Source organism: Ursus maritimus, unplaced genomic scaffold (assembly GCF_017311325.1).
Source record: "Ursus maritimus isolate PB19 unplaced genomic scaffold, ASM1731132v1 scaffold_25, whole genome shotgun sequence".
Lineage (NCBI taxonomy): Eukaryota > Metazoa > Chordata > Mammalia > Carnivora > Ursidae > Ursus > Ursus maritimus.
In genome coordinates, this window is record NW_024425008.1 from 24,395,950 (window position 1) to 24,468,038 (window position 72,089).

The window sequence follows — 72,089 nt, forward strand, 5'->3', positions numbered from 1 at the left end:
TTGCATAATCATGACAATTATTCATGAAGAAATACACGGCCCACTGGGAGGAGCAAGAGGCAGAATCTACACATAGTGAAATGGGTTGATTTAAGTCAAAGCCACCAAGGCCATGTGTAAGTTCTCTGATATTTTTGTTTTTTTCAATGAAAAACATTTGAATGAGGGATTTGCAAGGGTCAGAACTCACTTCTAGAGAAAGAAAACATTAATTTTCATAATTTACATCTTAAAAATCTTTTTATATTACCTTTTTATATTACCTTGAAAGCATCTAGTAACAACATTTTTGGCTAGAGGTATTTTTAACTGGTTTTCAAGATGGAAAAGAAAAATTACGTGGTGTTTTAAAAGACTGCAAAATCGAAAGGAGAGTTCAACAGCTTACAAATGTGTGTTAATCATATTTTTTGCTCTCTGTAATAATTACGATTTTTAACAGATTAAAAAACCTTTCTGGCTGGGGAAAAACTACCTCTCCCAGGGCTAGCTGATTCTTAGAAAGATAGCAAAGGACTCAGCTAGCAGCATGCTTTCGATGTGCAAACTAACCAGGTACGATGGAGCCATACCTCCTCCATCTGACCTAGCAAACTCCAAGAAGCAATCATCCCAGGGCCTAGTACCAGGCAACCACAGACTAGACTACAGCCCAAAGGCCCCAGAATTAGTCGAACTAGCCATTTCTAGACTGTTCACGCTGCCCTGCCTTGCCTTCTTAGAGGAAACCCCAATAAAGGCTCTGGCCTAAACCTACTGCTTGCTCTGGTCTTCTGCCTCCTGACCCAAACCTCGTGTTCGTCCTGTGGTCCTGCGTGGCAAGCTGTGCCTCATTTCCAGGGGAACTGTAACTTCAAACTTTTCTTTCAGTGGCACAGACCTCTCTGTGCCCTTGCTTAATCACCTTTATAAATCAAGCCCCGGGCACAAAACAACAGGAACACCCGAGAAATGATACCAGAGAACTCTTTGGCCACACAAATTCCCAGAGAAAACTTGGGTTTGTGGGCTTTAGTCATAAATTTAGAGACTAGCCCAATTCATACAAATAAAACCTAAAGAAAAAATGGCTGTGATTTCATTTCAAAGCTTTAGGAATAGAGTACCATATCCTGAAACGCTGAATCCATGAGTCAGACAAAAAAACAGAACATGCTGTTGCTATTGGCCACCAGGCCCTGCAGAATCACTGAAATGTAAAACAAAGACAATAGGGTGTGATTAAGTGCATCACTGATAATTGATTTTTACACGCTCTGAAGTACCGAGATTAAGTCCTAGCAAAAGATCACCAATAACTCAACAAGTATTTATTATACAACACTATGTACTCAGGGTAGTTTTTTTCTTCCAATTATTTTCATTTTTGTGAGCCATACCTTAAAGACTTCATCGTTATGTTGGAAAATACACATTTTCCCAGGAAACTAAGATGTAATGAACAAATATCACGAAATCACGGATAGCAGTATCTTATACAAGCGTTTTACTGTCTATTGTGAAATATGACTATCACTCACAGACTAAAAATTCATTGTTATATTTTAATCCACTTTAAAGGTTGTTTCCATCCATCTAAATATGGCCTTGATGGCAATTTTCTCCACATTATTCTTTCTCAATATTTCCAGGAGATCTTTTAGGGACCGTAGGGACAAAGTATGGGAAATAAAGACATTAACAGTTTCTGCAAAGAATCGTATACAAAACATGTCTATACTTATGGAGGGAAACGTAAGTGCACCTCAGGGCTTAGGGGGATGCCAATATATTAAAACATTAGGTACAGCAAATCCTGTGGTTCTCAAATGTCCGTGTGCACCAAGTCCCCGGGGGGGGGCTTGTGAGATTTCAGGGCCCACCCTCAGTTTCCGATTCAGTGGGTCTGGTGGGGGCAAGTATGTGCTGCTGCTGGTGGTCGAGGGGCCCCAGCACCCCTGCTCTAAGCATCTCCCCTTCTCTTCCTCATGCCTTCTCACTTCTGGACTTTGCCAAGATTGCTTTCCTTGGTCAACATCTTCGGAATCTGCCTCATTCTTCAATACTGTACTTGAAAAGTTTTTATTCCAAAAACTCAGCAATTTTTAGTAAGTGCTTATCATGTCTATTTGCAGTGGCAGGAAAATTTCTCCTTTTGGCTGTAAGTTTGCTTTGCCGGGCTTGTTAAGAACCTTACAATCCACATTCTTCAGCAGGTTTCCAGGCATTTGACATTCATCTGTTTGGGGATCTTAATGTAGGTGGAAGCATCTCTGGGCCACCTTGCACTTAGTGCCATAACAGAACCCCCCGATTCCCTCACCTTCTCCCTCTGTGCCATTTTCTGATGGGGTAGGACCCCACCCTGATTGCTGCCACCATTAGGAACTCCACTAACTGGATGACCAGAGTGGGAGATAAGGAAATACTGAGAAGTAAGACAGCTCCAGCATTAACAAAGGAAGCAGGTGACACCAAGAGCAAACTGCTTTTACCATTCCTCCCCCCACACCGTGAATCATGATGCATGCTGTAAACTGTGCCCCCGACCAGACCTCAGCCACAGCCAGTACGGTAAGCCACTCTGTTCTCACGCCAGCTCACAGAAGGTTCACCGGACTTACAGAAGAACACTGACTGCGGCTCCTAATGCTGAGACTTCTACAGAGCCTTCACCCCGGGGAAACAAAAAGTGTACGGCCCACACCACGGTAATGAAGCCAAACTAAAGAAAGGACCTGAAAATGAATCCATTATCACCAGGAGCCCTCACCTGGAGCCAAAGTGGAGGGGCCATCACAGCAGCAATGACACTGCCGGCCTAGCTCCTTTCTCTCGACTCTAACTTGTTCAACTCCAAGCGACCTCTGTGATGGCTCTGCTCCTCTGCGGCTCCAGAACTTCCAAGGCTGTGCTCTAGACTGTGTTTCTGATGCCAAAATAAAAAAGATAGATCACAGTCTTCTATGTGAGATTCGTAAGTAGTTTAATTACCTATTGTCAGGGTGGAGCTTTACTCCTTAGCAAAGGATGCCATAAGCATCACGGAATAAGAAATTTTATTTCAGCTTTTGGTCATTTTGCTGTCAAAACGGCCTTGTTTGCAGCCTGTTTCATAGCCCAGCAAAACAAAATTTTCAATTGCATCTGATTTCAAAAGAATTCAAGGTTAAATGTGCCTTATTTATCAAGCACACACCACTCAATAAAGATCACACTCCGCCTCTCCTAAATTTGGCACCACGTAACAGCTAATTCCCTCTTCTGCACAGTTCTTACCAAAAAACAACACAAGAGTTTTGATGCAAATGAACTTGTTCCCTTTAAAATGCTGCATCTGAAACATAATCTCAAATTCCCTTAAACTCGTAAGCAGAACTAATTTCTGTGAATGATGCTCATGCAAGTGGATAATGTCTTGACTTTTGCTCCTTGTGGAAAACACAGAAGATTAGGACTCAGATAGGCAGACTGTGTGGCCAGCCAGGGTAAATCAGAAGCCGGTGGAAGGTAAGTAAGAACTGTGGAACGCAGCTTCAGTTACTACTTTAGGCAGCTCAAATACATGTGAGCTCGATGATTATCCTCAAAGGAAGCCATGCGATCAGTTTTTTCAAGAGACTACAAAACCTGACTTTGAAATTGTATCTTTTGTTGAAAGGTAACAGACTTTACTCAGTGTATGACATCATACACTTTGCTATATAAAAAAAGAAATTTAAAATTTACGATTCAAAAAACACTCAATTCCAAGGTTATTCCTCTGGAATTGACTCATATAGAAAACAAGCAAAGTTGGTTAATAATTCTGTCAGCATGCTCATGCAGCAGCTTAAAATGAGGAGCACAATTTACAACCCTGTGTTGCAAAGTATTAATAGCTATTTCTTAGGCAATTAATTTTCTTCCCCACTTATTACAGGCAGATATGGCATTTTTGGATAATCCCCACTGAATGTATTCAAAATATGTAGAAGAGCATGCCCAAGAAAGATGCTAAACATTCATGACACACTGTTTCAAAATTATGGGTCTCAGAGTGACTCAGGTCTACCAAGGAAAAACAAGGTTATAACCCAGGTCAGAGGAAGTCCGAAAGTCTGGGATTTTTAGTCTTGGCTTGATCATGTGATCTGGGACCATTCTTGTCTCTGTAAAATGGCAGTACATCCTAGAGATGTTTAAAATGTAAATAAAGTCATATATATAAATTATTAGTAATCACAGGTAGAAAGGAGAACTGCCAGAACTGAATCTCTGATTCAGAGATCCCATCTGAACTGTGCAGATCTGAATAGGCCATGATCACAGGACCCATCTCTGCAAGAGCCAGAGCTTAGTACAAAGAAAATAAAATTATGTCCATGGATTTTTCCCTTAAATACAAAAAACTGTATTAAAAATGTGTCTCAGGACACGATGGGAACTAGGTAAGAATGCACATGTGACAGTAACCCCCCCTTATCATTAAAATAATTTGGTAGTGCCTTTTCATATTCAACAGGCACTTCATTTTCTACACTGCTCTGGATGCAGCCCCAAGGGACGACAGGAGAACCAGGGGTGGCTCCCGGGGGAGCTAGGCTGGCTTTAATGCTACTCCTCACCTCATGATCTCCATCTGTCCCTCCCTCCACCAGACTCCTTGTTATGGACAATTGACATTCTCCCTCTTACAGAAAGCGCCATTTAAATTAGCTTCAAGTCCCCCCTTCCAACTAGATTCACAACCACCCATCCATACGGAAATCCTGGAGTTAGCACTGATAAGGACTAGCATTTTTAAAGGGAACAGGACAGAGCAGCCCACACTCATATTCTGTGTGAGGAAAAGGGACAGCTGCGCTTCAGGGAAAGGAGGCTCTGTCCCACTCCGCACCTATTCAAGCACAGAAAATATCCAGGGGCAGGGCGGGGAGTTCCTCTGGAATGTTACCAGAGAAGTGGGCACTTAGAGAACAGTTTCTCTGTATTTCAGAGCAAATGTACTCAATTCGTACAAAAAAGAACCCTTCTGTCAAACAGGCCCTCAAATGACAGACACTCTTCATAATACTTTTCTAGAAACGGTGGCTTTTCTCCAGCAGCTCCAGGCAGTCACTTAGTCCTCATTTTGACAAAGTAGCATCCAACTTCAGGCATGCTGTATATATAACTCCACACGCAGCTGAGCCGTCATAAACACGCCAAGTATACAGCCGTGTCAAAAAGACATTTTTCTCCCCAAAGTATGGCCCCAAGAAGCCATTATTATAATAGAGTGTGAATTTCTGCTGCAGGTTATTGACCTATAAGCTAACGATAAAAGTCCCATTTCGTACATAAAAGCTTACACTGTGACATGAAGTATTAAGACACAATCCGTCGACTATTTTAAGTTTGCTGAACAACTAAGCCATTTCTTCATTACATGATGAATGTACATATCCTCCTGCGGGAGAACACCAACTCTGGAGACAAGGCAAAGTACAGTCCAGCTGCAGGAGATCCCATTAGGCCGTCTAGAAAAATGGAAGAAGTTCCCACTGTCTGTGCTGCTGGTGTCTCCTCTGAGGCTCCCAAATGAGAGCTTGATGAATTTGGCTTATTGGCACTCTCAGTGAATCAAGACCAGGCTCAAAGGCAAAACTCTATCTCCTGTAAACACAATTCCACACACAGGTCTCAACTCGGTGTTTACATCTGTCTAGAACTGGCTACAAATTTGGGACTTCCTCAAATGACATTAAAAGCTCTACACAAAAAGTATGCAAAAGCAGTTACTAGTTTTTCAAGAAAAGAGACATACCTGCAAAAAGCAACAGCTCTGTAAACGGAGCTGTAGGTAGCTGCTGGGACAGCGACAGCAATGTAACAAACATAGCATAGGATGACCTTTTTTTTTTAAAAAAAAAATTGCTGCTGCAATACTTTACTTTTTCTTTTTTTAAAAAAACAGACTTCCACAACATGATTTTCTAAGAGAAAGAGTCCACTGCTTTTTTTGAAAGAAGGGTCATCCTGGTGGTGAAAGGGCTGGGAATGTCAATTACGATATGCAAGACTCTGCGATACCAAAGTCTAGGATGCGTTTCACAACACCCAGTGGCTCCTGGTGGGTGGAATCCTGCTCTCTAGCTGTATCCAGGGCTCTTTTCTGGTGGCATTTTAAAAAACGTGGCTGCAGCTGAGTCAGTGGCTTTCTCTGCGGCAGAGGTCCTGACCAACCACTCAGGGTTTGGAGATTTCTGGACCTGCGATGCTGGTGTGGTTGGTTCCACTACATCCACGTGAACTGGTAAAGTGGTTAGAATAAAAGGAAGGAAGAAAAGATCAATGGGAGACAAGTTAGAATCAGAGACACTTCAATGCACAATTCTCTGAATGCTTTTATTTTATAACCTATTAACCCAAGTGGCCACATAAGGTTTTTTTTCCTTTCCAAAAGAAATAAAGGCAAGATTTCAGTGAGAGTAAGTATTTCTCTACCTGAGAAAATGGGTTTAACTGAACAAATGAATAAATTCAGTTGTACAAATTCATAATGTAGTCATGATCACTTATAAGCATTTATGAGTGAGGCATCGTGCTATGTAAATACTGTACAACCGGAATCGGATTCCCAAATGCAAACCCTGCAAGTAGGAACTGTCATCTCCATTTTCTGGATCAAAAAACTGAGGCAGAGAGACAGCTGATACATTGTTCAGGGACACAACAGAGCTGGTTAAGTAGCAAGATTTAAACTCAGATACTGGACTTCAAGCCCTAGGCTCTTTCTGTTACACCCCATGACTCCAGTAACACGGTATTTCCAATAAATAGCATATCGTAAGAAAAATCACACAATCAGGCCCAATGTCTTTCAACAAGGACACCGAAGACATTCTGGACAGGATAATCATTGCTTGTGCAGGGCTGTCCTGTGTATTTTAGGACACTTACCATTCTGGACCCCATCCATTGAATGCCAAAAGCACCCCTCAGTTATTGTGATGACCAAACACTGTCCTTACATTTCCAAATGCCCCCTGAGCAGAGTGGTACAAACCACCATCACGCCTACTCTGTTAAGAGTGAATGAATATACACTAAAATACAGCAAAATCTAGAAAATTTTTGTTTTTACCTTGTCAATTAATTCCACTCTTAGGCATGTACCTAGAATAGTAATTTTCAAGTTGTGGGTTACAAAATCAATTTAGTAGGCCACGACCAGTACTTTTTTTCTTAATGGAAAGGAACAGGCTATATCGAGTGAACCCAAGAATTTATTTCAGATTTACATGTACACTCACACACATATTCAAACATGAATTTCTTACTTTGAGTTACTGCAAAAAAAACACAAAATCTGCAGGCTATTACTCTATGGCACATATACAAGAGCTGCTTGAGGGCAACAGTTTTCAAACATTCTGGAACCTCAACCACAGCAGCAAGAAATACATTTGACACCACAACCCAAATCTCTGTCTCTCCCTCTCTCTCTCTCTCTCACAGACACACACACACAGGCACGCGCACATGTGCACACGCACTCACTCACTCATATTTAGCTGAAAATAGATTTCACAAAACTGTATCTACCATTACTACATGGTATTCAACCACAGCGGGAAAAACCCCTTATCCTAGGAAAACTGAGTTTTTTGCTCTATATTTTTTACTATGGTAAAATACACGTAACACAAAATTTACCAATTTAGTAATTTTTATGTGTACAGTTCCGTGGCATTAAGTCCATTCACGTGCTGTACAAGCATCACCACCATCCAGAACTTCTCCGCTGTCCCAAATGGAAATATCGTCCCTGTTAAATAGTACCTGCTACTCTCCTCCTTCCCCAGTCCCTGGCAACCATTATTCTACTTTCTGTCTCCACATATTTGACCACTTGAGGTACCTCATATAACTGGAATCAGACAGAATTTATCCTTCTGTGTCACTTATTTCACTTAGTATTAGGTCTTCATCCATGCTGGAGCATGTCAGAGTTTCCTTCCTTTTCAAGGCCAAATAATACTCCCCTGTATGTATAAACCACATTTTGTTTATCGATTTATCCAGCAGTGGACACTTGGGTCGCTTCCACTTTTTTAGCTCTTGTGAATCATGCTGCTATGAACATGGCTGTACAAATATGCTTGAATCCATGCTTTCAATTCTTTTGGGTATATACTCAGAAGCGGGATCGCTGGATCTTACGGTAGTTCTATGTCCACCACTGTGAGGAGCCACCGCCCTCTGTCCCACAGTAGCCGCACTATTTCACATTCCCACCGGCAGTGCCCACAGGTTCCGATTTCTCTCCATCTTTCCTAACATGTGTTGTTTTCTGGTCGTTGATACAGCCATCCTACGGAGTATGAAGTGGCCCAGGAACACTTTTGCACATGTTCTCCCAGAGAACAATGCAGTATTTTTCACAGTAGCATAAAATGGGATACGATCCAAACGTCCCTCAGGAATGTTTAATTATAGCATACTCAGTACAGTCATACAATGGAATACCGTATGTATATGGCAGTAAAAAAAAAAAAAAAAAGGATTTTGGCAGGACAAAGCATGAATGAACCTCAAAACATAACTGGGTGAAACCTTTAGCTTATAAAATAAGACATTCCATTTACACAAGCCTCCAAAAAATGCTAAGTAGACAATGCACTGCTTAGAGAGCTATATGTCTATTAAAGCTACCTGAAAAATCCCCAAAGAATGATAAATGATTAACAAAAAAACATATTCACATAACAAAAAAATCGTCTGAGGACAATGGTTCCTATGAGGACAGTGAGAAAATTTTAAAGGTGATGTTCATGATCTTAAAGTAGGTACATGGGTATTTGCTATACTGTTTTTCTTGACACCTTTTATATCTTCTATAAATGTTCTTTTATAGCCATTCAATATTTACTAAAAAAGATTTTTAACTTTAAGAACCATTTGAACTTTAAAAAGGGGCAGTAAAGGGGCAATAAGAATCTGCCGTATGACACCGGAGACGAGGGCCAACCTACAATGAACTACTGAATTCAATCACAGGGTTGAAATAATTTTTAGAATTAACCGTTTCAACTTTAAGAGTCTTATTCACTTACTCATACAAGAAATATCTAGTGAGATCATTCTCTGTACTATTATTTTAGATGCTTCGGGTACAGAAATGAGCAAAACAGATAAAAATTCCTACTCTTGCAAATGCATCTCTAGCACCACCGGCCTGGTATTTGGAAACTGATGTAACTAGTTAACAGATTAACTGCTGAGTACCCTTCCAACAGATGCTCTAAGGACACATATCCTATCCCAGAGACAGGAAGGTCAGAATAGGCTTGGGGAATGGCCAAAATAGTCAGGGCTCTGAATACAATGTCTTATCATCCCCCAATTCTCCTTTACCTAAAGGAGTGTTTAATTTTTGAAGGAATGGGATTTGTACACCAAAGGCTCCGTTCTTGTCATTCTGATGAAGACAAATCATCTCCTGGAAATGAAATCTGGTTTTCATCTGAGTTCCTTATGCTTCTTACAGCCACTTAATCTCAAATTGTAGAGAAAATAACCCATTCTTTCTTCTCCAACTATATTCTTGAAGAGCGTATAGAGCCAATTCACTTCAGCATGAGGTACAGACTTTCCCTGTTCTGGGCAATCGCTGTTATCGAAACAGAAGCAGGCTTACACAGTTACTCACTAAAATCCAAGGTGGCTCTGTGTACCAGACAACTGTGTAGGTTATAAAGTCATAAAGGGAAGGGGAGTGGAGATAAAAAGAAGAAAATAAAGGTGCTACACTTTCAAGAAGGATCTCCTTAACGACCCTAATGAAAAGGTCTTTTTCCCTGGCCTTTCCTGAGTGTTAATATAAAAGACAAGGAAAACAAGCTACTCCTTTCTGCTCTTCACCTCTCTAGCCTTATTAATACCTTTAAATTCAGTCAATCTCAACTCAAAACTTTCCACCAGTGGGGGAGGGGAAAAGGGAAAAGATTTGTGGCTGCATGTTTAAGAAAGAAGCTGAATTCATCACAGTGACAGGGGAGAGTGTTGGCAGAGATCTGAGCTATTTATTCTTTTAGGAAAATCCTATAAAGAATGACACAAGGAAGCCTCTATCTGCAGTCTTGTTCATCACACTGGTGAAGAGTCCGATAACAGATGTATGCAGTAGCGTGATTTAGTGCCAGGAGCTGGCCCCTGATGTGTATTAATACAGCGGCAAAGCGGAACGCACCTCTCTTCATCACTCATTTCTATAAAAGAGGTGGAATCCGAGATGGCCCGATGTTAGGCAGAGCAAGCCCATTTGTTCTACTGACTGATGGCGCGGGCTCGGGCTATGTCCTTCACCTCCATGGGGCACTCAGGTTGTGGATAGAAAAAAAAGAAAATGTTCAGTGAAGCAGACCTTAGTCAACAAGTGAGAGGAGGAGTTGGGCTCCAGAGGAGCAATGTTTAATGCCCAAACCTTGTTTAATCCCTCCCAGTAACATTTCCTGATTTGAGTAAAGAACAAGGTTTTTAAACTCTTCTCAACCATTCTCGTCCTATGAACAATTAACAGCTAAAAATAGAAGCTAGATATTGAGGGGGGGAAAAGAACAAAAGATACAAGAGGGGAGACTGCTGTAATGCTTCCAATACCATAGACTGGATTTTGATGCAGGCACACTTTGGAACCAATGCTATTTTATGCAACACAGAACACCTGAAGTGTGTAAGAGGGCAGCTCTTGAAGTCATAGGGAAGCCAATTTGAACTTGGCTCTGAATTTTTTCATCCATGTGACCTTGGAGAAGTGATTTAAACTCGGTAAGCCTCAATTTTCTCATGTGTAAACTGGGAATAAAAACAGCTTCCACCTTTTAAGTTGTTGCAAAGATTAAGTGAAATAATGCATGCAAAGTAATCAGCTCAGGCCATGGCCATGTAGAAATCACTGGAAAAAATTTACTATAATTATCACACCTGTGATTAAGATTGTCCAGCAAGAACCATTATCAAGCAGCCACCCCAAACAGAAGCTGAAAGAGGTCAATTTTAATGTATGCTGAAACTTACTAAGTTAAGGGAGAGATACAGAGTTCCCTATCTCTCTGAGGTCTACTCTTCACTCTTCAATCAACTGCTTTGATCTATATAATACATAGTATTTTCTGAAGAGAATAAAATAATGTATGATATACTCAATTTCCTCAGAGTGAATTCACTATCATCAAGAAAATAACTGTAGGTATTTCTGATAGGTCCTACAAACATATATGTATGAGCTTTTTATCCAGAGCAACTCACCCTTAACTGTACTGAAATAACACAGAATTTTTACATATGCATATACCCATGTAATTCCTGCCCACTTGATGACATAGAGCATTTCCCAGAAGACTTCTGATTATGTCCTCTCCTGGTCACTACCCCTCACCAAAGATAACCACTACTTCAGTTTCCAATCAACTGGTTTTGGCCAGAAAACTAAAAGGTTTTAACTTGAAAAACAGTTTTTAATCAGAAATTTCATGATTAGTAAAGTATTAGCACTCAACTACACATAAAAGCAGTGAGAATGTATTGTACTGTGTATCAAGTAAAAAGAAAATAAATCCATGTGGCTATTTGGCTACTGACTAAACCGCCACCCTAACTGGATTTTCATTAACAAAGACCTAATTTCCTATCTGTGCTAGAACAAAAGCACAGATGACTGAAGATTGCTGGTTGTAGAATACCGGGATTCAAACTCCAAAAAGCCACATGACACAGTGAAAAAACAGACTTCAGGGGTAGAGAGAACTAGGTTTGGATTCTTAAAATGTGTGTGACCTTGGGCAAATTACTTCTCACAATATCATTTTCCCAAGTAAAATGGGAATAAAATGACCTATCTTATCATAAAGGTTAGATGAAAAGGTATATAAAACATAGTTTAGTACCTGACACGCAGCAGGTGCTCAACAAATGATAACTACATACAGTTACCTGCATTTGGGCTGGACAGAGATGCTGTGGCTATAGGTTTCCGTTTCCTCTTGATGTCACGTGAACATGGGGGTCCCAAGTGTATGTTTGCCTGTCTGCAGATATGAGAAAGAAAAAACATTGTTTTCACTTTGTAATTCTTATTGTAAGACATTATGTTCGGCCCAGATAAAATCCTTGACCCATTACAAACATACACTAACAAGACAGGCACCGTTCTTTGTCATCAAGTGTCAAGTACAAGATTATTCAGGATTAATCATAACTCATTCTTTATGCACAATATATACCCATTCTAAACTTTTTACCTAATTTCAGAATAGCAGACACTCAAGATTAATTTCAATAAATGTGTTTCATTACCTGCTGATTTTTGTACAATTATTTTTCATAAAAACTATAACTGCAATTGTTCTAAACTCACTAATGAAATACCTACTCCCAAGTGGTAATATATTGAAAAGTTTAATGCTGCATGAACACAGATATTTGCATAGAATTTTAATAGGAATTTTAACCCTTCTATCACTATAAATCTGGGTTTTTAATAGTGTCTGTATCACAAGTTAAATAAGTTTGACTTCTGTGATTTTTAAAAATATTAACTACTTGCTAATTAATATATTCCCTCATCTGAATATTCAACTTATTTTAAAAACAAAACAGTGGGTGTTCCAAAGCTGGAAAAAAGCAAAAGATTTTCTGAAAGACAATGGACTTCACACTGAAAATAGCTGGTATGTTATTTTAGTTGCCATTTCCTCCTTCTTCAAACCAGACAGATCCTAACCCTGATTAAGGACCAAGTTTGTTCTCACCTTTACACAAAGCATTCCTTCAACATTCAAGGACTTACTGACCATGAATCATTACTTAACTGGTATACATATATCTTGTTTCTCTAATGAGGCTTAATCTCCTTGAGAACAGGGACCATGTTTATACTTCTTTCATAACTTTCCAATGATCCACCAACCTCAGCACAAGGCACTTAGCTGACAGCCATTAAATATCTGTTGACAAGAACTGATATGAATGAATGAAAGTTCTAAAAACCAAATAGTCAACTGTACACTTAAAAGTGGTTAAAATGGCAAATTCTGTGTCATGTATATTTTATAGTTTTTTAAAAATAGCCAGAGTACATAACATACAAAAAGGAATCTAGTAAAATTATACCAGATGAACTCTTAATTGGTAGTTCTAGCTGGGGATTAAGTCTCATGGCTTAATGATCTTAAAACTAGAACCTCAGTCAAATCTAAGAGCACCTGGGGTGCCTGGGTGGCTCAGTCGTTAAGCATCTGCCTTCAGCTCAGGTCATGATCCCAGGTTCCTAGAATAGAGCCCCACATCGGGCTCCCTGCTCAGCAGGAAGCCTGCTTCTCCCTCTGCCACTTCTCCTGCTTGTGTTCCCTCTCTCTCTCTCTGTCAAATAAATAAATAAAATCTAAAAAATAAAAAATAAAAAAAACGAAGAACAAAAAACTAAGAGCACCTAGTTAACAAAGCACCAAGACAACTGTTTTTTTTTTTCTTTTTCTTTTAAAAGTGTTGGGGGATTCTATTTTTTTTTTTTTTTTAAGATTTTATTTATTCATTTGACAGAGAGACAGCCAGCGAGAGAGATAACACCAGCAGGGGGACTGGGAGAGAAAGAAGCAGGCTCCCAGGGGAGGAGCCCGATGCGGGGGCTCGATCCCAGAACACTGGGATCACGCCCTGAGCCGAAGGCAGACGCTTAGCGACTGAGCCACCCAGGCGCCCCCCAAGACAACTGTTAAATGGACAAATTTTCCTATTCAGAGGGTCCCCAATCTGGCAACTTCCACAGTTTAAAAGCATACATGTATATATATTCTTTTCTCTACAAGCAAAAGCTTAAGAATCAATTTACTTTATAAATGAGAAAAGCCTGTGTTTTGGAAAATTCCATCCAAGTCACCTTGTATTGCTATCCCTCTCTTCTATATGGAAAAAGAGTTAAACTTTTGAGTATTCCATGAATAGTTAATTCTGAACGCCCAAATGTGTATAGTATAATGTGTAAAATTGGGGAAAACAATTCATTTTTCATATCTTACCAAAGTCCTGGCAATAAATCAGCATGTTGACTTAATAATAAGAAACACAGATGACAGAATATCAAAGGGAGACAGGCCTTCGGTCTAAATGGAGAAAACATAATTCCCTTTGAAGCCAAAGACATACAGAAAAGGGAGTGACCCTACAAAACTTTGGTTTCTATCAAAACAAAGTAATGTACAGAATAGGGCTTCCATCTTTTCCACAAACAAGGTACTTGAGTACACACAGATCCAAACTCAAAAACTGGCCACTTTGCTCTAATCCAACCATGCTTCTCCTGAAGTACTTCAGAAAGAGAAACAAGTCAAATAAAGGGTAACAGCATATATTCATGCTTCTTTCTTCTTTACCTTAAGCTTATAAATGACTCTCCAAAACTTTTTAGATTAAATGGTAACACCCTTTCTTCGAACTAAACTATGTTATTAGATGTCAGCATAGTGGTTACCCTTGAGCTGTGGGGTAGAGGGGAGGAAGGATAGTGACTAAACAAAGCACCAGGAGCTTCTGGGGTTCTTTCCGATAATGTTCTGTTTCTGGATCTGGATGTGGGTTACTTGAATGTGACTTCATTATCCTTCATTAAAAAGTTTAATTAACGGGTGCCTGGGTGGCTCAGTTGGTTAAGCGTCTACCTTTGGCTCAGGTCATGATCCTGGGGTCCTGGGATGGAGCCCCGCATCAGACTCCCTGCTCACTGGGGAGTCTGATTCTCCCTCTCCCTCTGCCCCTCCCCCTGCTCATGCTCTCTCTCAAATAAATAAATAAAATCTTTTTAAAAAAAAGTTTAACTAATACCCATCACCGGCCTATCGGTATTAAGGAGGGCACATATTGCATGGTGCACTGGGTGTTATATGCAAGTAATGAATCATGGAACTTTACATCAAAAACTAGGGATATACTGTATGGTGACTAACATAATCTAATAAAAAATTATTATATAAAAAAATAAAAAATTAAATTAAAATTTAAAAAGTTTAAAAAAATGCAAAACAAAAATATTGCTTCTTCAAGATCAAATGCAAAATGTTGAATTTTATGAGACAGATGCAAAATGGAAAGTATAAGAAAAGTACTCAGAAGACTTAAGATATTAATTCTCGGAGTATCCACTTGGGCTGAACAAAATAAATACTGCCTTTTATTTACACACCATCCATCATTTTCACAGCTCTGCATGTTTGATATATGTCAGTAAGACGGTTAAGGGCCCATATTATCCCTCCTTTACTGACCTAGTCAGTGACATTAATCTCACATTTTCAAGAAATGACACATTTGGGAATAAAATGATGAAATCACTTATGTACGAAAATATTTAAATTTCTCATCATTTTAAATGGAAATATGGTGCTTTTTTAAAATGCTTATTTATTTTAGTAAAATGAAAGTGAGTATTACTTATCTACCATGACGCATATAGATTATCACACTGCGCTTACTACATGCTGCAGCGTCCTTACGGGGCTACTGTGGACGCCAAGGCTCAGGTGGTCCTTCCCATGCCCCGCCCCTCTGGGCCAAGGTTCTCAGCCCCCACTCTGCCCTGCTCAGTGATGGTAAAGGCTTCAGGGTTAATTGTCCCTACATTAAATGACCCCTGACTGCTAAGCCTCCAGCCTGTTACTTGTTTCTGCAGTAAATGATCGACTTCCACCACCCCATTCCCACTCTCAATTGTTAGCCTGAACATTCTAAATCCTTCGAATTTTGTAAATTCCTCTGGTGATAATTTAGGAAAGAACTGAAGGCTTTCCAAGGAACCCAGGTAATAAAGCTTATGAAAGTCAACCACATTATTTTATCGTCAAAGTACGTATTTTTATGTGGACTATTTCCTTTCTACTCAGGAGTTTTTTTGCTTCTTTCATTGTTCACTGCTTTTACTGAAGTGTTGAACAAAACAGACGGTCTCTTCCCCAAAGGACCTTGTAGCCTAGTCCTATTTCCAGCCACACAGTTTTTCTGGTTACAGACTTTGGATAACAGAGAAACTGAGGTAGGGATAAAGAGAAGCCACGTTCAGTCCTAAAACTCAGTTTAATGCTCCTTCCCTCTTAACACATTTCTTTTAGGACCTTTTCCAGGTTGGAGAGCTATTTCATAAGAAGTTAAATAACATCACACCTTAGGTCTGAGTACAGAAAGAATATCTGTCTCTCCCTACATCCCTTCCTAGCAAAGATATGAGTAAAGAAGAAGAGAAACAATCAAAATATTATAAAGGACAGTAAGGCATTTTCCTTCTTTTTGGTTTTAAGTGGACACTAGTAATGGTAGAGTTCACAGCTTGGGAAAATCGATTTTTCCCTTTGGGGGCTCTGTCTGCCTGGGAAGAACCTTGGAGGACAGAGAGGGAAAAACACCCAGAAGCCTAGAGACCCGGAGCCTGGGGAAAGCACAAAGGAAGCTAAGTGCTCAGAGCAAGAGGATTTTAAAAAGACAGGAAATGGAACCTGCCACGCTCTACAGCACATTCCGAACATGAGGACACCCTGTTCGGGAGTGGAGAATAATCCGTGTGGCGCTGGAAGGGCCCCTTGTGTTATTTTTGGGAACCTGAGCAAGGAGTACACACCTGCTGCAGCCACAGCTTCCTACTCAAGAGGCAGTTCCAATCTGTGCGTGTCCCCAAATAATTCTGTATCAATAACTACAGACACAAAGAATGAAAGAAAGAGGAAAAAAATAAAAATTGACCCCCCCCACCCTCATTTTCACTTAGGAGTATTTGGCTCCCTTTCTTCCCAATGTGTTGTTTCCTTAATTTGTGTTATTTTACTCAGACGGTATCTCTGTCTACTCTCACAAGATAGAAACTGAAAAGGGTCAACACAAGCAGCTCTCACAAAGGGCGGGGAAAGCCAGAGCTTCCCCTTCTCACCAACACACAGTAGGTAGAAAGGGTAGAAGATTTAACTAGATTTTTAAAAATTCTCTGTCAAGAGCAGTATATAGTTGTTCTTCCACTCCAAATCCTGTACTGTGTGTGGAGGGAGGGGATCTTTCAATTACGCAGGGGGGGCAAAAAGGCCAAGTATCAGTTAAGCTGAAATTTCTACCAAGTTAAAACTTCCTTCTCAATTAGAGTGGCAATGGTTATCAGAATCATGTAAGGAGATTTTTACGAAATATGCATGCCCCACCATGCTGACGTGAGAGAAGAACCAACAATATGCCTACTCTGAAATTTCTCCTCAGGTAATTCTGGTAAGCTTCTACCTGCTGTAAAAATTACTGAGTTAAATATATATTATATATGCCAAATTCCCAAAGCCAACCTAGTTAATAAAAAAGATCTAAAAATTTAACCTAAAGAATAACAGAATGATTAAATGAAAATTAATTTAAATAAAAATGCTGTTCCCTAGTATACAGGCAATTACCCTAGAGAAAAGACAGGCTACCCTGGTTCTGTTTCATCTGATCTGGGCCTCGGAGTTCTTGAAGCACTCCTCCTTTCACAGCATTAGTACTTCCCCTAAACACGACATTCAGCAGCATTGGCCGAAAGGAACTGATGAGGGGTAGGGGTGGGGGGTGGGGAATGAGCATTAAAAGCAAAAAAAAACCACTCTTTAAAAATTCTTACTTCAGGAAAAGTAACTAAATTCATTTCATAAATGTGAAGGTGAATGCTGAAGATTAGCCATTAATTGAAAGAGTATTCTGTATGTACACACATAAACACAACATTCCTATTCCACTTTTTAGTGCAGGTAACTGAAAGATCAGGTGAGTTGTTAAAACTGCAGTGTTACTTAGGAAACTGGGCAGATCACTATGTCCCTGGGGCAGGAATGTACTTTTAGGGGGAAAAAAAATTACTTTGAGAAATACATGCATGTTTAATAGAACCAATGTTGGCAAAAAAAAATAACTGAAGTGGCTGCTTTAGATTTAGAACAAAGATGTTTAGAGTCGCTCCTAAGGAGTGAAAACAGTCTTTACCTGCCAAAGGCAAGCCAATTTAAGGCGCAGTTCACCTTCAAAAATTCACTCATTTTAAAAACCCACTGAAAAGTTCAACTTTTTTAATATGGGAAATAAAAATAAAATTTATTGTGAAACGGTCCTTATTTGTTGTATTTTTTTCTTAAGCACATACAAACAAGTAATATCAGGAAAAAAACTACTGATATTTCAAAGGACCAAAGGTCACATATATCATATATTCCAATTATTCTCCTTAATTACTAATCTATTCCCCTCGATTATTGTTAACACAAATTTATGGAGGCCTGCCCTCTGTAAAGCTCGCTGCTGCGTGTGGAGAGGGTGCACACAAGATGGCCGCGCTGAGGGCCCGTCCACAACATGGTGAGGAGGGCCGATGTGGAAAGAACGAACAGATACAAGACACTGAGTGGCAATCAAGAACAAAGTGCCAGGGTAAAATGAAGGCAAAGAGGATCAAATCTAGAGAAGTAGAGAGGGCCCTTCCTCACACGTGATTTCATCTTTGGGGTTAACGGACATTTATGAAACACCCAGTAGGGGAACTATTTTCTCAGACTGGCACAGAGGAAAGGGTCCACTAGCAGCAGCTGGTGACAGAAAACCACTTCACGATGAGAGGACACAAGGAGGCTTATCTAACAGGAAGAGGTCCCAGCAATTCCAACAGTGTTTTCACTCAAACCTGACCCTCAGCAGTCGGTGACAAACAGCTCGCCAGCACCTGACAATTCTCTGCACTCTCCTTCCCTTGGCCGGGCCGCGGCTGGCAGATCGGGGAGTGGCCTCGTGCCACCCGCAGGAGCAGGAGAGCGCCCATCGATTGGAAAGCCGGGTCTGTTACAGTGGCCGGAGAGGGAACATGCTTTCCTCACTCCGCTTAGGCAGTAAGATGCCAGCCAGCTGAGAGCTGCTGTCAACAAGACCATCCAGTGAAGGACAAAAGATTCGAGAGCTGCGCACTCTGTGACGGGAAGTTCCAGTAGCACCGGGCAGCTTTCTGGACAATGTCCCAGCAGAAACACTTCCTCACACGTGGCCAAAACGGAGGCGCTACAGAGGTGGGCAGGGCGGCTTCGCATCACAGCAGCCCCAGCACATACGGGACTAATAAAAGGTTCTTTTCCCTAAGCCCGGAGGTAAAACCCGAGGCTGTTTACTATGGCTCCAAAGGTCAAAATTAATAGCGTGAATTGAGTCTTCTTCTCGCTCTTTGAAACTCCTTGTCTAGTGGCACAGCCAGCTGGGCACACAACTCTGATATGCAGATCGTAACGCTTGTGAACAGATAAAATGAATTACAATGAGCACAGCCTAGCCTATTTCAACTCTCTGATGGGCAGGAAGGTCTCTCTTTTTTACCAAACACTGTCCAAATGCCTCCTCTTACAGTCCATTTGAGGCGATTTAAGCACCTCAAGAATCTGTACGACATCTCATTAGCAAATGACTCTGGAAGCCAACTTGAAGTTTATAAAACTGCAATTATCCTAAGGACAGGGTAGGGTAGTGGCAATTTAACAAAAATAATCATATCAGCTACCAGTATGCTAAATAGTCAAATACATGATTTCATTTTGATCCCTACTAGCCCAATAAAAATGAATATTTCCATTGTAAAGATAAGAAAATTGAGGTATACGGAGGTTAAGTCATTTGTCCAGATAAAGCCAAGATTCTTACTCGGGACTGCCTCACACTAATACCCACTAGCATGAGATTAAAAATTTAAAGAAGGAATAAATGGAAGTGGTGATACATTACCAAATCACCACCCACGATAGAGAGGAAAGGTCAGGAAAGTTGGAGAAAACACAAAACTGCCACGAGACACTCAAAAACCACCAACTGGTGACTTGTGCATCATACAGAGAGATGTAACATTTGATAAGTTCTAGTTACGGTTTTCTACAGCAATCATGGTAAGAAAAGCTATCCTTCACAATCAATAAATCTCTCATTTTGGGAAAAGCTGCCTCCAGCACTAGCTCCTTATTACCATTCTAGAACTGTGTCCTTGACAGCAATACCACTGCCTCTACCCGAACACCAATCACACCATCTGCTGTTTGAGCAGCAGCAATTCCTAACACTGATAACAAGTATCACTACTTTAATATAACATCCCAATACTAGCAACCAAAACAACCAAACCAAAACAGCTGGTTTATGAAGTTCATCCATGCACCCTGCCAACTATCCAAACACCTACCCAGCAAGTCGTCCCATCAGTGAATCACTATGTGCTGGGCACCGTGCTAGACCCTGACGTTCTCTTCTTCACTTCAGAAGTCCTCCAAAGTGAAGTCCAGCATTCCACCTCCCATAAGGAATCACACACACTGTACCAAACCACAGAGCTCATGCTGATCATGAAATGGGATTTCCTATTAAGAAAATTACAAAGCACCAGTCATAAAATCATATGCATTTAGGGCAACAGTTCGTAACCCTGGCTGGGTAATTAAGAGTCACCTGGGAACTTAAAAATTATGCCAATGCCTGGGCCTCATCCCAGATCAGTTAAATCAGAATCTTTGGAGTGGGGCTCAGCATGGCTATATTTTTTAAAGCTTCTCAGGTGATTCAAAAGTGCAGTCAGAGTTTAAAAACACCAAATTTAAGTATTTCTAGAGTGGTAGTTCTGAAAACCTCATAACCCACAAATCTATTAGGAGGTACAAAGACCACAAAGACTCCCTCGCCCACCCATTGCACCTACCATCTGGGCTGTATTAAAATGATACATCAATATAGTGATCTCTTAAAATCACGGTCCCATCATTTCCTTGTTTATTGCAATGAAATACTCAACAAGAGAGTACCAGGGGTCACTCATGCACCCCCAGTGACCCCCAGGCCTCACTCTGAGAACCAGAGCTGAATGGCTCCAGCAGTGAGAGGGTGGTTGAGGGGTCCTCACTCAGTCTCCTGCAGTTGAGTGTTTGGGTGAGCGGAACAGGCAATGTCCAGGCAGGAAGCAGCCTCAGCTCAGTAACCCGACAAGAGGAAACCTTCACAGTTCAGGAATGATTATCAACTCTTTGTGCTCTTAAAGGAGAGTAATTATAGGCATGTGAAAAAAGGGAAGCACTCCCTGAGGAACTCTTCCTCACATGTTTCCCAAGAGGCACCAGGGCCATTAAAAATTCCATGATGAAGAGGAAAAACAGCCTGGGAACAGCCAGGAGGCAATACAGCAAATTAATACACCAGCCCTCCTCGGGGAAAGCTGTGATAAAACAGGAAACACTTCTCTCTTCGCAAAATAAAATTATACCACTAATGATAACATAGTCACCACACACACACACACACACACACACACACACACACGCATCGTTCTAATGATAGGTGTGAAATTCCCAAGGCTGCCCAGACGCTTTGAAAGAAATCTTTTCCTACTACAAATAAAATGGAACAAGAAAAAGATAAAATTTCCATTCGAAACAGTTTTTAATACAGTTATTCACCTGCCTCTTCCCTGCCACCATGGCTCTTTAACATTCCTTGCTAGACACCAGGCTTTGTTAAATGATGTCCACTCTGTGCAAAGCCAACCATCCAGCTCTGAAGTCCATCTTATCCTTCAGCCACACTCGAACTAGATGGCTCCTTCTCAACTGACCACTTGCTGGGCAGGGACCAACCCCCCCCCCCAACTTCAAAGGAGGGAGAGGATGCCCTGAGGGCTCAGGGTTTCATCACCCATATTTTCTAAAAATTGCTTAGAGGTCACTTGTGCTGACCATTTCCCACAGAGCCATGGTTACCAAACTTTATTGACTGTGCTTCCTCATGAGTAAAACATTTGCACAAGCACCCTTTATGTATGTAATACATACACATAAAACAAAAATAAGTGCTACTAGATGTCTCTATGTATAATTTAAAACGAAAAAACATTTTTTTAAAGATCAGATAATAAATTTATATTTAAAAAATGTCTTCCCCCACCCCCAAAGAATACAACCCACTTTGTAACCACTGCCCTGGTAATGACATCTATAAGGACAAAGATGAGCTAGAATTATCCACACTCTCTCACCTTGTTTGTAGCAATGGTCTAAAGGGATAAGCAATATTCCCCTAGAGCTGACTGCACCGGAAGCACAGCCTAGACTTCCTTACATTTCCAAGGCTGGTCACAAGCACGGCCAGCAGGAGAATGAGGACAATGATATGGATAATAAGGTACCTAAAGAAAAAAAAGCTGACACCCACTCCAGCCAGGATGAGGCTTTAGAAGCACCAGGAAACCTGATAAAAGCACAGATACTGATCTCAGCACAGCACGGCACAGCTCTAGGTAACCGAGGTAGAGGAAGGAGGGCAAAAAATCCACCTTCTGCATCTGACAGGCTATGGTGCTGTTCATATAACCCTCCCAAAGAGTACACAGCTATTATTTCATGTGGGATTAAGACAAAAAGCTGGAGGACTGCTTTCCTACGCACTGAAATCTTGGGTCTTTCAAGACAGCTTGAAGATCACCACCTCTGGGAAAACCTCTCTGAGCCTCTGACTTAGAAGCCTCTCTTCTGGTCTTTGTATCATTTGCGTGCACATTTTGACACACTTGTCACTCCACCCTGTAACTGCTGATTTTCACGCCTGGCTTTCTCAAGAGAAACGGAAGCTCCTGAGGGTAGGCGCTGAGCAAGAGCCTGCAGCACAGCGCAGAGTCAGTGAGTGCTGAGGGAGTGAAAGATAACCAACAGCGCGCTACTGAAGAGAAGGGCTTAGCGCAGTAATTTATTATCATCCCACAGTTTTCCATGTTCTCAGTAACACCATTTGTGAGAGTCTCTCTTTAGAAGGTTTGGCAGTTGCCAGTAGGTTATGGGGCAGAATTTATTATTACAGCCCAGAGTGGAAGTTCTCACTGGATCTGTGAAAGGATAATTTCTTGTGCCTGCACACCAATCTGTGAACATATTCATTTAAGAATGAATTAAGAGGGGCGCCTGGGTGGCTCAGTTGTTAGGCGTCTGCCTTCGGCTCAGGGCGTGATCCCAGCATTCTGGGATTGAGCCCCACATCAGGCTCCTCCGCTGGAAGCCTGCTTCTTCCTCTCCCACTCCCCCTGCTTGGGTTCCCTCTCTCGCTGACTGTCTCTATCTCTGTCGAATAAAGAAATAAATAAAATCTTTAAAAAAAAAAAAAAAAGAATGAATTAAGAAAAGGAAGAAAAAAACAAAACCACCACATCAGAATCTTGGAAAAAAATCCTTTGTGCCACTAGAAATAAGAAAAGTTCTATGGTTCAGCCTATTAGCTCCTCTTTTGTGCACAATAACCCTGCTAGGGGATGCTACCATTAACACCATGTTTACTTCCCATGTCCTCTACCTCCAGAGACTTTCTATGGAAAAACGTAGGATTCATTCTGCCACACTGGCAAAGGATTCATTCTGACAAATATATACCGAATGTCTAGTAAGTGTCAGACACTATGTTAGGTGCTGGGGATATTATCAGGGAACAAGACAAAACAAAGTCCCTACACTATGAAGCTTATATCCTAGTGAGAGAGACAGGAGAAGAAAGTTGTGAGGGGGGAACCCAACAAGCAAACTCATTACAGACTGTGATAAATCTTTAGCGGAAAGAAATCGTTGAGCAGAGAGAGGTGGAGGTGGTCCCTTTAGATAGGATGGTCTGAGAGTTCCTCCCTGAGTTGAGATGAGAAGTAGCCAACCGTGAGGAAAGGCTTAACACAGGACTCCAGACAAAGGCAACAAGTATGAAGGTTCAGAGGCAGAAAAGGGTTGCTATTTTTGATCAACAAAATGGAGCTGAGCTCCCTGGCACAGCCAGACCTTTCCCCTAGCAAGGAGAAAGAAGTACATGAAAGGAGCTGGACATGCAGACAGAAGGCAAATTACACAGAGTTGTGCAGGTCAAGGCAAGGACCATGTATAATGTTCTCTGAAGATGGGGCTTTTAGCTGAAGAAATAAGAAATACAAGTCAGAAGACTTAGGGGCAATTGGGTGGCTCAGCTGGTGAAGCGTCTGACTCTTGATTTCAGCTCAGGTCTTGATCTCAGAGCTGTGAGTTCAAGCCCTGCGTTGTTAAAAAACAAAACAAAACAAGAATCCGTGGTCTAATATAAGTCAGAAGACTTAGATCACAGCTGAGACTTAAATCACATATTAGCCTTATGATCATAGGAAAGATACTTCAACACTCTGCCTCAGTTTCTGTATCTGTAAAACATCTATTGGCCTCTAAACGTTGTAGTAAAGATCAAACTGGATATTATACACAAATATACTTAATAATCTGAAGAGCGTTATAAAAAAGAAAATAGTATTGTCTGGAAGAAAACCTTCACCAGAAGACAATTACCTGGCAGAGCAGTGCGCTGGTGAACATCTTCGGTGAGAAGCATCAGTGAGAACATCCAAGGAGTAAAGGGGAGACAGGGGATTGAACTGCAGGAATAAATGAGATTATTTTAGAAAAGCTTATATGATAAAGACCTGATCCCTAAGGGTGGCCTGCTGTTTGATTACTTTGCCCCTTTGACCGTCTGACTCTTTTCCCATACTGCAGACACCATTCAGTGAAGTTGCAACCATGAATACAGCATACTGATCCCACGCACCTCCAAAAAAGGCTATTCCTTGGTAAGTAACAATTTTTCAAAAACTTCTAATACATGACAATTACTTTAATGGCAGAAGATAGTACTTTCTATTTGACACAATAGGAACTCATGCTATTGATTATTAGCCCTTGTTCCTAAGAAAACTAGCATGGAGTTACCTTTTTACTTCCTTATCCTGGTCAATGTTTCCAGTACATAACTGGTTAACACGTACCAGCAGCCGTCGTTAGTGGAAACAGAACTAGACTAAGAATACCTAACACTTAATTCCAGTCTATCCCTGAATTGCCATTATTAAAAACTACGTACTCTCTTTGAGCTTTACTAGCCTCATCTGTACAATGGATGCACTGCTTATCTTACCTATTTTACAGGATTGCCGTGGGGGCTAAGTTAAATACCAACTTCTCTTCTGTAAAACTTCAATGTATCTCAGAAGGTGGTTGTGAGGATCAAACTTGGACACAACACAGAAAAATATCTTACTTTGTGTTTTCTAGCTTTCTTTGGACTTCTCCCAGAATAAATAATCCTCCCCCCAAATTTCAGAACTAAATATATCTTAAGCACAGAACTCTGAATGGTAATCTCAAAAGAACTTACAAAGAAGTCTGACTTTCAGCAAATCGTTTAACTCTTATTTGTAAGTAACAGATCTGGACTAGGTGATCACCACAGGCGCTCTTCTGCCTTTTGATCCTCTGAGGCAAACACGATCAGTACCCTGGCTTCCTGTCTCTCACATACCACCTTAATGACTTTGTATCTGCCCACCACCTGGATTATATTTACTCAGTATTTTTCTTCATACCAATTATTTTTACTCAGCCTTGTCCTTACTACTTCTATGGAACAATAAGATTGATAGAATGATTATATTTTTTTCTAATACAAATTATAACTTAAAGTAATAATCGTGTGTCCACATACCATCTAAAATCATCTCGTAAGTACACACCCGTTAGGTATACCACTACTCTAGTTCATTCTGAAATAGTAACTTCAAGAGGAAGGTTCCAAGTCTAAACTGTACATCAATTTAATAAGTCCTAAGGAGTCAAAACACAAAACAAAAACTGCTGAGCAACAGGAGGCCTGAGATTTCTATCAGTCTTCACCTATTTTATAACTAATCGAAATAAAGCAACTTCTATCCCCACAAAAATCAAAAGCTTCAAACGTTAAAAGAACATGTTGATAGCCACCGTCAGTAATCTTTAAATTATGACCCCTACACAGGCCTAGCTTTGCCAAGGGCCCTCCCTCGGGGTAGCCAGGAAGGAGACTAAGAGACTAAGAGGGCAAGGCTCTAAGGCCTTGACCCCCCTTCACTCCCAGCAGCCCTCCCTCCTTTGGTTTCTTATGTTCAGGTCTCACCACTGTACTTCTCAGCATAGGATGCTGGTGCTGAACTAAACCACAAACAAACAAGCTTCCTTATGATTTCTTACTGCAAAGTTCAAAACTAAATTAAAAATGGGATCCCTATGAAATATGCATTACAAGTAATAAACAGAAAAACACAGCTGAACCTAAAAAAGGGAATTAGCTACAGTTCTTCTCAGTGAATATCAGATAATCTGAGACAACAGTCCTCTAAAAAAAAAATCAGAATAACACAGGGAACAGGGACCTTACCTCATGTGCACAAGCAGAAATGTGAGGAAAATCAGAAGCCAATGCTTTATTCTTTCTAAAGAAAAGGAAATCAAATGATAAAATAAAGATGACGAAGAAAAGGGATCTTACCTGATTTCGTTCTCTTTTCCCAGCTGACGGTAACCAGAAACTAAAGAGAGGGAGAAAACAACAGGAAAGAAAACAATAAAAGCAGCAGTTGGAAATTATAGAGGAGGAGCAGAAAAAAAGATGCTGGGATAACCAAGTGAAGACAAAGAAAGAACTAGGGAAAAGAAGGAACTGGAGGGGAAAAGGGGGGATGGTAAACGCATACAAACTTTTTTTGTGAAAAATAACTCTTCAAAGGAAAAAGCCTTGTAAGGAATTGTAAAACACTAGACTCTCTACAAACAAACCCAAGATTACAGTGTGACACCAACATACTCTCAGCCGTGTGATGACAACAGGATCCCCAAATTCAAAAAGAACACAAAACATACTCACATCTTGCCTATTTTGTAAATGACAAATCTGACCAGGCTGATGAGTATAGGACCACGACCAGATACTAACCATGAAGTGTACAGGAGACATCAAACAGCCAATCGTGTTAGGGGACAAGGCTGTCACAAGAAAGGGGGGGAATAATTTTCTTATATCTGTACATAGGTTTTCCAGTTGCACAGTAGTGAAGACAAAAAGATATTTCTCTAGATAGAGGAGTAAAAATGGGAGAAGCCTATAGGAAAACATAGAGGGATTCTGAACAAAAAAATTTTGAGGCAGAAAAATGAGCTTAAAATATATTCTATAAAGGAAGAAGTAAAACTATCAGTCTGCAGATGACATGATACCCTACACAGAAAACCCTAAGGACTCCATTAAAAAACTTAGAACTGATAAATGAATTCAGTAAAGCTGCAGGATACAAAATCAACGTACAGAAATCTGTTGTTTCTCTACAGTAATAATGAACTATCAGAAAGAGAAATGAGAAAACAGCCCCATTTACAATTACATTAAAAAGAAGAAGATACCCAGGAATAAATTTAACCGAGGAGGTGAAAGACCTGGACACTGAAAACTATAAGACATTGATGAAAGAAACTGAAGACACAAATAAACGGAAAGATATTCCATGCTCATGGACTGGAAGAATTAACATTGCTAAACTGTCCCTACTACCCAAAGCAACCTACAGATGCAAATCCCAATGGCATACTTCACAGAACTAGAACAAATAATTCTAAAAATTTGTATGGAACCACAAAAGACCCCAAATACCCACAGCAATCTTAAGAAAGAACAAAGCTGGAGGTATCATGCTCCCTGGCTTCCAATTAAACTACAAAGCTATAGTAACCAAAATACTATGGTATGGGCATAAAAACAGACACATAGATTAATGGAACAGAATAGAGAGCCTAGAAATAAACCCATGCATATAACGGTCAATTAATTATAACAAAGGAGGCAAGAATATACAATGGCGAAAAGACAGTCTCTTCAAGAAGTGACGTTGGGAAAACTGCACAGTCACACACAAAAGAAGAAAACTAGATCACTATCTTATACCATACACAAAAATTAATTCAAAATAAATGGATTAAGGACTTGAATGTAGAACTTGAAAGCATAAAATTCCTAGAAGAACATATAGGTGATAAGCTCCTTGCCATGGGTCTCTCTCTCTTTTTTTTTTTTTTTTGGTGGGGGGTGGGGATGGGGATCTGACTCCAAAGGCAAGGGAAACAAAAACAAAAATAAATGGGACATCAGCCTAAAAAGCTGTGTAGCAAAGGAAATTATTGATAAAACAAAAAGTCAACCTACTGAATTGGAGAAGATATTGCAAAACATTTATCAGATAAAGGAATAATATCCAAAATATATAAAGAACTCATACAACTCAACAACAAAAAAACCCAAACAATCCAATCAAAAAATGGGCAGAGGGCATGAAGGACATTTCCCCAAAGACATACAGGCCCACAGGCACATGAAAAGATGCTCAATATCACTAATTATCAGAGAAATGAAAATCAAAACCACAATGAGATATTACCTCAGACCTGTTAGAACGGCTATTATCAACAAAATAAGAAATAACAAGTGTTGGTGAGGATGTGAAGAAAAGAGAATCTCAGCACACTGTTGGTGGGAATGTAAACTGGTGCAGCCACTCTGGAAAACAGTATGGAGATTCCTCAAAAAATTAAAAACAGATCTATCATATGATCCAGCTATTCTACTTCTGCATATTTATCCAAGGAATATGAAAACACCAACCTAAAAAGATATAAACACCTCTATGTTCTCCGAAGCATTATTTACAATGGCCAAGATATGGAAACAACCTAAGCGTCCATCAACGGATAAAGAACATGTGGTGTATACATAAATACACATACACACAATGGAATACCACTCAGTCATAGAGAAGGAAATCTTGCCATTTGTGATAACATGGATGAACCCTGAGGGATTATTAGGTTAGATGATTAAGTCAGAGAGAGAAGACAAATACTGTATGACATCATTTATACGTGGAATCTAAAAACAAAACAAATGAAAGAATAAAACAAAACAAACTCTTAGATACAGGGAATGGATTGGTGGTTCCCGGAGGAGAAGAGGGTTGAGAGGTGGGTGAAAGGGCTCCATTTCATGCTGATGTATGGTGATGATCACTTTGTAGTGGATATAAATACTGAATTACAATGTTGTACACCTGAAACTCACGTAATGTTATACATCAATCAATCAATATAAATAAATAAATAGTAACATCTTAACTGGAGGCTACTTTTATAAGGCAGCATCTATACATATAAACAGCAAAGAAATAAAAACTAGTCTAGAAAGGAAAAAAAATCACTCTCATGAGTTTAGGGCCTTAGCCACATTAACTGCTGTAAAGTACAAATCTTTAAGATCTTCTCATCCAGCTCTAGAGTCAGATTTCTAGGTTCCTTTGTAAAACTTCCCTCTGCGTCCTACTCCAAGAACGGGCTAGGATAATGAGTAAATATATAAGCACTTACTCCTTCTGCCGAGGGTCACTAATGATGTGGCCTATTCTCTCAGTACTTATGCTGGTCTCCTGCAAAGGCAAGGAAGACAACAGTGTCAACTAACCACAGAAACAAAGTATGATCTGTCATCAAGTTCACACTTTCCCATAACTACGCCAGCAACCTCAAAGGCACATGTGAAATGTCAATCTTAAAATTCAACAGCAAATTTATTTCTTTTTATGGGAATCTATCTTAAAGTTTTACGTTATTCTAGACTTATTTTTCTCTAGTGTTCCAAAAAGTCATTATAAACCTTGTTTACTATAGATAGCATTTTAATAGTGAGTTATTAAAGTATATAGAAATAGAAAAAATTTTTTGAAAATCCAACAGCAGCCAATTTTTAACAAGCTACATACCAAGCTCCCCAGATTATAGGATTTTCATAATGGGAAATTTAGCCAGTCCTCACTGGTAACACCTAAAATCTGCTGACTAAACGTACACCTATTAAAGGAATTTTGTAACCTACAAAAATTGTTACCCTCTCTTGTCTGTTAAGCATCATTTTTTAAAGTAAAACAGAAGTTTGTACAAATTAGTTCTTAAATTTAGGGTTCTAAGACTGTAATATGAAATCTTACTCATAACACCACAAGCAATTCAGAAACTAACTACTCATCTCCAAAAAACTGAAAAATGGCACAAGGCACTCACCCTTCATTTAACTTGAGTACATTTACAATGAAGGTCTATCACAGTACCTGGGGAAGCGCACCAACGCTACATGAGTAAGAGTTACGTACATACGAGTGTTAAGATGAGAGCGCATAAGTCATGGGCATCAATGTCCAGAACGTGAAGTCTGTTACTCAAACACATTTGTTACTAGGCAAATATTATGATCTGTATTTATTCATGTGTGTGGATTAGCCTAAAATATTAGGGTACACATTTAGCAGAAATGACTATAGAAAAATTAATTTGAGGTCAGACTCTGGGCGGGAGTGGAGCTAAATGAAAAGGTTTCACATACTGTATTCTTCACATTCTTCATCCCTTACGCACATGCCTCCCGGTCACAGACACAGCCATAGTAGAGGGGCCAAGGGAAAGGATGGGTGAAAAATGAGCTATTTGTTACTGCAGAAAAATTATTAACTTAAAGTGCCGTAATGTTTAAATTTACAGTTTATTACTGTGTAAATTACAAGCAGTACTTTGCGTAATTAGCAGCTCGCTGGCAGGGAGCTGTGAATGAAACTCATTATTTATGATTACAATTTAGAAAAAGAGAAGAGAGGTGGGGGAGGGGGAAGAAGGGGGGCAGAACACTGACCTCTGCTAGAAATGACAAATATCCCTTTAAGGTGATGAAGATGAATTAAACAAGTAAATATTATCCTATTCATTTGAAATTCTTAGAGGCACATCCAACAGGCCCTAGTTTCCTTCCAGGCAAGCTAAAGGGAGCCTTCGAGATGAACTGATCTACTTCAATGGAAGTGGAAGGCTCTTATTTTATAGGAGCTGAAACTAAGTAAGGTAGAACATTATCTTTCATGCCCAACTGATAAAAAGTAAAACCACCTCTCTGTTCCCTACTCCCAACCTCCTGCCTCCCTCCACCTCACATACTCCTACCCTATTAGCTATCCTGTTAACTAAGAATAAGCTCCCAGAACAGCGAAAGCAGCATTTTAATGTCTCTGAAATCAATGAGCCAAAAGAAGAAGGTATCATTCTTCCATAATCAAATGTCTTTCTAATTAAGAGATTTGAAATTGAAAAAGATTAAAAATATCTGAGTTCACCTGGAAATGAATAGCTTCATTTCTTTTACACAGCTAAAATTCCAGAAAACAGTTCCCTATTTCAACTACAAAACAGTAGCCCCCTGAGGGTAGCCAGGCTGTGGCTGTGATCACTATGTACCTGGCCGGGCACAGAGCCTGACACATAGTAGGCATTCTAAATGTTTCTGCAGTGAACACATTAATGCTCTGAAATGCCTCTCACTCTCTTGCCCTTTGCCCACCACCATCCTAACTAGGTATGAACCCCAGTCTTAACCTACCTTCAATCTCAAAGCTAGAGTAAAAAATTAAAGTAATTTTTAGGGGCACCTAGATGGGTCAGTTAAGTGTCTGCCTTTGGCTCAGGTCATGATCCCAGAGTCCTGGGATGCAGTGGTTCCCTGCTCTGTGGGAGTCTGCTTATCCCTTTTCCTTTACCCCTCCCCCCCACTTGTGCTCTTTCTCTCTCTCTCTCAAATTAATAAATAGTAATCTTTAAAAATAATGATAATTTTTAAATTTTAAATTAGAAAAGATAAAAGAGAAGTATAGCTGGATTCAATTCTCTCTTCTGCCACTTCTATCTGGGTAATATCAGACATTACCTAGCTTCTTTGAACCCAAGTTTTCCTCATCTGCTAAGTGGGAACATCACCTGTTCTGTAAGGTTGTTGGGAGGATTAAATGAACTGAGTGCCAAGTACGGTCCCTGGCAAAGGCAGAACTGAGTAAGTGGTAGACAGTCCTCCCACGTGACCAAAGAAAAGCTTTTGAAATCTGATAACTGGTTTTCTTTCCAGTTTTTTTTTTTTTTTTTTAATGAATTCTAGAATAAAAGACCAAAGTTAGGACAGAAGAAGCATTCATGAATTCAGGAGGAGTTATAAAGAAGCCAAGAGTATTTCAGCTTCTACAATAATAATGTAAGATTAATCGAAAGAATAGAAGAGACAAGAGCAGGCCTGTAGATTGACAGACAAACTGTCATAACAGTATTTGCTTTGTCAAAACTTCTGTACGAGTTAAGCTTCATCTTTTAGGTGTGTATCCATTTATATCCTACATTAAGGTTCACTCTTGTGAACTTGCAAAATATTTCAGTTGGCTTGATTTACTCCATGGAGTTCTGCAGCACCTTTGATTATCAAGAGGGTACACAAACCCCACAGGGAATACTGTCCTCCCAGTCTCCCAGTAAGCCCAGTAGACAGTGAAGGCGGTCACCTTCCCAACAAGCCTTCTTCGGCCCTTTCTGAGGCATCGAGCTGCCGCTCCAGGCAGACGATTCAAGCGGGCATGGTACCCTAAAAAAAAAAAAAAAAAGAAAGCCCTCAGAAAGGAATGCAGAAGATTCATTAGCAATGATATGCTTCTAGTACACCAAAGGCCTTCCTCCCCAGGATCTTACGAGCCTGAGCCTTAAACTAGTATCACTAGTCTATTTGCCAAGGATTTATCATTCTCATGCCTTTGCAATATGATCTCAAGTGTGTCTTTACCTCTGACCTAGGCATCCTCACGTATAAAGGAGGGATAATCACTCGCACAGTCCTATCATACAGGGCTGATGTGAAGACTCAATGAAATAGCAAAGGGAAGGTACTTTATAAATTGAAAACACTATACAAATAAAGAGTAGTATCAATAATTTCTAATTATAAGTTAAATGCTAGTTATTATCTCAAAAACATTTCAGTCATAAAATAATAGTTAAAATAGACCAAGATGCCCTTCAACAGATGACTGGATTAAGAAGTTGTGGTCCATATATACAGTGGAACATTACTCAGCTATCAGAAAGAATGAGTTCTCAACATTTGCTGCAACATGGACGGCACTGGAGGAGATAATGCTAAGTGAAATAAGTCAAGCAGAGAAAGACAATTATCATATGGTTTCTCTCATCTATGGAACATAAGAACTAGGAAGATCGGTAGGGGAAGAAAGGGATAAAGAAAGGGCGGGTAATCAGAAGGGGGAATGAAGCATGAGAGACTATGGACTCTGAGAAACAAACTGAGGGCTTCAGAGGGGAGGGAAGTGGGGGAATGGGACAGACTGGTGATGGGTAGTAAGGAGGGCACGTATTGCATGGTGCACTGGGTGTTATACGCAACTAATGAATCATCGAACTTTACATCAAAAACCAGAGGTGTACTGTATGGTGACTAACATAATATAATAAAAAAACATTTAAAAAAATAGCTTGTATAGTATAATCCCATTTTTCTAATATATGTGTTCTACACATAAAAAACACAACTGGAAGAATCCATACCCAAGCGTTGTTAATGACACTGTCTCTGGGTATGGAATTATAGGTCATTTTAAGTTGTTCTTCCTGTTCTTACTTGTGTGCATTTTAAGTGGTCCATAAAGAATTTTCAGAAATGGTCACTGAAATGTTAGATCCAAGTTATTAAGGTAGCAAACATGTGCGTCAGCCAGGCAATAACCTTTACCAAGAGCTACCTGTTTTGAGAAGGACTTTCAATCATCTAAATTCATCATAACAAAATGCTATAGGAGTTTACAGCTCTGGGCGTATTTCTGATCACCAACAGATGCCCAACAAATACTTAATAACTGACTGATTACTGGGCACCCCAGAATCATCACTTTATAGAACAAAAAGACACCTCTGAAACAGTGTGCTCAAAGCCGCAATTATTTTAAGTGATGACCCCCATGTCCCAAGGAAATGAAGTGACTCTGTCACAGTCACGGGGCTAGAAGACAGCACCTGAGAGTTTTATCACCCCAGTTCCTTCCCCCTGTCCTAGGCTCTTCCACTCTACCTTGCTACATCGTAAGTAAAGGAAAAGCAAAAGGAAAGGATGTACTTGTGTTTAAGTCCAAGGTAATAGAATAAAATAAAATTATTTAAAGGAAATATTTTAAAATCATCCAATTTAAAAAATGTCATTATACCTTGTATGTGAATGTTCTTACTGAAATCTGTTCTCTTCCAAGATCCAATACTTCAGGCTCCCACTGAGGACTCCATAGCCCATCGGTTTCACAGCAGGTAAGCAGCAGTGACACGCTGCTAGGCTTCCTAAATCTGGCACAAATGGCAATAGCAAGCTGAAGGAATGCCCTGCTAATAGATATCCCAAGAGTCTCCATGGGTTGATTTAGGTACGAATGGAGAACCTCAAGCTTTGAGACTCACCCTTGAATCTTCTAGAAAAATCCCTGGACTAGCTCCAAAATTCAGATAGTTAATGCATTCTTAGAGGAATGAGTATGCTTGCCATGGGATGATTCTCCCCAAAGAGAACCATGGAAGTGTGAAGTATATTTTGGTCTCCTCAAAACTTACCTCTTTGAGCTGGTCGAGAAGGTAAAAGGAATGTGGAATCGGAAAGTTTATCCAGTCCAGAATCCATTCTTTCTACTTCAGGGCAATGATCAGGAGCCCACTTTGGCAGAAGATTAGGGACAGTGAATCCTGGGACACATTCTCCCTCATAGAACCAATCGCTCTGCTCATCATCCCCTAAAGTAAAAAGATCATATCCTAAGTTGGAATTTTAACATGCTGCATGAAAACCAAATGGGAGGATGATTTCTCAGACCTACAGATTTGATTATACTTTTTAAATAAAGTCAAAGTACAAAAAATTTGTTTTGATCCTCCTTCTATTATATGTTATATATTATGATGAAAATTATAGTATAAACCAGTTTCACATAATGTCATACTGTGTTACACTGGACTTTTATGAGTAAAAAATAATAAAGCTACCACTTACTAAACCCTTACCACCTGTAAGAGTCCATGCTAAAAATCTGTAAGTATGTTATCTCTTCTAAACCCTACACTAATTACAACTTATAAATGAGGCAACTAAAGCCCAGAGAAGGCAAGATAAAGTTAATAAATGATGAAGCCAAGATCTGAACCCAAAGCCTGACTAAGTCCAAAGCCTTTAACACAAAAGTTAAGTAGCCTCTTATGTACCATTCTGTGGTATAAACGGACTTGAGGGTTCAAAGCCCAAATGTTTCTCCATTCAAACCTACCTATTCCTGAGGGATGTTATATTTGCATTTCTCATAATAGGTGAATAAAAAATGTTACCCATACCTCAATTCTTCCTTAGTACCCCTTAGTACCCCATTAATGGGAAAAATCATCTTGACACTAGCAATCCAAGCAACCAGGAAAAAAATAACCACAGGGACAAGCAATATAATCCCCAAGATTTGTTATGAAGTCATACCATTGACCCAAGGCCAGACTCCTCATCAATGACAAAGTCAAGACTAGACCCATAGAGCCAGACTCTTGGTTCAAACCTCTTTCTACTGGCTAGGATGATAGCATCTCAGTTTGCAACAGAACTTGTTCCCGCCGGCAAAAAGTAGTAAAACAGATAACTTTAGGTCTACCATTCTGTACTCCTTTCAAAATAGCAAGGATGAAGGGAATTACTACAAGAACATCTGAAGAGTTCACGGTGCATTCATTCCCTAATGTATGCCGGATCCCAGGGAAAACTGCTCAGGCCATGGTTAAGTACATGAAGTATCAGATTCATGACCCACTAACATAAGCCAGGATAATGGTAACTCTTAACCCACCCTGGAGATCTCTAAAAGGTAAATGAAAATGCCCATAAAAAAGTTACTCAAAGTGTTCCCTTATAAAAACACACCACCAACAGCTGTTTCTCTAGACCAGTGGTTCTCAAACTTCAATAGGCATCAAAAGGAGGAGAAAGGGTTATCAGAACACAGACTACTGTGCCCTACCCCCAAAGTTTCTGATTCTGGTGCAGAAAGGATCAAAAATTTGCATTTCTAGCAAGTTCCCTAGGGATGCTAAGCTGACTTCACGACCACATCTTGAGAATCATTACCCTGAAAGCATCCCACCAAACCAGGTACACAAGATGAACTAAAGACAGGCTTTAGAATTAACAGTGATTAGTTTCTCTGCATGTCAATATATTAATTCCTTTCTTATTCATAAGCATTCCTTAGGCCATTTATTAAAACAGTATAGTTAGCTAGATCATATTTCCTGAAGACAAATGGCATCCCATTAAGGCATTTTTGTTGTTGTTGTTGTTCTTAAGCATTCACTCAAGATTTTTGAGATATAAAAAGGGACTCACTGAACTGAAGGAAACCTTGTGAAGTCATCTAGACCAGTAGTCCCCAGCTCTGGGTTCACTAGGATGCATGATGCTCCCCCCCAAAAAAGACTACTGCCAGAGAATAAGGAAGAGGCTGATGGATCAGGCTCCAGACTTTCCTGCTCCTCCCACTTTAACCAAAATAGGTTTAGCTGTTTTATAATCTGTGGTTCTATGTCTAATTCTGTTTGAGGGAAAAAAAGGAGAGTTTTCCCCTTATCTGGCTTTTCCGGTAACTAATTATTTAGAGCTTACTATACACCAGGCAATGTGTTACCCACTGTAGTTACAAATAATAAAAAAAATTCCTGCCTTGGAAGGCTTCAATGGAAAAGGCACACATCTATAAACAATAACATCATATGGTAAGTGATAAGAAAGCAGTAAGTACAGGGAAANNNNGTAAGGATTCTAGGAGATGAGGCCTCCACTGAGTGTGTATCAGTCGGAATCCTCATGAAATGCACATACATTTAAATGGGATAATTGAGACTTTAATGAAGTGACTATTTACAAAAGTGTAGACAGTACTAAGAGGAAGCAATAAGGGCTGGTGAAGCACCTGGAGCCAGCACAGTGGGGAATCTTTACCCTTCCTAAACCTGAAGCAGCAAGGAGAAAGAATGGTTATCAGAGACCAGAGAGAAAACTGAGGTTATAGAAGGCTGCCAACCAGAAAGGGAGCCAGGGAAAGCTACAATCCAATGTGGTAGACTGCATTATTGCTTCCAACTCTTCACTACCTCCCTATGATAATACATCCATGCCTTTTGCCTTTTATCATGGAATTCCAGAGCCTTCCCCTTGAGGCTGAGCATACTTCCTCATCCCACTGATAACTGACTTGTCATATAACTTGCTTTAGGTAGTAGAACATTAGCAGATGTGATTCAAGCACAAGCTTTAAATATGTAGTTATGCTCTGGTTTGGTCACTTAGCATTCACGTTTTCCAGCACGAGAAGCCAGGCCGCATGCGCCACGTGCTCCACACGCTCCTCTAGCAGAGGTCCCAGGATAAGATTCGCTGAGTAGATACAAACCTAATCTAAAGCCTGGAGACCAGCTGAACCACAGCCAACCCCCAGGACCACAGCAAGAAATGAATGTGGTAAACCACTGAAATTCTGGGGCTGTTAAACGGTGTTATCATGATAAAAACTTGCCTAATAACACTCAGTATCATTCACCTCCCTCCCTCCATTCCTCTGCTAATGCTTCCTATTGGCCAAACCCAATAAGAAATTGAGAGCAAAAAACCCCACTGATGCAGTCCATAAATATGCCCTGGAGGGACAAAAGGAAAACTGTGTCTTGGTGGACGACCAACCACTCCAGAAAAGGTAAGGATGAGACTTCTGGCAAAGACACCAGCATAAACAAAGATATGGAAGCAGGAAATAACATAGCTTTGTGCTGAGAACTCCAAGCATCTAAATATCATCAGAATGCATGAAGTTGAGACAGAGAGGAAAGCTGGGGCAATAGCATATTCTAAAATCTTCCATCATAAACCAAGGATTCCTTACCAGTAGAAAGGTTTTTCAAAGGCCCACACTTAACCTGTCATAATAGGTCCACACTCTCTTAAACCTCTGGATAATTATACATCACAAGTTTTAAGAGACACATTGTGAAGAGCGCCTGGGTGTCTCAGTCGGTTAAGCATCTACCTTTGCCTCAGGTTATGATCCCTGGGTCCTGGGATGAAGCCCTGCATCAGGCTCCCTGCTCAGCAGGGAGCCTGCTTCTCCCTCTCCTCCCCTGCTCTCTCTCACTATCTCCGTTGCTATCTCTGTCTCTCTCTCAAATAAATAAAATCTTAAAAAAGAGAGACACATTATGATACTTCATAGAACACTATAAAAGCAAAGAAAATTTGTAATTTTAAATGGTACACACTAGTTCATTCATGGAAAGACCACCAGACTTCCCTGGTATGAGACAAAAGAATCAAGATCTTAGCTGCACCCTACCTGGGAGTATACACACACAGCCTCTAATGACACGTGGCTCCCTCGGAATCAGAAAGGGATAGAAATGTACACACAACAACCTCCATTATAGTAGGAAGCTCTGCAACTCCATTCACGCCCACGACTCTGAGGCATGGGTGAGATACAATCCCCCAAGATCTCTCTCCAAACTCAGAACTTGGATCCTGAGTGTCACAGTCCCAGGATTCCTTCAGTTACTAGGGAGCCTATCTGGATCAACTTAGACACGTAGCCATTGAGCTTCTGTCCTTCAATCACTTGACCCTTAAAGAAAAATTCATTGGATCTCAGAGCTAAAAGGGACTTCAGACATCTACAAATCCCTTATTTAGATTAACAGAACTACAGTCCAAAGAAGCTATATGAAATTATTACTGGTACACAATTAGTGTGGTCCTAAGCAAGGGTAAAACAAAGTTTCAAATTACTGTTTAGGCTGTAAAGATGAAGAACTGGTAATTGACATATACCAGCCTCATTCACAATGGTCTAAGCTAAACTTCAGGAGTTTTAATATTGAAAGATGTTTTCTGGAATATATTCATCTGCAACACTATGCTCATTTATAAATGAGGTTATAAAAATAAATTCTTATGTAAAAATAAGAATGTCTTAATATCCAATAAAAGGAGTATAATACAGAAGGATATTTTTTGGTTCTAGTAAAATTAGCAACTTCCCAAAGTCCCATCCTTAACACTATATTCCCCTAATCACTGATTCTCAAAGTCTGAACTAACTACCTGCATAAAAATCACTGCAGGTACTTACGAAAAATTCAGATTCCAGGGGACAACTCTAGACCTATTTGATTTCTAGGAGCTCAGGAGTTTTAACAGGTGGCCTTTAAATGCTCTGAAGTTTGAGAACCACTGCCATAGACAACCACCATATTCTCAGTTGAGTCACTCCTCTAATCATTAGAATCTCCCCAGAAATACTGAACCAACATCCCAAAGCTGGGATCAAGATTACCTTGCCGTCCTTCATCGTTGGTAAAGAGCCCTGTGTCACTGCTGCTACACACACTGCTGGTTTCACTGGAAAAAAGAGTCAAACATAAGAGAACACATCAGCTCCTGTGAAAAACAAAGCAGTGCCCATTCTGGTTTTCAAATCTAACATCCCAAGTTTCCCTGATTTCACTCCAGCTCATTAGCCAATCACAAATGTAAATTTCATAATTAAGCCACAGAGGAGAGCTTATTTTCCTGTAGAACAAATAAAAGGAAAACTCTAAAACTTTTGCTTATATTTCAAAGTACTTTATAAACATCTGAAGTCACTTTGTTAGGTTAGCATTAGGAAGTTACTCATTAAGCCTCACAGAAGTAATCTCAACCCGGCTGGATATATAAAACAACACAAATTTACAAATTTATCAACCCATTTTATTTATAAATACTGTCAACTATCAGTTTCAAATGAAGCTATCCAACTTTAAGAGATCTAACACCTATCAAGTTTTCTCCCCATTTACACAGCAGCTAACAAAAATCCATCAACAGGAAAAAAGTCAGTATGACCAAAGTTATGTTTTCTAAATTTAATGTCTTCCTGATATGAAGTGGGTACAACAAAACTAATTTTCAAAACAGAAGGTTAAAAATAAAAACATAAAAACAAACTCCATTTGAATCCACTGAAAACTTTTACCCTATTGAATTCTGTTCAATTGGCTTAATTTCCCGAGCTATCACTAACAACTGATTGTGATTCTTCTGATGCTGCATTTCTTTTGCCTAATCTTCATTAAATTCAATTGATCTGGTTCAAGGAAATTTTCTCTATTCTTTACAATATGAACTATTTTCTTGAGTGGGAGTGTTTCCTTCCAAGCTAGCCAATTTTATTCACCTACTCTACAAGATGGAAGAAACCAAAGCAAAGAAGAAACATTCTCATCATACTGCATAAGGAATAGGCTTGGCAAAATCCCAGTCTACATTTCTGGATCAAAAATATGAAAATATTTTGTATTTTGCAACACTTCCAAATATCTTGCCAACACCAAATCCTTAAAATGCTGATTAAATTAAGTAGCAATCCTTTCCTCACTTAAGTTTTATCTCTGAATAGATCCAAGAAATTTGCTGTAGCAAGAGCCAATAAAACATACTCGATTTCTTTAAAGGTTCTTTCATTTTATTTTCTTCTGTCTTTGTAAGTGGGAACTTTCTCAGGTGTCATTCCAAGAAATGTCTCACAAAACTATCCGACTGGATTCTGATGGATTTAGAATCTTCAGAGAGCTCTGTAGTTCAATCCAGAAGATATCCTCACTGAGTTCTGCACTCTTCCTACTTCTGAGTTCAAGGAATTGTGCCTGCTGAACGTAACTGTTATTTCTGCACTTTTAGCAAATTCCTAAGAATATCGTCTAACTCCCTTGAGTCTTACTACACATTTTCTCATATTACTACTTTATTATCCTCATCTGCCCTCAGAGATGAAGCAAATTTGACATTTTTTAACTCCACTTGATAGTAAGGAGAGCTTAAAAAGCACACTAGGCCATGGAACAGACACTCTAGCCCACCATCATGTCATATATTTATTAGTTAGCAGTATCCCGAACTGAGATTTAGGGATCAGCAAACAACAGCCTGCCACCTATTTCTGCATGACCTGTGAGCTAAGAATGATTTTTTACAGTTTAAATGATTGGGGGTAAAAACAAAATCAAAAAATGATTTTGTGACATGTCGGAATGATAGGAAATCCAAATGGCAGTGTCCATAAATAAAGTTTTATTGGAACACAGCCAGTTATTCATTTACATATCATCGACGGCTGTTTTCACACTACAACTGCAAAGTTGAGTAGCTCCAACACAGAACATATCACACACAAATCCCTAAAATATTTACTATCTGGCTCTTTACAGAGTAAATTTGCTGATCCCTGCTCTACATGTATTACAAGTTCTACTCTTGAGTATTTAGAATTAAAAAATTAAAACTGTTTGGTTTATTACAAAATCTGTCAATTCTTTTCCCCATTCATTTCCAGCCACCTATAAATACTACAAGATACAGTGCTTCCTTGATCCTTTTTTGCATGGATTCCATTCTCTCCTCATATTCTAAACTAAGGGGGCAAGCTCAAAGAAATCTGCTGGATCAAGAAAGCTGTTGGTAACCTAAAGCCTTCCTGTCAACTGCACATTTCCTATTTTTGTCAACAGTATTTAAGAAGACTTACTGTTTTTGAAAAAGCTTGGATTAAACTTGTCTAAGCTTTCCATGTATAGTTAATTCGAGGAATGGCAATGATGTCACAAAAATATCACCAGGATTTTAAGACTACAATCAAGGGAGACAGGTATTTTCTTCATAAAGAAAATAATTTGTCTTACAGAATGCTTATTACACAAAAGTATCACCTGTCTACTAGTATCTGGAGATGACTATTTCATTAGATAGCATCTGCTAATTCTATTTATTCTCTCAGAAGGACTTGCATTGTGGAAATCTAATCATATGTAAGAAATTATTAGCATAATTTAATGAAAACAAAAGTGGGAACTTCGTGGCATGTCTGCACATGAACACTACCATACAGCAGCAAAAATGCAGTGCTAGCTAGAGAGTAGAAGCAAACATTTCCCCTCCCAAGTTACAGGCCAAAGCTGTCCAGTCCCACAGACTTCATTCACTTCTGGCTCAGACAGCATGCTTCTTTGAAAAAAATCATATTGGTGGGACTTTAACAATGATTTGTCAACTGTAAAATGTTAAGTTAGCCAATTAAACAGAATGTTTAATATTTTATTAAAATCAAGCTCCTATCTTTCAATGAACACAAGTTTCTTTTAGCACCTTTGTAGTTCACAAGGTCAAAAAGTTAAAAGATGTCAGGATCCTTCGTGTTTTTCCTATTCCAAAACCTTCAAATTTGTTTGTAACTTTTTTGCCATGAGCATTTTTACTAGGCAAAGAGAAAAAGCTCTGCTCCTCATTTTTATAAGAAAAAAGTATGATCCTACCTTTGATGTCCACTCTACTTGTGGTGCTCTGAAGCTTAGTCAGGAAGACAGAAACTCAGCCTTTATTAATCTTCAGAAAAAGTAACTAGACAAAACCCACAAAGACAGCAGGTGTGAGATCTTGTCTTTTCCTAAAATGGCAGCAACTCATAGAGGCATCAATGCCTCCTGTCTTTGCCTTGGGAGCTGTTCTGTACTCCCTGTTCTCACAGGATTCTAACTATAAATAGCTTGCATACAAAAAAAATCTTCCTAGAATATCTCTAAAATTTCTAAAAATGTATTAACCCTACAAATAATTTATACATCATTTAAAAAATTCAATCCCAAATTGGGGCAATAAGAAGTTTCTCAGAGAAAAAGGAGGAATAATCCCCACCCCCATTTCTTCTAAGCTTTCACTCATTCACTTATAAGCATTTATTATTTACCATACCACCAGAAACCACTCTACCCAGTACTCAAACTAACAGAGAAACATGTCAATAACAACATCAAGGTGTACATTTTATTAAAAACCTAGTCCAGACTACGGGAGAAGGCTGTGAAAACAGAGAAAGAAGAATGTTTTCCAATGACTAATACTCTGCAAATAAGGGGGTGGGCAAGCCCACAATTTAACCTTACAACACTGAAGAAACCACCCCACTTTCAGAAGCCAGAAAACACCTTAAAAGCACTCCTTTGTGAGAAAAAAATAGTAATAATATATCACAATTCTCTATAATAGTTTTCACTAAAACATGTTCCCACACTTAATTCAGCAGCATAGCCACCATTTTAAATAAGACACGAAATTAAAGCCTGGGTTTAAGACCACCGCTTGTGTTACCTAATTATTATAATATTGTCAGAAAAGCAACTGAACCACATCCAACTGAAATAACAGACGTGTAAGGAGAGTTACCCTAACCTGCAGCTCCAGAGGCTTTCCTCTGCCAACATTTTATAATGAAAAATTCTGAACATATGAAAAAGTTGAACGAAGTTCCAGTTACCACTCACACTCCATCACATCTACTGCACATCACACACTGCAGTTAACATCTTGCTTTTTCTGTTTTATCACACATCTATACATCTAACCTTCCCACCTGGCCATCTTTGTAATTCAAGGCACTCTTGGTAGACCAGATGACTGGGCATGGCATCCACTCTCAGAGAAGTAGATTATCACAGGAATCAAGCTTAATAAAACACTACTGATACCCCTCATCAACTTGAATAATTAATTCCAGGGCAAACACTCTTAGCTAAACATTGTATACCTTGGTATGAACTTTAGAATGCTATCATCTGAACTGCTCTTCTTTCCAAGTTCTGAAAATGAACTGTTTGCCCTTTTGAGGAGCAATTAAAGGGTATTTTTTCAAGTTAGCAAAAACTCTCCGTTAAGAACTTTTAAAAACTACAGTATTTTTATTCTACAGAAGGGATCAATGTTTTGGTCTTACTAAGTTCTCTAAATCTGAAACTCACGCTTGTTGGTAAAAGCAAAGTCAATGAAGTGAAAACCCCATCTCAGCACTTAGAAATATCAGCAGTAGCTCTCAACTCAAAGCAATTTTACCCCCATCTTCCCCCCGACCCACCCTCACCCCAACCTGCACCCACAGGGTCATCTGGTAGTGTCTGGAGAAACATCTTGTCAGGACTTGGGAGTGGAGAGGGGGAGTTGGTATTCTACTGGCATCTGTCGGGTAAAGGCCAGCGGTGCTGCTAAACACCCTACGAAGCACAGGCCAGCCCTCACGACAGAGAACTACCTGGCTCAAAATGTCAGTAGTGTCAAAGTTGACAACCCTCATGTATAGTGATGAACAAACTACAGGATGGAGTGGGCGGGGCATCATGTCAAAGGAAACACCACTTCAGAGGAGGACAGGAGGCTGTACACTTCCGCTGGATAAAACCAGCCTTCGGGGACAGAGGTCAACATCCCAGAGTAGCAACAATGTCATTCTCTTCCCAGGGCCTCAAAGAGTCTGAGTTCTCTGAATCCCAGGAATCATGAGAAGGAAGCTGGACCTTCAGGCCAACTGGTAAACTGAAACTATTCAAGTAGTACAGATCACCCCTCCCTGACTAGCCCAGGCAGAAAGAAAAGCCTATAGAGAGGAGAGAGAGAGATCCAGGCTGGGTAAGAGGGAAAGATCTTGCTCATTTCAACGTCCCCAATACCTAGCAGAGCACCTGGCATAAAACAGGCATTCGGCAAATGTTACATAAATGGAATGAACTCCTTCAGATCAACTCTGTTGCTTCCCCTTCTACGGCTTTCGTGGCATGTTACTTCAATCTCTAATCCTATTTCCTTCATGTAAAACATGGACGGGTTGTTTTGTGGATGTGATGACATGAGGCATGTGAACCCACTTTGTGAAATCTAGAGCATTATACAGAGGCAAAGGACGCAAGATTCAAAAGCTACACTTAGGGTGCTAATTCTTGTACGTGCCCCATATTAGTATTTTAGAGGTTAATAGTAGTAACTTCCTGACAGTCTTTTTATTAAAATAGTCATCTCAATTCTACAGGGCTCTCAATTATACTTCCGTAAAGAAAAACAAATTCTATGGGACTCGAATCTATTTTCATTTTGAATGGAAAAATAAATGTGGCCTATGAAATCCAGTATTTTCCGTGGGTTTCATCCAGGTGAGGCAAACACAGCTCTGAGCAGTTACCCAAACCACAAGTGTCTCAAGAAGGGGATTGGTACTTGAATTGAGTTTAAGAAAATTATTAATATAGAAGGTTACTGTTAATTACTGATACCAATAATACCATTTACTGAGTTCTACTACAGGCCCAGCAAAGTACTAAGTGCTTTATTTCATTATTACATTTCTTCTACCCCAAAACTCTACGAGGTAACTATGTCGACCTCATATTACAAATGAAGGAGTAAGGCTTAGAGAGGTCAAGCAAGTTGCCCAACACTGCACAGCAAATAAGCATCAGAGCCAGTGTGGTGTATCTCCAAAGCCCACGTGCTCACTGAATGGCCATCAAAATACGGATAGTGTAGAGAGATTCATTTACCAAGTAACTCCACATTTCCCTCTTCATGAGATACTTTTCCATTTAGCATTTCTCATTTTCATTCTCCTGAAAATGCTAACAGATTAACTGAACTTGGGAAAGAGTGTTTCTTTGCTTTTTGCTACTTAAAACATTCAGACACAGCCGAAGCTCTAGCTGTGCTTTGACTATACTGTGTATCAGCTAAAAATGCATCAAACATGCCGAACACCAAGAAAACTAATTAGGAACTCACTTTGAAAAAGCTCTCCCTCTTGAGGCGCCTGGGTGGCACAATCGGTTAAGCATCCCACTCTTGGTTTCAACTTCAGTTATGATCTCCGGATCCTGAGACTAAGCCCCACGTGGGGCTCCAGACTCCGTGCTCAGCATGGCATATGCTTGGGTTTCTCTCTCCCTCTCCTTCTGCCCCTCCCCCCTGCACTCTCTCCCTCTCTCTAAAATACTCTTAAAAAAAAAAGAAAGAAAAAGCTCTCCTTCTTAATGCCATACCTTGAATTTTAAAAATAAACATTCATCTTCAGTATGCATACTTAAAATACAACAAAATATACTCAGTGATCTATACCCTTGCTTGCCCTTTGAGTTCCTGAATGCTCTTCCTTTGAAATCAAAGTAAAAACATTCTCCCAAATTCTGGAGAAATATTACTCTGAGAATACCATTCCTTAAACTAGCTTGATACTAAGTCAGGAAAAATTTTCAGAAGATGGGGAGACATCTGTGGTAACAAGACTGTCAAATGACTCCCAATGATCCCAGATGACTCCCAATGATCCCAGCTGCCTGGTATTTCCCACCCTGGTTGGCCTGTACAACCAACAGCATAGGCAGAAGTAATGGTAGGTCACTTCTGAGATTAGGTTATGAAAGACTGTGGCTTCCATGTTGGGCACTCAGTGAGGGCTGGCATTCTCTCCTCACTCTCACTTCTGCTCTCTCAAATCATACCCTCTAGGGAAAAGCCAACTACCATGTTTTGAGGACACTAACAGCTCTGTGGAAGGGCCCACATGGAAAGGAACTGAGACTCTCAGTCCAACAGCTTATAAGGAATTGAAATCTGCCAACAGCCCTGTGAGCTTTGAAGTGGGTCCTTCAGCCTGGTGTGCCCTGAAACAACTGTAGCCAGGGCCAACAACTTGCAACAATATGAAAGAGTCTGAACCACCCAGCTATGCTGCTCGCAGGTTCTGACTTCAGGAACTGGAAATGTTTGTTGCTTAAAGCTACTAAATTTTAGAGTAGTTTTTTCTGCAGCAATAAATGATACAGCACTTTTATGAATTCTTTTTTGAAAATAATTCCCTACTTTCTAGCCCTAACAAGAAGCTCCTAGTTTCAGTAAGACAAATTTCTCTGACTCTCGTAATTGGGAGGAAAAAACACAGTTTGTCCTCTGACCTGACAGCTTGCTGCTTCTTTCATATTCCTAATCACAGAGAACTGTAAATTTAGAACTGAATGAGAATAGTTTATACCTGTCTCAATTAAAATAAAGAGGTACAGAATTAGTTTATCACCTATCATCAAAAAGTTGGTATCAGTAAGTTAACCCTGAGTTCCTCACCCATTGATTTTTTTTTTTTTTAAGTAGCCCAAAATCATCTTTGCTCAATTTTTTTCCTGGGTCAAGGTGGTACATTTACAACCATATATAATCAGACTTCAGAGTCCAAAAGTGAATACGACTGAGGGAGAGGTTTTTCAGAGAAATATCTCTCATCAACTGCAAAATTATTCTCACAGTAAGTTATAAGAATGTATAATGAAGGAGTTTATTTTTTGGTTTCAATTAGGAGATACCACGAAAGAAAGCCACCTCACTGGTTTCACAGGCTCATTAATGTGGCCCCTGCAATCAGATCTACTTTGTAAAGGAAATGATTTTCCTCAGGACTCTGCCACTGCGCTGGGGGGCTGTGCCTTAGAGAAACCCACCCATCCTCTTAAGACTTACCTTTTCTTAGAGCTAAGAGAGATTTACGTTCAGTTAGAAGAGATGTCTTTTCAGTGTAAATTTTTAAAAAGCATATATTCTGAGACCTGAATGTCTGAGAATGTCTTTCTGCTGCCTTTCCACATGAAATCTAAGCTATACATAAAATTCAGGGAGGAATGGGAGAGCCTTTCCCCCACTCAAAATTCTAAAGGCAACTGTAGCCCCTCACATTTAGTACTGTAGGGATAAATGCTGGCCTTGTCTTCATCCCTTTTAAGATCTTTTTTTTTAAAGATTTTACTTATTTGTCAGAGAGGGGGAGAACACAAGAAGGGGGAGCGGCAGGCAGAGGGAGAAGCAGGCTCCCCACCGAGCAAGGAAAGATTGTTCTTTATACCTGTTCTGCCCCCACCACCAACTCAGAATGCAAAATTTTGCCAGGATATGTCTAGGTAGATGTGTCTTTTCATTTGTTTTTCCCTTTTAATCTTTTTGCTTAATTTTTTCAACCCAGGAACACTTTTTCTCTTTAGTTGTATATATTTCTTTTTAAGATTTTACCCATTTATTTGAGTGAGAGAGATCACAAGCAGGGGGGAAGAGTAGAGGGAGAAGCAGGCTCCCCACTGAGCCAGGAGTCCAATGTGGGACTTGATCCCAGGACCCCAGGATCATGACCTGAGCCGAAGGCAGATGCTCACCCAACTGAGCCACCCAGGCGCCCTCTTTAGCTGTATTTTTAAAGATCATTATTCTATTCCAACGCTTGTTTCTTCCTTTGGAATATTTACTCACAGACTGGGCCTCTATCCTCTGTCTCTCATTTTTACCTCCTCTCTCTGCATTTTGGGAGGGCTTCCAAAGTTTCCCACATGAACTCAATTTTCAGCAAAACGAATTGTCCTGTTTTAACACTGCAATTACATTTCAAATTTCCCAACAATTCTCCTCCCATACTATGGGGTTTTCAAATAGCCACCTTACCCTTATGACTTACTGCTCCTGTTTCAAAATGAAATAAGTCAGAGAAAGATAAATATCACATGATATCACTCATACATGGAATTCAAGAAACCAAACAGATAAACACAGGGGAAGGGAGAAAAAAAGAGAGGGAGGCAAACCATACGAGACTCTTAACTATAAAGAACACACTGAGGGTTGCTGAAGACGTGTGTAGGAAGTGGGCTAAATGGTGCTGGTATTAAGGAGGACACTTGCGATGAACACTAGGTGTTAATATGTAAGTGATGAGTCACTTCCTGAAACCAATATTATGCTTTATGTTAACTAACTAGAATTTAAATAAAAACTTTAAAACAAACAAACCGACAAAAACCAACCCAATAAAAACAAAGTGGCTATGTCTTCTTGCATCTTAAAGAAGATTTTCTAAAATGTTCTTCTGGTTTCCACTGGCAAATTATTTTTGAAGATGTGCTTTTCCTCTGAACTTTCAAGATGATGTTCCTTTTCCCTTCTTCTGCAGAACTTGCTCAAAGGCCTCTTGTTGAGAACTGGTCTACCTAGAATCAGTTATTTGTCAATAGAAAGGGTATGTAAATTACCCCTGGTCCCATTCTCTGTTCCCTTGGACATGGGAAACATGCTCTTCTCACATCTACAACTGGCCAAGACGATGTGCAGAGCCGCTGGCCTAATGTCCAGTGTCACTGGTAGGCTTTTCTCTCAGATAGCTGTTTTTTTGTGTTTTGTGTTTTTTAAAGATTTTATTTATTCATTTGACAGAGAGAGAGACAGCCAGTGAGAGAGGGAACACAAGGAGGAGGAGTGGGAGAGAAAGAAGCAGGCTCCCAGGGGAAAAGCCTGACGTGGGGCTCGATCCTAGAACTCCAGGATCACGCCCTGAGCAGAGACGCTTAACGACTGAGGCACCCAGGCGCCCCTCTCTCAGATAGCTATGTTGGACTAAGACAGGATCTTCTTCTAACTCTCACTGCTTTATTCTGACCCCATTCCAAGAGTCTGAAATATATAAAGCTATATAAAACATTACAATTTCTAGAATGCACCACTAAGAGTGATTTGTTCTTCTCTGCCCATGCCAACAGGAAACTTTATTCTTGGAGAATACATTTCCCAGGATTCAATTTGCCATGACTGCCTCCTACCCCAAACACAAATACACACAGAGAAAACACTAATTCCCTATCCAAGTGTATTCTGGGAGGTAGAGCCTCCAAATAAAGACTGAAAGATGCCAACTGGGAAGTACAGTAGTTCCCCCTTATCCACGGCAGATACTTTCTAAGACTCCCAGGGGACGCCTGAACCTGTATAGTATTTAACCCTAAAAAACCCATGTTTTTTCCTATACATATATATCTGTGATTTGATTAAGTTTTATTTATAAATTAAGCACAGTAAAAGATAAGCAATAACTAATAATAAAATAGCACAATATAAATATAGTATAACAAAAGTTGTATGAATGCGGTCTCTTTCTTTCAAAATATCTTATTATTCTCACCCTTCTTCTTAGGATCATGTGAGAGGATAAAATGCCTACATAATGAGATGAAGTGCGGTGAATGACGCAGGCACTGTGAGGCGGTGTCAGGCTACTGCGACTACTTCTGATGATATGGCAGGAGAAGGATCATACGCTTCCAGACCGCACCTGACTGCGAGTAACTAAAACCACAGAAAGAAACTGTGGCTAAGAGGGGACTAGCTCAAACTGCAGCTGCCTGATTTCCTGACTGAAATGGACCCTGCGTTTCTGAACAAAGGCCTGACTATAGAGAAAGGAGGAAGGCTCTTGCTATCTACATTCAGCGTTGGCTCGGCAGCGCTGATGTGGGCTTTCAACCGCACATCTGTCAGCCTTGTGGTTTGAGGAGATCTTGGCAAGAGGCCACCTCTAGGTCCTAGGTTCTGGTGATGTGAGTTTACAGTGTTTTATGTCTCTGTAAGTATTTCAGTGGGCAGCTGATGCTGGTTATCAGATGCTTTTTAAAATATGAAGTTGCAATAATGCACTGGAATGGGGCTGTGACTTTTCAGAATGAGAGAATCTCAGTGTCGCAGGGACCTGAAAAATCATGCAGTGTGACCTCTCCAACTCTACACAAACTCAGTACACGGTCACCACGGCACAGCCTTGAACCCCTTCGGGGACCTAGAACTCACTACCTCATGAAACAATTCATTTCATTTTTGGAGTTCAAATTTTTGGAATGTTATGAGGCAACATTTAACTCTCTGTACTTCTAGGAGTCCTACCACCGTCCTCCAGAGTCGTGCAAAATAATCCGAACACATTTCTTTCAAGAGACAGACCTTCAAATACAGTAGTATCAAATCCACCTCCCAAGCTTTCGTAGCTGCTCCTAAGGATACACGAGCAGAACTTTGGGTAGATCTACGGAGGCACGCCATGCTGGCTATCCGATACTCTCAAATGCAACAGCACCATGGCAACGACGGTAATGCACTCTTGGTCAGCACTCCCAGTTTTGGAATAGAAAACAGAACCACCTCAATCTACCACATATATTCTTTCCCACAGTTCCAGTAGCCCCTGACTAATGACCTCCACTTGCAAAGGAGGCTACTTACCTTAACCATGAAATAATGAATGCTATTGATCCAACAAACTACTGCTATAGAGTGTTACTGATCACCCAATCTTTGGTTAAAATGGTCCTCATTTAGCAATTTCACTGCCACAAACACCTGGAGCAAAGCATGCTCATAATTAAAGAGTTTGGGGGAGTTAAAGTGAAAGGTGATGGACAGAGATCTCAGCTTTCTCCCATTTATTCTTGCTTCTGAGCTATTGTTTGTGTCAGAAGGGATATTGATTTTCTATAAAAATAAGAAAACAAGAGGCACCAAGGGGCCGCAGAAGGTCAGCCTGGGCTGGAGAAGGAGGGGGGAGGTTTAGCACTCTATCTCTGTCACCTGCCTTCCAAGAGAAGGGAATATTTTCTTTCCTGTGAGATCGGCCTCTAATACATCACCTTAGGAAGGCTCCTGACTGAGACTTCAGGCCAACACCAAACCAATTCACTTATAAAAGAACAGAAGCTAAACTATATTCAAGGGAACAAACAAATGTGTTAGTGAAGAATAGAGCAAAATTAGGCTATGAATCACTTAACAGCTGCTATATAGACAATATGAATAAGGACACTAGAAAGTAATTTTACAAAAAACTGCTCCATTTTAGAATAGAACACACATACAGAGGAAAACATTAAAATAACAACTGATCTTTTTGTAGGCATAAAATACTATTACATCATAACCACTCTCAGTTCCTCAGAACTCTTGAGGGATTGGTTGGTGCAGAATTGAAGGAAGAACAGAAAAAGAGAAGCAGAAAGAATTATTGGTCAAGCTTAGGGGCGCCTGGGTGGCTCAGTCATTAAGCGTCTGCCTTCGGCTCAGGTCATGATCCCAGGGTCCTGGATCGAGCCCCACATCGGGCTCCCTGCTCAGCAGGAAGCCTGCTTCTCCCTCTCCCACTCCCCCTGCTTGTGTTCCCTCTCTCGCTGTGTCTCTATCAAATAAATAAAATCTTAAAAAAAAAAAAAAAAAGAACTATTGGTCAAGCTTAAACTATTCCATGGTTATTAGTAAAATGAGTTTAAGTAAACTAGAAATAAAGCTCTCTGGTTGAGACATACATTTTCAAACCTAAAACACCTCACACATTTTTTTAAAAGAACTCTATCCACTGACAAGGCTAAGTTAAGCTTATTGATCACCTTCACCCTAATAATTTTACAAGCTGAACCATACAGGCTGACAATCTTCAACACCATTGATAAAAAGTAAAGTTCTAGGGGCGCCTGGGTGGCTCAGTCAGTTGAGCATCTGCCTCCGGCTCAGGTCATGATCCCGGGGTCCTGGGATCGAGCCCCGCATTGGGCTCCCTGCTCAGTGGAGAGTCTGCTTCTCCCTCTGTCCCTCACCCATCTCATGTTCTCTCTCTCTCAAATAAATAAATAAAATCTTTAAATAATAATTGAGGGAAGAAGATTTTACTTCCATCTTATTTGAGAGACTGAATATAATTTACAGTCACCTCTCTTTCTCCACAGAGCAGATTTAGGGGGAAAAAACACAAAGCACTTCTGCTCATAACTACAGATGAATCAACATAAGTCAAGGCATATTTAAGACTCCTAAATAGATTCTAAAGAAGAATTATACTCATTTTAGATCTGCTACTACTCAAGCTATTATTCCCTCATAGCTACAAGGACTTGGGCATCCATGTTATTAAAAGAACTCTGAAGTCATGGACCAGGCAAATAGCACAAAGGGGGGTGGGGGAATAAGGTTTTCTCAATTTGAAAAGAGTAAGAATTTCATAAGAAATGCTGCCTACTTCAACGTATCTAGGCTTTCATATAACTAGAATGTTCACTATTACAACCTGACTATAACGTGCAATAGATGTGTCTGGGGTAAGAAGGAACTGGAAAGACTGAGTGTCTCACTGCTAGATTACAGACTCTATATCTGGAACCATTCCTGGACTGTTATCTTAAAGAGTAGACAGAGTTAACAGTCTTTAACCTACAATTATGTCATAATTTAACAAGAAATTCTGGGGAGGGGCGCCTGGGCAGCTCAGTTGGTTAAGCGTCTGCCTTTGGCTCAGGTCATGATCCCAGGGTCCTGGGATCGAGCCCCGCCATCAGGCTCCCTGCTCACTGGGGAGTCTGATTCTCCCTCTCCCACTCCACCTGCTTGTGCTCTCTCTCTCTCTCTGTCAAATAAATAAAAAATAAAATAAATCTTAAAAAAAAAAGAAAGAAAAATTCTGGGGAAAAATAAACACAAGGTATCATCGCAAAAAACAATTTTTAAAAATCACTATTCTCAACAGTAAATTATGTGGTATATAGGTTTGATATCGAAACAAACTTAAATGCCTCAATTGAGGATTATGATATTGTGAAAGGCTATATGCCAGCTAAACATTTATTTGATTAAAAATAACATGATAAAAAAAAACCCTTTATAACCCAAAATCATACATATAAATTGGGTAATTAGGTCTTAGGATGTATATTAGAGGAGAATCAGGGAAGCCAAATTATAAGCCTACTTGGTTGTGGAGACTGGCAAATATAAAGTTAGTCAGAAAAACTGTTAAAGCTGGATTAAAAATCACCCATGAAAGGTACAGGGATAAAGACCTAAGCACCTTTTCCTATTACTGACATAGCTTCACCTCATAGTTTCTAAGATTTATGTCTTTGTTTTTCAGACAAACTTCAAAAGGAAAGTCCTGAGAAAGGCCACACATTCTTCAGTTGTAAAAGCTAAGATGAGATGGAAAAAGAGCCACGAAAAAGGCAAACTTAAAGGGCAGCAAAACATGGTGGTTAAGTATGAACTTTGGAATCAGGTTTAATTCCCAGTGTTGCCACTGGGTGACCTTGGGCAAATTATCTAAATGCTATTAACCTCCATCTCCTCTCCTATAAAACACGATTAGCGGTGCCTACCATACAGTGGAGTTCTGAACCCTTCAACTGGGACTACCAACCCACCAGGCAGCATCCATAAAGCCATGTGGTTTGATACTACGAAGGGGATGGGAACAATGTAGGGATGCCAAATCTCCTGTAAAGCATGGGACAGTCCCTCAGCACAAAGAATCGCCCCAACCAAAACACCAAGAGCATCTTCCTTGAGAAACAGCTGTCACACACTGAGATTAAGAGTAATATTAAAGTATCAAGGTGGGGATTATCCATGTTCCTAGGACTATCTGAGATGTAAAAAATAAAGTCACCAAAAACTACACTGCCATTTTAAACATGCACCCAATAGACCCAAATGTTTCTGGTTCGATGACATTTGGTGTAAGACTAATGGGATTCAGTACTGTTATTTTCAAAGTCCACCATGTGTTCAGACAACCTGAATGTCAGCCATAAAAAATAAACCCCATACAGTCAAACTGGAAGTAGCAGACAACAGAATGATAGCCCAGTATCTAAAGCCTGGACTCCTGATGGGGAAAGGCAGCTTACCAGGAACATACTCAAACTCCATGTGCCTGGCAGCAGCATTTTCTCACGTACACAAACACACACCCCAGCCTCTGCTGAGACCCTCGTTCTAACATCTACATTTTGATCTACGTGGCATAAACAGCAGTAAATTGTTTTTAAAATAAAATTCATGGTTATGCATGTGAAGTACACATTTTAAACCATTTTTAGAAACAAATGTGTTTCATTATATATAGCCTTCTTGAAATAGGGAAATTGAGTCATGAATGTACCGTAAAAAGCTAGAGATATACCCTAGCTGATGGCTTAAAGGAGGGCTACAAACTCAATGTTACAGTGGCTGGTCTGGAAAGACAGGTGAACTCATCAAGAATGTGGAATTGTACTTGGGGTAAAAATAACCAGGAAAATCTGAGTAAGGGAGATCTCACCATTCTGACATGTTCTCATCAGAGCCCTGTTTTTGTTCATCTGCTTCACACTCCATCCTTTCTTTCCTTCCTGTTTTGCTTAGGAAAGTCCTATTTTCCGCTGATTCACACAACCCATGACCTGAGGAGGTCCAGGGAGTATTCTCCTTCCAACGGGACAGACGCTGCTTCTTAGCAGACTTGAACCTGCAGCCTCTCTCATAGCTCCAATCTGACACCTTGAGCTTCTGCTGAAGGCTGGCAGCCACCTCTGATGTCACTCGCTTCACCTTCCGCCGGCGCCGGAGGGGTCGACATGGTGCATTTTCGGTAAAGGAGTCAGATTCATGCCAAGAGTGCTGCTTACTCTTAACAATGGCATTGAGAGCTGGGTGCCGTTTGGCTACCATTGTGTCATCAGAGTCACTAAAATTGGCAACAGGAGCCATTTCTCGACAGTCCTTAATGGCCTCATCGAGACTTGACTCAGAGGCCTCACTGTAGCAGCAGGTATGCTCTGCCAGGTGAGTGAAGTCTGAACGGCGCTTCCGGCCTCTCCTTTTGCGAAGCTGCCGCCTCTGATGCCGAGGGCTCAGGGCCATCTCCTCCCACAGCTCACCAAGCTTATTCTGCTCAGATGTCTGCTCCAAGGCTGAGGCTAAGTCATGTACCAGCTCATCCATGAGGCCACATCTGCCAAAAGAAAAGTTCAGAAAAAGAGAAAAGAAAAAGAAAGCCTGAATAGGATTCTGTTGTTTAGCATAATTTTACAAAATAGATCATGGCACAGCAGAATCCACCCTATCTACAGAAAATAAAATCACCTCTCATCCTTACACTTAGGGCTCTGTTTCTACCATCCATGCACGCTTAAGCCACTAAAAATAGGTGTTTGGTCCTTGTTAGGTACCTCAAGTCAACATGTCCTTAAAGCACAAAAAAATCACTCACCAGATCACAACCAGAATATGAGCAAAACTTAGCAAACCCAGGGAAATAAATCCCCCCCTCTTTTCCCCAATTAAACTTGTCACTAAATTATCTGATGATAAAATCCAAAAAGATTAGAGAAATCTCATTAGACAGGAGCAGAAAAACACACAACTTGAAAACCATGGATAAAGAACTGTTCCATGGTCTGGGATCACTGATAAGAATGCTTGTGGAAGGGGGGAGAAAGCAACTTAGTGACACACTTTAAGGACCACTGCTTGCAGTTTCAGTGATCCAAGAAATTGTGGTGACCCAGATGTATACCCCAAATGGAAAAAAGAGACTAGGTCTGCACCCATTCTGGTCCCAACTACCACCTGGAAGCTAGCAGGAAAGGAAATTTATCGGGTATGTCATATATTTTTTAACAATTAGCAACTTCTAAGCTCTTCTCCCATCCTTCAGAAAATTAAGCGATCATAATTATGTGCTTTAGTACCAATCACAAAAAGCAGGATATAACTGAGGCTGAAATGACAGAGACTGATGGAGTCTCTTAAGATTTCTAGCTAACCGCTTTCTAAATTTTTCTATTTTTCTACTCATTCTTGTCAAACCCTCATACTCCAAGGGTCCCTTCAGAGGCAAACCTTCCAAGGGATAAGAGCAGTAGGAGCAATCTTCAAAACACCCTTTAAAAGGGAAATGTCTAATGTAATTTGTACAACACCATATTAAATACATATTAATTTAGCATCTTTCCCCTAGCCCTTGTTAAGCCCAAAGTATTTCAAGTCCATAATTAGAATTTAAAACAGTGTGGTGCCACTCTCAGACCGTATTTCCATTCATGCAGTTTACATTCTGCAAAGGACTTTTTAAAACCTATTTTCATGCCGTCCCTATGCCAACGAATTCAAAGGCAAGAAACAGTAGGCTGGCTTATCTGCCACATGGGTGGAAGCAATGGGGACACCTAGTTCCAAAACTACCACCCAAACAAAACGTCTCAGTGTCAAAAGCCACACAACATAAAATGACCACGTCCCTTTAAGCAATACGAAGTAGTTTAAAACGCCCTGACTGGGGTGTGGGAGACAACTGCCCCAAGACCAAAACGATGTAGGGACAGCAGGTCTAAACCTACTTTCTTAATAAAGAACCACTGCTTTAAAAACTCAGGCAGAACTGTACACTTTAACGTGGAACAAAGTTACAGAAAAACTTGCAGCTGTTTGTGCAGAATCCTCTCCTATCTAAAGGACTGCAATTGAACAGCTGGTGACAGAACCCCGACCTTCCCACACCTTCAGTCTCGGGTGCACACACCGAGAGAAGCCCCCTGTCCAGCAAGCACTCGAGGAGAGGAAAAGGTAAGTCACGCAGAGAAAAGAACGGGAAACCGATAGAAGTAAAAAAAAGGCAGGCACACGGTCGGAGAGAAAGACCGGGTTGCGAGGAGCTGGGGAGGAGGCAGGCGGCAAGAAGCAACTTCTCACATGGGCTCACCGGGGCAGGGGGCAGAAACTGCCAAAAACCAAGTCCTGGTGACTAAGCTCCCTCCGTGATCAGGGGTCGCAACATGGCCACAAATGTGAGAAAGAGCTTGTTTGGAAGGGCTCTCCCCCACGCCCCGGCCCGCCCCCGAAGACTAGGGCTAACACGGTTCGAGACACCGAGCCCTCACGCTGTCGCCTCCCCAAAAAAGCCAGAAAGAATAAAGGAGAAGAGGTGACTGTCGCCCCGGAGATGCCCGAATCCCGTTTCCCGGGATGGGGGCGATGGGCCCTGAAAAACAAGGCCCAGCCACCCTCGCCCCTCCCGCCAACCTCCGCAGCTCTGTGGCGGCCATGGCCCCTCGGCCTCGGGCCGGAGCCCCGATCCCCACTGGCGCCGTCCCCCTGGACCCCAACCCTCTCAACCCACTCCTCCCCCTCACCAGCTGCCGCAGCCACCTCCAATGGCCGCCGCTTTTGGGGCCGAGTCTCCCCGCCAGGGTTTCCCTTTCTGACCTCATTTCCGGTCTGGGCCGGAGGGGTGAGGCACTGATGGAGTGGGAGGGGCTCGCTGCTTGAGAAGGCCCGCCCCTGCCCAGCGCTTCCGGTCCGTGGCCGCGCCCACTTCCGTCATACGGAGGGCGCGGCCTTGGAGAAGACGGGAGCAGGGGCTGCGGACCCCAAGAGGCGGTGGTTAAGGGCGGGCGGGGTAAGGGATGAGGTCCACATCTGGGAAAGGACACCCCCTCCCCAGGCTGGCCTCATCTGCCTTGGGGACGTCAAGAAATTGGGCACTAGGAAGAGATTTCGGCCTCGCCCTTGTTTGCTGACCTACTTTTATAAAGGGTGTGTAAAATTGAGGGGAAATGTGTCCTCGTTCTTGACTGTGAGAGTTGGCACAACTATTAGCCGGGTACCTTTGTAGTGAATTACTCAGAGTCTTACAAATACAAACGCCTTGAGCAACAAAACAAGTAAAGTACTATTGGATTATAACTCTTAAGTATAAAATTGATACCCATGAGTCTATACTGACATAAGTAAACTAATGATATGAATACTGACATGAATAAAGTAATAAACAGGGAAGAAGAGCTAAATCTCTGGTGCAGAAAAATTCCGATGAATTTATGTAGATAAAATTCATCCTGAAGTATAACTCCCAACTCGTTGAATGTGGGCTGTGTGTAGTGACTCCCTTCTAAAGAGTACAGTATGGAAAGAGGGAAAATGAGTATAGTGGAGATGCTAGTCAAGGTTAACATGAACAATGTTAAATCATGTTGATCATATGTAGGCTAGGTATGATACGATGAAAGTGGCATTTTATCTCTATGATACTTTCCTTCCAAACCCCATAAACCCAGTCTAATCAAGAGAAAAAAATCAGACAAACCCCAATTGAGGGACATTCTACAGAATGCTTGACCAGTATTCCTCAAAATTGTTAAGGGTAAACAAAGTCAAAGAAAGTCTGAGAAATTGTCACAGCCAAGAGGAGCCTAAAGAAATGTGACAACTAAATGTGGTGTGGTATCCTAGATGGGAGACTGGAACAGAAAAAGGACATGAGGTAAAAACTAAAGAAACCTGGATAAACTATGGACTTTAGTGAATAATAATGTCTCAATGTTGGTTCATTAATTGTGACAAATGTTCTATATTACAGTAAGAAGTTAATAATAGGGGAAACTGAGTATGGGGTATACAGGAACTATCTGTAGTACCTTTGTAATTTTTCTGCATACCTAACACTAGTCTAAAAGAAAAAGGTTATTTTTTAAAATGCATATGCCTTTTGACCCAGAAATTCTGCCTCTGAGGAATTTTATTCTGAAGAAAAATTGGAAATAGGTACAAAATTTTTAAATTGGGGAGAGAGGGATGAGAAGACAAGAAAAAAAATATCCTACAACAGGGATTAGTTATGTAAATTATGGTACATCTATAGGATGGAATACCTCTGAAGCCTTTTAAAATTGATGTGGAAGAATATTTAATGAAAGAAAAGTCATCAGTTTCTGATTGTGTACATTTCTGCATGACTGTTTTACTCCAATAAAAAGGTTATTCTAAAAATGTAGAGTATGGCTGTATTCATGTATATAGGAAATTAAATCTGTACTTGCCTAAGAATATAACTAGAATGATACACTACACATCATTCAAAGTAGTTCCATTATAAATGACTATATCTTCTAACTGTTATTTTTATGGATTTTCAGAATTTTCTATAGATGAAACTTACTATGTAAAGAATTAAGGAAAGAGACAAGGAGGACTGAGGTTTGGAGCCAGCATGACTAAGAGAGTGGTCAGTACCATTTGCACAGCTAGAGAAGTCAAGAAGAGAAACAGATTTGGTGAGAAATTAATTCCATTTTGGACACACTGAATTTGTAACTCTCACAGGAGAGAAAGAAATGTTCAAAAGTTGTCCACAGCCATCATTCCTCTTTTCTGCCTAAGTGAAGTTCTCTCCCACAAGTGACCTAAGTGTACACTGATAAACAGATTTTTAAAAAAAGATGTGTGTACACACACACACACACACACACACACACTGGAATATCAGGCTGCCTTTAAAAAGAATGAGATGGTGCCATTTGCAACAACATGGATGAACCTAGAGGATATTAGGCTAAGTGAAGTAAGTCAACCTGAGAAAAATAAATACTGTATAATTTCACTCATATGTGGAATTTAAAAAACAAAAATGAATAAACAAACAAAAAGCAGAATCAGACCTATAAATACAGAGAACAAACTGATGGTTGCCTAGGGGGAGGGGAAAATGGGTTAAGGGGAGTGGATCTCCAGTTATGGAATGAATGAGTCATGGGAATAAAAGGCACAGCGAAGGGAATATAGTCAATAATATTGTAATAGCATTGTATGGTGACAGATGGTAGCTGCAGTGGGGTGAGCATAACATAACATATAGAGAAGTTGAATCACTATGTCGTGCACCTGAAACTAATAAAAGATTGTGTGTCGATTATATTCATATAAAAAAATTTTAATAAAACTCTGAAAAAAAATTCTCTCCCACAAGTCATAGCATCTCCCATGATGTCAGTTGCCCCAATCAGCTCTGAAAGCTTCTGTATTTCTTGAAATCCAGCTTTTATTTTCAGCTTTCTGCTAGCTATTTCGCCTGGTTTGCTCCACCAGCATCTCCAATTTAAGACCTCGAAACAAAGCTTAGTTTCTTCCATAGTCCCTATCAAATCTCCCCCTTTTCCACTGTTCCCTGTTTGGGAAATGTTGCCACCATCATGCAGTCACCCAGGTGAGACAGCTCAAAGTCATTTTTAGTTCTTGCTTCTTTCTTAATACCCCTTTATCTACTTAAATGCCAAGTCTCATAGATTTTACTTTTATACTACCCTTGCATCCACTCTCCCTGTTTTGCTTTCTCCGTGACATTGGCCTGGGTAGGCAACCACTCTTCTGGTTGGTCTGTCCCCAAGCAAGTCATTCTCTACACTGGCAATAGAGTGAGATTTCCAAAACACAATTTCACCTCATCCATCTTTCACTTCCTCTTGCATCATAATTCAGCACACCAGATCACTTGCGATTTCTTTTTTACTTTTAAGGTTTTATTTATTGTTTTATTTGAGAGAGAGAGAGAGCACGAGTGGGGCAGGGGCAGAGAGACAGGGAGACAGTCCCAAGAAGACCCCATGCTGAGCACAGAGCCTCATGTGGGACTCAATCTCACAACCCTGAGATCATGACCTGAGCTGAAATCAAGAGTCAGATGCTTAACCAACTGAGCCAACCAGGTGCCCCTCACTTGCTATTTCTTGAACACCACTAAGATTTAGGGTGATTTAAAAGCTGAATGCCTATGTCACCTCCATGAAGACTTCTCCTTGCTTGCCTACTCTGCTGGACTCTCTCAGCACCTCCTGGCATATTTACTAGAGCATTTTCTCCATTCAACCTTGAATCAGAGCCAATTATGTGCAACTTTGCCTCCCCAACTAAACTACTCATTCAACAAATACATGCTGAGCACCTATGACAAGCTCTGGCAATAGAGCTGTGTGAACAAAAATGAAGCCAATCCCATTGCCCCAGAGATCCTGTCCTAGCCATTGTATTCTCATTAATGCCTAGAACAACACTTTGCACGTGGTAGGTGCCCAGTAACTACTGTCTATTAAAACACACACACACACACACACAGGTATTTGCTTACTAAATGCTGGAACACGAAATTAGAAGCGATTGTCTCCATCTCGAGAGAAAATTTAAATAAAAGCTCCCACCTTCAAGTGATGATGGTAGTCAGAGGCAGGACCACTCAGAGAGTATGGCAAGAGAAGCCTGTGGGGTTGAAGGAGATAGCTCAAAAAGAACAGAGACCATCTGAAGAGAACCAGTGTATATAAGCCAGAAAAGGGAGAAATTTAAGAAAAAAAGAACCAAAACGAAAATTGGTGAGGAATAGTTCTAAGGAAAGGCCATCACACTTGGTGACTAAAGTCACTGATGACATGGAGTTTGGGGCCGACTGCAAGCAGATGACAGTAGAGGCAGGAAGGAAGCCAAGGGTCAAGCTCCAGAAGTAACTAGCTGTGTCCAGAGCTAACTGCTTAACTTCTGTGAGCGTCTGCTTCCCCATCTGTGAAATGGAGACAATAATAGAATGTACACATCTCTCCAGTGGAGATTAAATGACATAATGAACACAAACCATTTAGCACAGAACCCAACACAAATTAAGTGCTCCAAAAAAATTAGTAATTACTGAGAAGAGGAAGAGAGTCTAGTCAACAAGTTTCCCTCAATTGACCATTAAAGCAAAATTGTTTGTTGAATGAGAAAAAACACCAGCTGAAAAGGATCTACATGTAGGAAAAATAATAGGTTTCTCTCTCCTGTGTCCCTGTATCCGTCCTTCCCATAAGACACACACACACACACACACACACACACACACACACACACACACACCATGGAAAAAGCACCTCTGCTGCTGGTTGATTTAGTTTCAGTGCAATTATAATAAAAGGAGTCCTCACCATGGCCTCAACAGCCTATGATCTGGCCCCTGCCTATGTCTCAGCTTCATCTTGACCCCTGCCCCATGCTCACCGTACCAGCCCACCAAGCACTCTCTCCCTGCACCCCCAGGGCCTTGGCAAATGCTGTCCTGCAACCAAGAATACCTGTCTAGGGGGCTTTGCAGGCATGGGTCCGGGGATCCCCTCATTTTTGAAGACTTAGCTAAAATGTCACCTTCTCATAGAGAGCTTTCCTAACAACATCCGAAGGAATTCTACTCCCCTAGCCATTTTCTTTTTTCTTTTTTTTTAATAGTATTTTTTATTATATTATGTTAGTCACCATACAGTACATCCCTGGTTTTGATGTAAAGTTCCATGATTCATTAGTTGCATATAACACCCAGTGCACCATGCAATACGTGCCCTCCTTACTACCCATCACCGGCCTATCCCATTCCCCCACCCCTCCCCTCTGAAGCTTTCAGTTTGTTTCTCAGAGTCCATAGTCTCTCATGCTTCATTCCCCCTTCTGATTACCCCCCTTTCTTTATCCCTTTCTTCCCCTAGCCATTTTCTATCTCATCATCCTCGTTATTCCCTTGTGGCCTGTATCATAATCCAACATTACCTTGTTTATTTGTTGTGTACTTGCTTATATTGTGTCACTTCCCACTAGAATATAAATATCATAAGAAAGGGGACATTGTCTTTCTTTTTGCCTTTCTATTCCCTGGGCACAGTTTGATGAAGGCAGGAATCCCTCAGCCTCTCATCTCCACAGTGTTTTTTCATGTCCCCCTTTCCTTGCTCTAATCGTCCCCAAGACATTCCAGAATCTTTCCAGAATTGTTTTCCAATAGCCACTGCAGAGATGTTACCAATACAAGCAGTGTCCACCAAGGATAGCAGGAAGTATCAGCATTTACTTGAAAAATGAATGACTCCCAGCAACTGGCCTTCCCTCTCTGGCCCCAGTACTCTTTCTGCTTTGCATTACAAGAAACCTCCTTGGATGCTGGGATGGGAGTGTGGAGGCAGGTGTCCACCACTCCATGGCAGCAGTGGCAACAGAAACAGAACTCCTATAGAGCTTATCAGGTGAGGGGACAGTGGGAGAGACTGTTCTGTATCCAGAGCTGGGAGCCATGGGGCATTAGGTGGCAGCCGGCAGAGGTTTGCCAAATTCCTCCTATGCCATGCCTTTCATACTCTCACATACCCTTCTCAACTACAGAATTTTGAGATTCTATTGGGGTAACATTTACTGAAAGCTTACTATACATGTTTGCATTAGTTTCCTATTGCTGCTATAACGAATTGCCACAAGCTTAAAATAATGCACCCACATGGATAATCCAGGACAGTCATCCCATATCAAGGTCTTTAACTTTAATCATAACTGCACAGTTCACATATTTATCCAGTATATTATCCCCATTTTCGAGATGAGGAAACTGAAGTGTTTCGAGGTTAATGAGTTTACCTAAGCCCACACAGCTAGAAAATGATAGAGCCAAGACCCATCTGTGCAGGTAACAAGGGACTGAAGCAACCAAACACAGATTACTCACCCCCTATGCATGGCGGAGCTTGTTCCTACATGGAAGGCATTGGAAGGAAAGAAAAGCAAGAAGCTGTGGTGCTCAGAGGACAGGGCCAAGGCAGTTGAAGTTGGTTCTGGTCTAGCTGGGTTCATGTGGTGGGAACCAAGGTTTAGAATATTTACATTTAATATGATTATTTGTATGGTTAATATATTAGTTTGCTAGGGCTATCATAACAAAGTGGCTTAAACAACAGAAAGTTATTTTCTCCCAGTTCCAGAGACTTGAAATCTAAGATCAAGATATTGGTGGGTTTGGTTTCTTCTGAACCCTCTATCCTTGGTTTGTAGATGGCTGTCTTCAACCTGTACCTTCACATTGTCTTCCTTCTCTATTTATGTATCAAATTCCAAATTCTTTTCATAAGGACACCAAAGTGGATAGGGGCCCATACTAACAACCTAATTTTAACTTAATTACCTCTTAAAGACCTTTTCACCAAATATAGTCACATTCTGAAGTATATCCATACATGAATTTGCAGGGGATACAACTCAGCCAGTAAGAGTTAGGTTTAAACCTACCACCTTGCTTTTTATTTTCTATTTGTTGCATCTGTTCTTTTGTTCCTTTTTCCTTCCTTTTCTTCCTTCTTTTGGATTGAGTGTATTTTATTATTTCAATTTATCACCATTGTTAGCTTATTAGTTATACTTCTGTTTTATATTTTTAGTGGTTGCTTTAGGGTTTCTAATATGTCTTTAACTCATCTAGGTATGTCTTCAAGTAATACGTAATACTTTATGCCCAGTACAAAAAGCTTACAACAGTATCCTTCCATTTCCTCTCTCCCAGCCTTTGCGCTATTATCATATATTTTACTGCTACATATGGCAGAAATCCCACAATACGTTGTAATTTGTTTGCCTTAAACAGTCAGTTATCATTTAAAGAGATTTTTAAAATAAGAAACGTGATAATTTTACAAATACCATTTTTGGTGCCAAATGCCATTCCTCTGCAGAGATCCAGATTTCTGTGTGGTATCATTTTCCTCCTGCCTGAAGTATTTCGTTAACATTTCTTGTAGCTCTGGTATGTTAGTGGTGATTCTTCAGGTTTGCATGAGAAAGTCTTTATATTGTCTTCATTTTGGGGGAACATGTTTGCTGAGTATAGAATACTAGCTTAATGGCATTTTTCTTTCATTACCTTAATGCTGTTGCTCCATTGTCTTCTGGCTCACATTATTTCTGAGATAAAGTCTATTGTCGTTCTTATCATTTTCACCTCTATGTATGCTATGTCTTTATTCTGTTGCTGCTGTTGAGATTTTCTATCACTAGCGTTAAGTGATTTGATTACTATGGGTCTTAGTGTCATCATGTTTGTTGTCCCTGGGATTCATGGATCTTCTTGGATCTATGGGTTTATAATTTTCATTGAATTTAGAAACTTTGGGGCCATTATGTCTTCAAATATTTTTCTCCTCTTACTTCCTTTCTACTTCTGGGACTCCAATTACATGTATTTGAGGTTGCTTTAAGTTGTTCTTTTGTTCTCTCCTTCTTTTTTTTTTCTTTGTTTCCTTCTTCTGGTTTTTTTTTCCTGTTTTATTTTGAATGGTTTATATTCCTATGTCTTCAAAGTCATAATGTTTCCTTCTGCAGTATCTAACATGCTATTAATTATACCCAATATATTGTTTAAATCTCAGATGCTGTATTTTTTATAGAAATTAGGCTTTAAAAAAAAAACTTCCATGTCTCTCTTTAATATGTTCATGTTTCTCTCTACTTTGTTAAACACAAGAAATATAGTATGTAGTAATTCTGGGTTTATTTTTATTGATTGCTTTTCTTTACCTCATGGTTATGTTTTCCTGCTTCTTTGTGCCTGGTAATTTTTTATTGTTTTCCAGACATGACCAATTTTACCTTGTTGGATACTAGAAATTTTTGTATTCCTAAAATTTATTTAGGATGGGAGAGTAAATACAGTCCCTACTATTCCATTAATGCAAGAAGCAGAAGTCCTAGGCCTTGTATTACATTGAGAATCTTCTTTTTTTTTCTTTTGCACCAGAATGTTTTTTATTTACCTGTTTTTAAATTAAAATTGTATATATTCAAGATGTACAATGTGATTTGATGTACATATTCATAGTGAAATGATTACTACAGTCAAGCTAATTAACATATCATCTCCTCTCATAGTTACCAATTTTTTGCATAAGTACACCTAAAATCTCTCTGGCACATTTCCAGTGTTCAATACAGTATTATTAAGTATAGTCATCGTGCTTCTATATTAGATCTGTAGATTTATTCATCCTATATAATTACAACTTTGTACCCTTTGACCACCAGCATTTCCCCAGTCCTTGCCACCTCACAAAAGTCCCTAGTAACCACCATTTTAGTCTCTGATTCTATGAGGTCAAAATTTTTTTTTATTCCACTTATAAGTGAGATCATACATTATTTGTCTTTCTCTATCTGGCTTATTTCACTTAGCATAATGGCCTCCATGTTCATCCATATTGCCACAAGTGGCAGGATTTCCTTCTTTCTAACAGCTAAAAATATTCCATTTTTATGTATATATGAGATCTTCTTACTCATTTCATCTGTCAACAGGCACTTGGGTTGTTTCCTGTCTTGGCTACCGTGAATAATACTAGAATGAACATGGATATGCAAATAAGATATAAGATCCTGATTTCATTTCTTTTGGACATTTACCCAAAAGTGGGATTGCAGGATCATAGGGAAATTCTATTTTCACTCTTTCAGGAAACTCCCTACTGTTTCCTTCAATGGCTGTGCCGATTTACATTCTCACCAATAGTGTACAAGCGTTCTCTTTTCACCACATCCTCACTGCCATGTGTTATCACTTGTCTTTTTGATAGCAGACATTCTAACAGATGTGAATGATATCTCATTGTGCTTTTGATTTGCATTTCCTTGATGATTTGTGGTGTGAACACAAAACATATCTGTTTGACCTTTGTATGTTTTCTTTTGAGAACTGTCTATGCAGGTTCTTTGCTCATTTTTTAATCAGGTTGTTTGGGTTTTTTTTGCTAACGAGTTGAGTTCCTTACATATTTTCTATATTAACTTACCAAATGTATGGTTTGCAAATATTTCCTCCCATTTTATAGATTGTCTCCTTACTATGTTGATTGTGTCCTTATTTTGCAGAAGCTTTTTGGTTTGATGCAAACCCATTGGTCTATTTTTGCTCTTGTTGACTGTGGTGTTTGGGGTGATATCCAAAATATTATTGCCCAGACTAATGTCAAGAAGCTCTGTCCCTGTTCTGTTTTGTTTTGTTTTTTTCCTAATAGTTTTATGGTTTCAGGTCTTACATTTAAGTCTTTAACCCATTTTGAGTATAATCTTGTGTTTTTTTTTTTTTAAGATTTTATTTTTAAGTAACCTCCACACCCAACATGGGGTTCAAGATCAAGAGTCCCATGCTCTACCAAATGGGCCAGCCAGGCGCCCTGAGTTTAATTTTGTAGGTGGAATGAGATAATGGTTGAGTTTCATCCTTCTGCATGTGAAAAACCAGTTTCCCCAGCACCATTTGTTGAAGACTCTCCTTTTGCCATTGTGTATTCTTGGCACCCTTGTTGAAGATCAGTTGACCATAAGTGTGTGGATTTATTTCTGAGCACTCTATTCTCTTCCTTTGATCTATGTGTCTCTTTTTATGCTAGTATCATGCTGTTTGATTACGATAGCCTTGTAGTATATTTTGAAAACAGATAGTGTGATGCCTCAAACTTTGTTCTTTTTGCTCAAGAGTACTTTGAATATTCATGGTCTTTTGTGGTTCCATATGATACATTGAGAATCTTGAGACCGGAGATGAGAAACACTTTTATCTTTCAATTCAGCAAGTTCTGGAACCTTTCTTTATGTTCCCTATACATTCTGTGGACAAACAGTTGTTTCCTTTTTTTAGTCCATCTCTTTCTCATAGTCCCTTACCATATTCACTTAGTAAGAGCCAGCTGATCCTTTCAACATTCCATCTAGAAATCTCATGACTTTAATCCATAGGTTCATTAAGTACTTTTTCTATCTTCCAAATGACCTCAGACAACAGTTTCATTGATTGACTCACCATACATAATACAGGTCACCTTTTGTCAAACCTGCTCTAGTAGTTTCTTTATCATCTTTTCTGGACTCCATTTGCTTTCCAATGCCAAAGCCATTGCTATGTATCTTAGGGTTAGGGTTTGTTTTGATTTGGGGTTTGCAGCATCAAACCTCTATGCACAAATTTGTGTATTGGTTATCCACTTTGGTTAGTTGCTTAAAACAACACCTACTTATTATTTCTCACATGTCCATAAGCTTTCTAGAAAGCCTTGCCCATCTGGGCTAGGATTGGCAGATTGGCTAGGTTTGCTCATGTATTTTCAGTCAACTGGGGGCTGACTGTTTTAGTATATCCTTGTCTGGGACAACTCGGCACTCCTCATCGTGTCTCCCACATGCCTCCAGCAGGCTGTCACAGTCATGCTTGCATGACCAGGGGCAAGTCATGGTGTGTTCATATGACTGTGGTAATGTCCCAAGAAAGGTACACACAGAGGTACACATTCTGAGATAGAAACGCACAGTGCTTTTTCATGCCCTTGCTTAAACAAAGCTGGCCAAAGCTAGTGATGTGGCTGGGCCTGGAGTCAGTGTGGAAAGGTACTAACAGTGGGTGTAGAACAGGGAGGCATGAAAAACCAGGGAAAGTTATGCAGGCTATCCTACCCTACGAAGGAGGTGTTAGCATATGGTCATTGTCCCCATTTTACAGATAGGAAACTAAGACATAGAGAAGTTAAGTAATTTGCCCAAGGTCTCAGCTAACGTGTGATGGACTCTGGGTTTGAACACAGGTGATCTGGCTGTGGAGCCCCTATGCACAGTGCTGTGCTGCCCTCTGGGAACAGGTCAGGGCATCAGCGGAACCTCTAACCCATCTGGATAACGGGTCATCCAACCTCCTCCTGGGGTCTTCCAGGGACGGCAAGCTCATTCCTCCCTAGCTCAGCCATTACCCCCAGCGATCATCAGCCAAAAGCCCCAGACCTCCAAGGTCTGGCTGCCAGGGCTCAATGGGGGAGGACCCTGCCAGTCCCCACTTCCTGGCCTCCATCGCTGTGGCCACAGTGAAGTCTGTCAGGGGTTAAAGGCAAGGAAGGGAGAAACAAAAGAAGTAATAAAGTCAAGAAGTGTGCCATGAAGCTTCTCGCAGCGCAGAGCAGAGAAAGTCATTTCCAACTTCTTTCATCTCCTAGATGAAGCCACTAAATAAAGGGGCAAAGCGGCGAACACAAGGGCTTTTAATCTGTCTCATCTCCTTCATAATAACTGCAAATTTTCCCTGGGCCCCTGGGAGTGAGCCTCTTCCCTGCGCTCGGCCTTATCTCCCCCTCCACATTTCGCCGGCGCGGCGCCGCTCCCCGCGCACGCTGCCCGGGCCGTCCCGCCGAGGCCTGGGGGAGCCGGCGCTCCCCGCCGCATTGTTCGGGCGGCCCGGGGCTCGCAGGAGGGATGAAGGCCAGTCAAAGGGAAGCGGGCTCGCCGCGGCTTCATTAACGGCGGCCTTTCAGCGGCGCGCATATCAGAGCCAAGCCTTTTCAGAGGCGCTAATTAGCAATTTGGAGCCTTCCCCCCTCTGGAGAGGCGCCTTCAATCTAACAAGTGGGAACGGCGCTGGCGCTCCTTTTTTTCTTGCACTTAATATTTATTGTTTTCCATTTCTCCCTCTCCGTCTCTCCTTCTCCCCGCCCGCCTCATTGTCCAGCTCACCGCCACTAGATAAGGCCTATGGGGGGGGGGGGGCTGCGGAAGGGGGGCACCATTAATCACTCTTTTAATTCTCTGCTAATGATAACTTTCTCTCTTGCAGCGAGAGAAGTTAATCTTTCTTGGATGTTGAGAGAAAGGGGAGAGTTGGGACCGAGTGGGGGTTGGGGGAACTCGGAGGGATACGGTCATGACTGGGGGCAAGGGGGCGACTCAATCCCCCCTCCTCCTCCCCTTCCCCAGTTCCCCAACTTGCCCGCCTGACCTGTTGGTGGTACAGATAGAGGCTCTCATTTTTCCGCCCCTTCTGCCCAGATGTTTCCCAACCTACAGAAAGAATTCAACTTATTCTTCAAAGTTCAGCTCAGAGGCCACCCCTTCTGTAAAGCCAATGGTCCTGTCCTGCTTGAATTTCCCTCCTTCCTCCTTCTGAAATCCCATAGCACCTCACACACCACTCTTCTGGTGAATTCCGCCCATATTACCGTTACCCATATTACAACTGGAGTGTAGAGACCACCAAATCTTTAAAATGTGTATGTCCTCCATAGGACAGCAACTGTTGTGGAATGAATGGATCAACACATTTTTGACTGCCACAGGGGCCTATAACCTTTTTTTTTCTTCTTTTTTTTTCATTTACTTTTTTAGGGAACATATGAATAACACTTGCTACCTACCAAGTACTAGTCTAAGTACTTACTAATATTCATTCATCTCATTCTTCTAACAACTCTTTGAGGTAGGTGTGATCACCATTTTACAGATGAGGAAACCAAGGCACAGAGAAGTGAGGTCACTTGGCTGTGGTCACAGAGCTGATAAGCAGCAGAGCTGCATTTGAGCCCAGGCTGTCTGGCTCCAGAGTCTGTGTTCTCATACCCACTTTGCTAGGATATGATCTTGACTTCCACAAAGGCCCCTGCCTCCCTACCTGGATGGAGGAATGGGCTGGGAAGGAGGCCCAACACAAAAGTCTAGGCAGGCACAGAAGGTAGGGTGAAAGTAAATAAGCCAGGCCCACACAACAGCCAGATCTGACACCTAATGTTTGGCTTTTGGCCACAAAGCAAGCACTATCAGTAGTGGCCTCAAGACAGTGGCCATGAACCCCCCCCCCCAACCTGTTCTCCCTTCTCACCCCAGGCCCACTCCACTCATTGAGGCAGCAAGAGCAAAATTCCCAACAAACTCTGGGTTCTGCTGTACAGAAGTAAGTAGAGTGGAGTGCCCTGGAGAGGGAGGGAGGGCAGGAGAGCCCCCGAAAATCCCCTCCGAATTATAAACATATCCTCTTTAAGTACATTTCTAAGGATAACATTTGTATTACTCTGTCCTGTGCCTGCAGATAGGGCCGTGCGTATCTCCTCCATCTCCCCTCCTTTCTCTCCACTCTGCTGGGAGCAGTCCCTATCTGGAGCGACGCTGGCAATCCGCTTCCCTGCAATTGTTTCGATCGAAGGGAAAAATTAATTTCTGCCTATCGTTAATTGAGAGAATTGTGTGGAGGGCGAGGGAAGGGGAGGGGGGAGGAGAGGAAGGAAGAAGGCGGAGGGGAGCAATCGTGTTATTAACCGTGTCCCTTTCATAAGCAAATATTCTGATTGCCATCAGTGAGATGAGAGGCTCATTAATGCAGGAAGCAGAGAGGTGATTAGAGAACTTTCAAGAGCTATTGAGCTAAAGAGGGAGGGAGGGTTGTGGGGATCTGGAGGCCAGGGGAATTTGGGGAGGACTGGGCTGGGGGAAAGCCACTGGCCTTTTCAATTTGATGGGCTTTCCTCCTCTTTGGTCCCCCTCAGCCCCTTTCCCCAGTACTCATTTCCAAAGGAGTCCCCAACCCATCTGCTCCAGTTGCCAAGAACGCAAAAAAAGTGCGTAAAAACTTCACAAAAGTCCCATCTTCTCTAAAGACTCCATCGCCCTGATGCTAAACCAGTAGCCTGCAGTCAAATTTCCTAGCCCCCAAACAGGTCTAGCAGCACATGTTTTTGAAATTATGTCATTATCTTTACAAGATCGTCTCTACTCTCTGATTTGCCAGTCCCCGCAGTTTCTATTTATTGGCCCCATCCTGCCTCACTTGTTTATGTCCCCGCCTGGTCTGTGCTGCCGTTTGTGCCGGCAGCCCCTGGACAGAGCTGAGAGCTGCTGGTGGCCCTGGGGGGTCCGGGATTGAGAGGGAGGGATGGGGCAAGGAGGCAGGCGTGTGGAGTGGTGGCAGGAGTAGCTGCCATTGATGCCAGCTCACATCTTTTTGGCCCACCTCTGGTTTCAGCTGTAGTGTGCCAGTCAGGTCCATGTGAACCCATCCCGAGCAAACCTGCCTCGAGAAGCACTATGTTTCTCTCCAGTTTCCTGCTCCAGAGACTTCCCCAAGAAGAAGGTACTCAGCGGTGCCCCTCCCTCGATGCGCAAGTGCAGTGGAGACGCGTGGGAGAGTTTCTACCCCCGGCGGGAACCCGTAGTCAATGGGGGGCAAGAGCCTCTGGACAGACGCCCCAGGCTTTCCTGAAGGGTGATTCTGGAAGTGTTCTGTACCCAGCTCAGAAGGCCTGGGGGAGTCAAGCCCCAATCCTATAACAGCCTTCCGGATAACACACTCTTTAATTGGTTTTCCCTTCTTATCAGCCCCACTTTCTCCACCCCTCACCCCTGTTTCCTGGGGTCAGCTCTCACACTATCTGTGCTCAAATCTGCTC

The 72,089-nt window shown here is 40.8% G+C and overlaps 1 protein-coding gene across 2 annotated transcripts; it reads right to left on the bottom strand.

Moving 5' to 3' along the window:
- Positions 1–2,654: 2,654 nt before the first annotated feature.
- GPATCH2L (G-patch domain containing 2 like) lies at positions 2,655–57,529 on the bottom strand. 2 transcript variants are annotated; one of them, XM_008699408.2, is made up of 10 exons: positions 57,438–57,529; positions 54,587–55,258; positions 39,152–39,216; positions 34,359–34,535; positions 32,258–32,337; positions 29,265–29,323; positions 26,239–26,293; positions 24,339–24,424; positions 11,938–12,032; positions 2,655–6,253 (listed from the first exon to the last, which is right to left on the bottom strand). In XM_008699408.2, the coding sequence occupies exons 2-10, from the start codon at positions 55,246–55,248 to the stop codon at positions 6,093–6,095; spliced, it is 1,440 nt and encodes a 479-aa protein (XP_008697630.1). In that variant the 5' UTR covers positions 55,249–55,258; positions 57,438–57,529; the 3' UTR covers positions 2,655–6,092. The 2 variants fall into 2 exon arrangements, with proteins under 2 accessions (XP_008697630.1, XP_040497551.1); XM_040641617.1 differs by having other exon boundaries at positions 26,239–26,389.
- Between the last annotated feature and the right edge of the window lie 14,560 nt (positions 57,530–72,089).

What these genes read in the sequence shown, in the direction of transcription:
- GPATCH2L (XM_040641617.1), bottom strand. Translation starts at nt 55,248, where the DNA reads ATGGATGAGCTGGTACATGACTTAGCCTCAGCCTTGGAGCAGACATCT. An exon ending in TTCTCGACCAGCTCAAAGAG is followed by an intron (nt 32,338 to 34,358) that starts GTAAGTTTTGAG and finishes TTTTTTTTTTAG; the next exon opens with GGTACCATGCCCGCTTGAAT. An exon ending in GAAGAAGGCTTGTTGGGAAG is followed by an intron (nt 29,324 to 32,257) that starts GTGACCGCCTTC and finishes TTGCCTTTGCAG; the next exon opens with GAGACCAGCATAAGTACTGA.